The sequence below is a fragment of the Thalia democratica genome, chromosome 6 (assembly GCF_965202585.1).
Source record: "Thalia democratica chromosome 6, ktThaDemo2.hap1.1, whole genome shotgun sequence".
NCBI classification, from domain to species: domain Eukaryota; kingdom Metazoa; phylum Chordata; class Thaliacea; order Salpida; family Salpidae; genus Thalia; species Thalia democratica.
Genome location: NC_139170.1, coordinates 64,128,464 through 64,200,552, shown reverse-complemented (window position 1 = coordinate 64,200,552; position 72,089 = coordinate 64,128,464). Strand labels below are relative to the sequence as shown.

Below are 72,089 nucleotides of genomic sequence, written 5' to 3'. Positions count from 1 at the left end.
AAAAAGTTTTCTAATTATTCTTTTATTGCCCGTTAAACATTAATCAACATGATCTCATTCTATTATAACTATATTAATTTACGACAAAAGAAATTTATCAAGATATTTGGTCCTAGGACCTGGTAAACGAAAATGCCTTACTGTTATCGAGTCGCAGACTACTGAAGCCTTTTAAAGTCTACTCAATACCTTATTAATAACTTTAACATTAATATTTAAAAAATTTTTTTATTTTAATTATAAAAAATATAAGCAGGAACTTATTAAAAGTTTAGTTCAGAAGTTTACTAAAGTTTTATAATAGTATTTAGGTCTGTATCATTTAAATATGGATGAGGCAAGTTCTAGGAAATATATTAAAATACCTGATAGTTTTGATTGTGATGTTTGTAAGAGAACCTTTAAGTATTAGTAAAAATGACATAAGAGTTCATATGGGAGGACAACTGTAAGAATGTGAAGAATGTGATAAAAGTTTAACTCAAATGATGGTACATAATTGATATAAGGACTTCCAATGTCATATATGTTTAAAAGCATTTTCTGAGATATTGAACTTTAAATTACACTTACTCAGTCATACTAAAAATAGTAATATCAAACTTAATATTTGTGATAAAAATTTTACTCGTAAAGATAATGTAAAACTTCATATGTTAGTTCATACTGGTGAGAAAGATTTTAAATGTAAAATTTTAAAGAATAAGTTTATAGGAAAATATGGTTTAAAAATTTGTATGTTGACTCACACTGAAATTAAAGCACATAAATGTGATATTTGCTAGAAAAACTTGATTTAGTAAAACATTTTAGAATTCACCTAGGAGAAAAACATTATGGATGTGCAGAATGTGGGAAATGGTTTTTCAAGCTTGTGCAAGAACTAGACATATTCGTAATTTTCATAAGGAACTAAGCAAAGAGCAATAATCAGAACTGAAGTGTAAAATACAAAAGACCATTCTTTATGACTACCATAAGACAATAACTGATTACAATTCTATATATTTCATTGTTAGCAGTTAGTTTGCAGTTTATACACCTTCAAATACATATTATAGTTTTTAACTTTGTATAATACAATACAATAACATCGCTTCTATTATCATGACGTAAATAATGTATACTTTAAAATAAAATTATGTTATAACTTAGTTTTTACAGTTTAAAGCTGGAGTTTTTTTTAAATAATTTAAGTAGGACTAAAAACGTTTTGTACTAATAAAATAAAATGGCTTGCAAATCTTATTATCAAGCGCTTAAGTCTTAAAGTGAAGTTTTTGAAGTGTGGACAATTAGCAAACAGTTCGTGTCTTTTGTTAAAGTTTTTTTTTTATTGGCTCTGGCTAATTCTATTTTTTCAAGGCTGCAAGTGCTGCATATGCTGTGGATTTTTCTTACCTAACCGATGTGGTGAATGATACTCCATTTGATGGTTAAGTTTAATATTGTTGTTTTATAAAAAGCCATATTTATTTAGCTAGTTCGGTGTTTTTTTATTGTATGTGTTAAAACTGTGGGTATGGTTGTACCATCTGCTTTTAAAGTTATTAGCAGTATTTCAATGTATTCTTTTAGGTACTTGCTTGTTTTAAACTTGGATTGTTTTCAACTAAATACTCTAAAGCTTTTTAAAGTTTTCATTATTTACTTAATAGTTTACTGATACAAATATATGCTAAGAACTAAAATTAATAGCTTATTTTGAATGTGAGAAAAAAACTAGTTTATAACTAAATATGTAAATAACTTACAATAGTTTTCTTAAAGAAAAACAATTTAAAAATCCTGCTGAATTTACTTATTTAATTATCTTATTTAAAATTCTTATGCAATACCTTATCCACAAATGTTATAACTAAATTATCAAAGATTTATAAATCATCATCAAGGTCTCCAAACTGTAACTAATTTTTAAAATAAAACAAGCATCTGTAAAAGAATTTAAAAAATAATCTTTTTATAATTAAACATGTATTCAATTAATTTCTTTAATTTAAACTAATATTAACTTAACTAAAAAAATAGGCTTTTACAAACGTAATTAGGTGTTTTTTAACGCTCTATTTAACATTTTAATATAAAAACTTACTTATAAACTGGTGATCAAAGTCTTATTTGAACTCTTGTTTCTAAAATGTGTAAAAAAAGTTAGAAAACTACTTCGTTGTTCAAAAATCAATATGATTTGGAGAAAAGCAATATAAATGTACTAATTGTTAAAATTTATTGTTTAGAAATTTTAATCTAAGCAGCTACATGTTGAAAAAAATAATCTTTCAATACATTGCTTACAAATTTGTATTGCACTGTATAGTTTTACAAACTCTTTAAAGAAAAAAAAATCTTGTTTAAAATAATAGTATAATAGTATACCTACTAAATTATAATTTAATAATTTACATATAAGGTAATTTTACAATATAAAAATCGAAACGTCTAGTTACTTTGTTATAAAATTCGTATAAACTTATTAGAATGTAGTATATTTGAAAAATTAAAATTCAACTTAGTCCTCTTACTATGAGTTTTACAAAAGTGATAGTGTCTAACTGAGTTATATTTATAATAATTAAGAAATTAAACTTTCCAAGAATTGTAACTATTATCAAACAAATAACATCTAAAATATTATACAGTATATTTATTTTGTTTTAATTACTAATGTTTTAAATATTTTTATAAAAATATGCTTTTGTTAGGGATTAAAAAAATTGCTTACTGGGTATTTTTATTAAAATAAAATCATTAAAATAATACTTTGATGTGTGTTCTGCATTCAATTTGATTAAATTTTGCAAAGCTTCATGTTTATATTTTACTTGTAGGATTAATATTTACTTTAGAGAATAAAAAATGAGTGTTGTCTTACTATTAAATTTTTTAACATTTTTTAACCATTTAAAGCTTTAATAATGGCGCGAATTTAAAATGTTTACCTAATGATTGATAAGAATGTTTAGTAAATGTTTTACTGCTACTAATTAAACAACAAGTACTTTTAATTTAAGAATAAAATACTTAATTTACTCAATTTAAAATTTTACATTATTAAAAGTTAGAAAACTTCATTTAATTTATTTATAGCTATGGATAAATCTGGTCTAAATAAAAGTACTATGCTTGTAAAAAGTATTGTTTGTGGTGTTTGCAAAAAAACTTTTAAAAGTAAATATTATCTAAACTATCATAGGAGAATCCATAAATCCATACAGAAATTAAGCATTACAAATGTAATGTTTGTTGTAAAAGTTTTACTTATAAAGGTAATTGAATATAAACTAACATGTTGGTACAAAGTTGCAAGAGAGAATATCAATTTTTGTTTGTTTACAAGCATTTGCACGTAGAGATGTATTAAAACAGCACATGGTTACTCATACTGAAAATAAAAACTTCAAATGCGATTCGTGTGACAAAAGCTTTACTAAAAAACAGCATGTTAAAAGACATATGTTGGTCCATACAGGTAGAAAAAAAAATTTAATGTAAAGTTTGTGAAAAGAAGTTTTCGCAAAAATGTAATTCAAAACGTCATATGTTGACTCACACTAAAGTAAAAGATCACGAATGTGATATTTGCAAGACAAAGTTCAATCAGAAAAGTGATTTAGTCAAACACTTTAGAATTTATTTAGGAGAAAAACCTTAGGGATGTGCAGAATGTCGAAAATAGTTTACTGCTAGTTCAAATCGAAGTTATTATATACGTACACATCATAAGGAGCTAAGTAAAGAAAAACAATAAGAAATGAAGTGTAAATTACAAAGAACTATTGTTTTGAGCTACCTTACGGCAATAGCTGAATATAATGCTAAGGAGACCTATTGTTAGCAGCTGGCTTGTATTGAACTTTGTTTATAGGAACATTTTGACCAACATAATTTATGACCTTAAGCCTATGACACTCTAACCGATTTTTATTATATATGAATGAGTTATTTGAATTAAAACAAATCTGCTTTATAAGCTATACAAATATAATCATAATTTCGACTCAGTTTATCGAAATACTAAATAGTAGGTACGTATGCTATTCAATCTAATTATAATATATCATATACAAAAGTAAGTCAAAAGATTAAACTCCTATTAACTTTTAACTTATTAATTCAAGACATTATTAAATGACTCAAAAACTTAGTTTAATCTGAGGGATAATAAACACTATGTAAAAAATTAAAGTTATTTTTTGAAAGTATCTAAATACCAATGAATATCTTAACAATTAATCCTTTTAAAAGTCTGGTAAGTGCTTAAGATGATGACTAAATGATTTAAAAAAAAAAAATTTATCTTCATAGAGTTTATTGGTCTCTGTTTAAAATCAAAACACAATTTTTGTTGGTTTAATGGTTAGACTATTTTCAACTAAAACATTTTTTTGAAATTATATAATTTGCTTAATTTTTTTTTCCTACAAGTTTCAATTTACATCTTTGCTGTTACATCGGGCAAAAAAAACTTAATATATAGATTTTAGATAATATTTTAATAAGTATGGTGTTTCTTCACTTATAAATTATGTGGTAAGGTAATTTTAAATATAATATCTAAGCTGACATTTTTTTTTATCCACGATGCAAGTTTATAAGTCTGTTTAAACTAGTGATGTACCGGACCCACAATTTCGGGTCCGGCCGGACCCGGATCCGGACTTTTTTTTCAAATTAGAATCCGGCCGAAACCGGACCCGGACTTTATTTTCAAATTAGAATCCGGCCGGAACCGGATCCGGACTTTTTTTTCAAATTAGAATCCGGCCGAAACCGGATCCGGACTTTTTTATCAAATTAGAATCCGGCCGGAACCGGATCCGGACTTTTTTTTTCAAATTAGAATCCGGCCGGATCCGGATATCAGACAAAAATGGCAATGTCCGGCCGGACCCGGACCCGGATAGTGAGTCCGGTACATCACTAGTATAAACTAGCCTGAGTCAGAATGAGGTTTTTAAAACTGAAAAAAGAACTTTAATCTAATAATAATTAGAACAGCTAGCCACAATGTTTACAAATTTAGGTGTTATTTACAATTAAAAAACTGAAATCAAGTTCTTGAACAAAATACACTAGAAAATTACAAAATATTAAAAACTGGATCAGCTCAAACTCATTCAAAATCTAAAAGAAAACTAGCCTGAGTTTTTATAAAAAAACTAAATTAGCCTGAGGCAGTTTAAGATTTTCTAAAATTCCCAAAAAGTTTTAAACTAGCAGGGTTGCCACTGTTTAAGTCAATAAAACTATCTAGAATGAGTATAAACAAGCCTGAGTCAGAATGAGGTTTTTAAAAACTGAAAAAAAATTACTTTAATCTAATATACAGTAGAACAGCTAGCAAAGGTTGACAATTTGGTAGTAAAGTTGTAGACTGATTGTGGTACACTTAAGTTATTAGTACTACCAATCATAATTAAATCCTACCTTATTTAATTATAATCTAACAAAAACTTAACTCTTACTGAGACTACTTCTATAATCAGACGCGAAAGTTTTGAGTGATCAATCTTTTATATAAAACACAACAAGAAACACTAGCATATACAAAACTATCAATTACTTTGGTAACACTTTAAAAACTGGAAGCTATTTATATCTATATCAAAAGACTTAAAACAATAAACTAAAAATTAATCAAAACTTTTAGTAAACAAGAAACTGTAAAATTTTTAATAAACTATTAAACTATAAACCTGGCTTAATTATTTAAACAATTAAACACCAGTTGAAATATTCAAATTTTAAAACAAAACATTACTTACTATAAGCATTTACAAAAAAGTTCAAGATATTTTGTTGCTTCAAGCTGCACACCAAACTAACTAACTGCTTATATATAAACTGCCTGTCATGTTCTGACGTTTTGTTGCATCAGTATTTAGTTTGAAACATTTAGTCATATGATTCTCATCGGCTCGTACATTCAACCCTATTAACTCTAAATATTCTCTGAGCTCAACTTTAAACAATAAATAATGCAAGTATTCATTCCGAAGTTTTCAATTTTACAACATATGTAAAGAGTTGCATTTATGAAATGTTTATTTCATTTTTTAAATGTTAACAAATGTAAATTAGTCACGTCTACAAAATGAACGAACCACGGTAGGTGTTTAATTTTAACTGACGAAAATGACTCTTATTAAATTACACAGGGTTTGTTTTTAAAAAAATACTTTTCAGTATGCTCTTTTTTACTAACTAGATCCGGGTCCGGCCGGATCTCTATTAGGATCCGGCCGGAACCGGATCCGGACTTTTTTTTCAAACTATAATCCGGCCGGATCCGGATATCAGACAAAAATGGCAATATCCGGCCGGACCCGGACCCGGATAGTGAGTCCGGTACATCACTAGTTTAAACAAACCTATTTGGAAGAAAAGCAATTTACTAATTATTATGCAGAATTACAAGTGTTTATAACACTAATTAATGAAATAATGATTGATTAACTTTACTTTCTCTAAATAAGCTTTTTGTTGTTATCTAAAGACTGATCATAATCTATTAAAGATGTTTTTTTGTGAGTGATAACTTTTCTAAACCATCAATCACTCACTTAAAATGAAACTTAACTTCAAAAATCTTTTAGATAAAATAATATATTTTAATTTTTGGGTTGACAGCATTTCAAACTTGTTTAAAATAAATGACCAAGATAAAACAAAATTCTAGAAAAAAAAAATTGGGTTTTCGTATGTTTTTTTTTAATAATTGTAAAGCTATTGCCATTTTTTACTTTTTGATATTGTTTTTTTAAGTATTGATATTTCTATATAAAGTTTTTTAGTATATATACTAGCATAAATATGGCGTCTTTTTATAATCTTTGCTTTTAAGTCAAAGTAGTTGATTTTGTCTTGTGTTTTTTAGTATAGTTTGTTGTATTTATTACACTTTTATTCATTTTTAATACACCTATTAGACACGGTTTCATTACACAAATGTATTAAGCTTTATAACAATCTTACTTCTACAAAAAATAATAGTTAAAGTTATCTAACTTCTCGTAGGCCTATTCCAATAAACAGCAGCTTAGGTCCAATCAATTTTTAAATCCTGTTAGAATAACAGTAAAGGTTTAATTTGCATTTGATAAATAGTTTTTAACATTTAGCTATGTCATTTTAAACGTTAGCTTAAGAAACTATCTTGGATATTGTTACAAAAGCGCGTTATAAGTGTGTAATCGCCAGACCCGCGTATAAACTACTTTAAGTACTGGTGTAATGTGGTAGTTTTGTTAGGGGACGCGCAAAATATACTAATTTCAGAAATAATCCCCTAACTAAAAATTTGTTCTAAAGTACATAAAACGTTTTTTAGTACTAAAACTAAATATAATTTACTCTAATATTAGTCTAACTTAGTGTACAAAAATGCTTATTTATGCAAACAAAACCATAGCTATTTTTCAATTATAATTCGATTATAATTTTCTATACTTGCACAAATGTAAGCTAACTAACATTAAGTTTGTTTTTTACTAATTATTAATATACAACAATTTTAATATTAAAATCAAAAAGAAAACTTTACCAAAGTTGTTAATATCGTAGAAAAATAATATTTTACATAAAACAACTATATATTTTTTAAGATAAATAGCAAAATAAAAACTAAAGTTTAGTCAGGCTTTTAAAACCTTAAAAAAAATCTACAGAATTTTACTAATAATTTTTAAAAAAAAATATTTTTCTAAAATATGTACTATATTTTTAAAAATTCAAAATAACTTTCAATAGAAATAAAATATAGAAGGCAAAGTTTAGTCAGACTTTGCTTTGAATACGCAAAACTAACAATCTAGCTAACTCTAAATAATATATCATAAATTACAAGATAAGAAAATCAAAGGTTTTTAAGATTTAATTATCTTAATTTTTTTTTACTTAAAGTTATAGTTTAAATATACATGAACTATAAAAAAAAGTGAAATTTAGTCAGATTTAGTTTTTAATACACAAAGTAAACAAGTAAATCAAATTATATACCATAGTTCACTGTTAATAACTTACAAAAATAATGCTTGTCAAAAACTAATACACATCTAAAAATTTTTTAAACCAAAAGAAAATGTTTAAGATATAAGTTTCAATTGTTTATTAGAAAAAATTTTGAACTCGATTTTTTTGATGTCGAAAAGATATTAAACATTTTCTAAGGATTTGTAAATCTCGAGGTGACTTATGACAATTTAAGGTCACTAAGGGCAGTTTTTTTGACTGAAAGAGTTATTCCATTTAGTAAATAATTATTGTTCATAAACTTATACTCCATTTACATAACAAGCAGATTAGAATTATAAAAATATTTGGAATCGGACTCGGATTCAGCCAGATCCAAATTTTAAAATCCAGACTCGGACTCAGTTTCGGCCGAATCCAAATTTCAAAATAAGATTCGGATTCGGCCGAATCCAAAATTTTTGGATTTGGTAGATCGCTAGTTAAAACTGCTGGTATTTATTTTACATTAAGGTTCTTTTTTAGAGAAGGTTTTTCGTTTTTATAAAATATTTCAAAATTGTTATGTTATTTAGTAGCTTTTAATTGAACTACTCTAACTATGTTAAAAAATATAACTTGAGGTCAACACACAATATGCCTTTAATATTTTGATATAGTAAGTCTTCTACAGAAATGTAAAAAAGTAAAATAAAAAGTATCAAATAAACACAAAGGTTATTAACTATTTACTCAGAAGAAATTTCGAAGTATAATATGCACTACATACGATGAAAAGGAAAACAAAAAGTAATAACAATTTTTAATACTAAAATTAACTAATGCTACAATAGCCCAAATTTCTTATTTGTTAAATTTATTACATTTATTTTTTTCACAACTAGTTGCACAACTGTTTTGTTTTTAAAAAGAAATTTGTGTTTTTGAAGTTTGTTTTTTAAAGCTAGAATAAATCTTGCTTTTTACTGGATATCTTTTAATAACTGAATAATCTTAATACGTATAAAAAGTAAATGATGCTCATATATTAAGAAAATCAAGTTTATACTTTTAATGCAACAATTTAGTAGAATTTAAACAGATATTAATTTAACAATTTACTACTTTGTTAAAGTCGTTTTAAATGATAACTTTTTAATAAGTATAAGCAGCTATTATATTTCTTTTTTGTAAAGTGTTTTGTTTTTAAATAATTTTAAATCTGTATAAACTTTTTGTACATTCTGTTATTACATGTACAGTTAAACACATATATAAATTTGTAACGAATAAAAAATATTCTATTAATATAAATTCTAATTGTAGTTTTTATGTTCTGAACTGAATTTACTTCAACAAAAACTTTAAAGAATTTATTAAACAATATTTATCACTAGTTACAACAGTATTTTTAATTAACATACGCATAAGGATTAAATACTTTATTTCTATTCAATATTTTAATTTTCTAAACTGTTTAACCTACTTAAACCTTGTAAATTAATTATTTTTATATAGTTTATTTAAAATATTTTTTTATTTATTAAGTAAAATTAGAAAACTTAAAGTTATTTTTGCTTATTTTAACATAAACTTTGAATTAATACAACTTACATCTAACTGTGAAAAGTATTATGATCAATTATTTAATCATTAAAAAAAAATTATTATGAAATGAAACAGTTTCTTACAGGGTTTTATAACAACCATTAAAAATATAAAAATGATACCTTTCGTAATAAAACATACTTTTATAATCTATATGTGTGTAGAAACTATTTTTTAAGTGGTATGTTCTGCAAAGTTGTTAAAAGTTACCATCCTTTTGTGAACGATTTATAAGAAGTTTTTATATAAATATATTTCCAAATATAATACTAAGAATTTCATAAAAAAAAGTTATATTCTAAGTTACTAATCATCAAAAAGTATTTATAAATCGTTAACAAACAATAAAAAAAAAGTTTGTATAGATTGTATTATAGTTATATTTTGCGTTTATTATTATAAATGCTATTTGAAAATGGATAAAAAATTTGATAAAAATTGTATTACATTACATTTTTTATGCTAATTAGCCTTTGTTTATCAAGTTTAACTATGGATAAACATGGATCTACAAGAGAAAGTCTAAATGCTAACAGTATTACTTGTGATGTTTGTGAGAAAAATTTTAAATATAAATCAAGTTTAATCAGACACAAAAAAGTTCACTCCGGAGAAAAACCATACAAGTGTGATGTTTGTGACAAAAGTTTTAAAGCTAAACATAATTTGGTTGTTCACAAAAGAGTTCATACAGGAGAAAAGCCATTCAAATGTGATCGTTGTAACAAGAATTTTTCAGTAAAAGGAAACTTAACAAGGCACATGCTGGTACATAGTCGCAAGAAAAAATTTCAATGTTATGTTTGTCATAAGAATTTTGCTCAAAAAACAAATTTTAAAAAAACATATAGTTACTCATACCAAAGATAAACATTTCAAATGTGAAATATGTGACAAATGTTTTCTCAAAAATGTCATGTAAAAACACATATGTTTGTTCATACTGAAATAAAAGAACATCAGTGTGAAGTTTGTGAGAAGAAATATTCTCGAAAAGCTGATTTGAAACAATACATTTTGATGCACACTAAAGTAAAAGTCCATGAATGTGATATTTGTAACAAAAAATTCAGTCTGAAAAGTGGTTTAGTTGAACACTTTAGAATTCACTTAGGAGAAATACTTTATGGTTGTGCAGAATGTGGAAAATGGTTTACTCAAGCTTCTGGTCAAAATCAGCATCTACGTAATTGTCATAAGGAACTAAGTACCGAACAACAATCAGAACTGAAGTGTAAAATACAAAGAAGTATTGTTCATGACTATCTTAAGACAATATCTGAATATAATTCTAGATATTATTAGCAGTTTGATATAAAATTAAGTCTGTTGGTAAACTTAAATAACTCTTTTTATGTATGATTTTGATTAATACTATTTATAAACACAATAATTTTTGAAGCTGTATTACAGTTTAATTTTATATGATGGAAATATTAGATATGAAATATATAAAATCCCATTAATATACAAAATCATGTTCTTATATCTCTGTTCATAAATTTTTTAAAATAGAATTATCTAAAATATATGTAAACTACAAAAACTGTAACTTGTATAAACTTAACATTAATTTTTGTACAACTAAATTTTGATGAAAATATCTTCGACATTAAAATTAAAGTTTAAAATCAGTTGTAGTTATCGTTTTGAAATATTTTAAAACACATGACTATTTTTTAAATTAAAAAAAAAAAAGTGTTTGTGCTCAACTAAATGAGCTATACAGTGTAAATTTAAAAAGTGTCTGTTTCACCTGTTGTTTCATAGTACAAAAAATCTTACAATTTAATTCTTTTTAATCTCTTGAAATTAAGAAAAAATATTTTCTTTATTAAATTAATAGACTATTTTTAATTTACAAACCAGCATCACAAACAATTTATAGTCGAGCTTACTTTTACTTAAACTTTAATGCTTATGAGTTATAATTTACAACTCTGTTCTACTTTAGGCTATACAAAATATTTATTTTTTGTGTAAAGGAAAAGTATTTTATTTCTATATATAGCGCTAGCGGCTTGCCTTTCAGTTAAGACAAACTTAAACAGTTTTAAAACAGAATGCATTGAGTAGTTAGTGAAAAACTATACAGTTTGCCTCTTTTTATAGAAGGAAACAAACTCCATGATAAATTTTATGATAAGATAATTTTTAAATTGTTTTTTTGTTGATAAATACTAAAGAGCATTTTGTTTTTAACAACATAATCTATCACTTAAATGAATTGTGTCTTTAGAATTGCACTTCTACCTTTATTCGGGTACTCTCAGTTAAAACCTGCGCACAAATTCCATGCGATTAAATCTTAGAACTACTTACCGACAAAGGGTAAGATTAAGGAATGACAATGAGAATAAGTATTGTAAATAAAAGGATAACTAGATAAAAAATATACTTTGATTTGGATTTATGCAAGTGGTAATTGTGTGTAGGGGAACTGTGAGTATATCCGTTAATTCATAATATAAGACGTTTTAGAGCTAGTAGTTGATGTGAACTTAAATGTTTTATTATGATAGAAACAAATCAGCAAAAATGTTTTCTTAAATAGTTGGTGCTATAAAACCCTTAAGTATTTCTTTGTTTAAAAAATAAATATTTTTTCTAAATTTAAGGTTATTCGGTAAAATCTGGTTGATTAATTAGACATTTTTCTGGGAGTTTAATATGGAAGATAAACGTTTTGAATGTGAGTGACGAACTAAAAAAAACATTTATTACTTGTGAAAAACTGAAAATAATTTAAAAGACTGTCTTAGTTTATATTCATATTGCTAGTAAATAATAATGACTTTCAAGAAAAAAATGAGAAATTAAAATCAGTAAAAAAAACAAATTTATCTAAAATAATTTCTAACAAAGTCTTCATTTATAAATAGTATGGTCGAAATCTTAGTTAAAATAAATTTGTAAAACATTAATTTTACATAAGTATTTTAGCAAAATTGCCCTTAATGTTTATTTATTATAAAATAAAACATACACATAAGTTGACTTAAAAAATTTAAACCTTAATCTTTTTAAAAGTTGACTAATAGTTCCGGAAAATGAGTTTTATGTTTTAAAATGCAATTTCATAAAAACATATTAATAGTTCTAATTTAGCTTGCTTTAACTTTAATCTTATCGTTTATATTATTTTGTTAATAAAACGATACGTAGCTTAACTTCCTATTGTGAAACATAAACTGTTAATGAATTTAGGAGTATAAATAAAGTACGTATTAAACTAATAAAGTGTTCTCTAATAATTTTTTTTTGCTAAATTGTAGTAAATGTAAGCAAAAATTTAAAGCTTACAACTACTTAGTAGTAAGTTATTGATTAAACTAATAAATTATTTAAAAGATCAAGGAAATTTAGAAAATTATTACATTACTTAAACACTTTTCTACAAAGATATTGAATAGGGGATATTTTCATGTGTTTTAAGATTATACTCGTATACTTAAACTCATATATTTTACTGAGTATTTGTATTCATATGACTTTTATTCAGTATATACTTAAGCAGTTACAGTTATACTTTTAGTATAAGAGCAAATTTTCATTTGATAATTTGATATTTGTTTTGTATAGGTTAATTTCGTAAGGTTTTTACATCAACATTTTAGCAAAATTTAAACTAAACTTATTACAAGAACTAATTCCAAGTTAGTTTATATATATATTACTTACAAATATTGTAAAGAAGTGCTTATATACTTTCCGTGAGTTCTGTAAGTTATTTATATTGTTGTAGTTGAATATAAAAGTACAAGTTAAGATTTTTATTTGTATAAGTTAAACAGTTTAAATAAAAAAAGTAATATTTTTTTCTTGAGGCACTTGTATCTTATCCTTAAGTACTTTTATTGATTCTAAAACTATAAATATTTGAAACAGTATACACATATATTTTCGAACAAAAATTATTTTCAATTTTTTTTCAAGTTTTTCTAAGATAAATGTTATGTTTAATTTTGTTATTACATTAATTTCGGCTGCCTTTATACTTTGAAATTGTACAACAAATATTTCTTAATGTTAAAAAATATAATGTAACCTAATTTTATATGTAAAAATATTCCAATTAAAGAAGTAATTAATAGCTGAATTTTTTTGGAACTAATTTTTTAGCGACTATTTCTTTATCGTGTTCAATATTTTTAAAAACTTTTAAATATTAACAGAATAAAATATTATTGAAATTAACAAAAAGCTAGATTACGTTTATTATAAAAGTTTTTATGCTCCGTCTGCTATAAATAAATAGCATTACATTATTCCTCATTTCAAGTTTATTTTTAAGATATCCTTGTTTAAATAACGTATTCATTGTTTATTTTGCAAATTTGTCTTAGAATTTAATATAAGAGTTGTAATTTATACTTTTATATTTTCAAAGAAAAAAAGGTTCTACATTAAATTCAATGTATAAAAATACTACGTAACATTAAAAAAAGAGTAAACTTAATTAAATAATTAATAGTTTAAAAGTATGTAAATATTGTGGAAGTCAGGTTTAAATTGATAATTATATAAAAAAATAAATTATAACTTAACTTTTAAGGATTCTTAAGTAACAATTTAAACCTGAAAAAAAGTTTAACCAAATAAAACAAAAGAAGTACTTTAGAAATCGTAAATTATGTAAGCTAAAAAATAAATCAACGATTTGAATACAATACTATCTAAACAATATGAGTTGAGGCTTTTAAAAAACTGAAAACACTGAACTGAAAAACATTAGTGGCTCAAAATAAAAGAATAAAATAAGCAACTTAAATAATCTAATTTAGAAATAAAACTTTGAGTTTTTAATTGAAACTTAGGTATACTAAATGTAATACTTTTAACTTTATAAAACATTACTTGCTTGAAGGCAAATAACTTAATAAAATTAAAACTATAAAACAAAAAGGATATGAATCTTTAATTTTTAAAAACTATTTATATTAAATAAGCTCTTAACTGGAAAATTATAAAACTTAGTAAAACTTTTAACTCTGAATAAAGTATAGTAGTACATAATTAATAAAAAAGTAAATACTTTAGATACAATAATAAATAAAAATTTTGAGCCTTAAAAATGGAAACTGTATGTACTAGATTTAATGAATAAATTGAAAACTTTAACTTTGATATTTAACATGAAACTACTAGATAAAAAAAAATCAGTTTAAAGTGAATAAATATACTAAATAACTTACATATTACCGTAAACTAAGGGACTTTATTTAAATTTATAACTTGATAGCCTACTAGATGACTGAAGTAAAATTTAACTAAACGAAATTTGCATTTAAATTTTTTGAATAATATTGCTTCTATCATTATGTTGAACTAACATATGGTTTGAACTAAGTTAATGCTAGTATTAATAAGTTTAGTTATTAAGTAAAAAAAACTTGTGGTAGTTATAAATGAAAATGAATTTAAGTAAAAAAAGTAAATAAAATGACATGCAAAGCAAATGATTACCATTCGCACTGAAGGACAATCAGCAAACAGTTCGTGTGTTTTATTTAAGTTGTTTCATATATAGACTCTGGCTATTTCTAGCTTTTCTAGGCTACAAGTGCTACATATACTGTGCATTTTTCTTACCTCCCCGATACTGTGAATGATATATCATAAAATATTATACTTGATATTGTTAGTTTTCAAAAACCAGATGTTTTGAGCTAGTTCGGTGCTGTTTCTGAAAAAAAATCACTTTAAGTTAGCCTTATAAACTTAATTTAACTGATTTTTTTTTAATTAATAAAAAGCATTGTTTCCCAGAGTTGACAAATAAATTACATTCTATAAATATTCATTAAATTTATTTTTATCATTAATTCTGATTAAAAAGTGTTATTATTTAATTAACAAATAAAATAAGTATTTTTAAAAATCAATAAAGTTGCAACCTAGTTAGCTTAATTTTCAGTAAAAATAATCTTACTTATTTTTTAGTTTAGATGTTTATAAAATCTAAGAAATATATAAAATTTATCTTACTTATTAATAGTTATCTTACTAATTAATAGTGAATAAATAAAAATGTTTATGATTTTTACTTACTTTATTATTTAAGTTAGAAACAAAATTAACTATAAAATTGTTTATAATGGTTTTCCTATTATATATATTCCATAAATTAAAGACAACTAGTTAATTAAAACGTATAAAGTATTACAAGCTTATATTTACATAACTTAAACTTTAAAAGTTAAATTATTTAACAAAAATTTAACTAGGTTAGTTTATTTATGGATGATTATTGTCAAAGCAAAAGTAATAAGATTGCAAAAATTTTTTCTTGTGATGTTTGCAAGAAGACTTTCAAAAGAAAAATCAACTTAAAAAATCACAAAATAATACACACAGGAGAAAAACCATACAAATGTGATGTTTGCGACAAAAAGTTTGTCATCAAAGGTAACTTAACAAAACACATGTTGGTACATAGTGGTAAAAAAGATTTTCAATGTCATGTTTGTCATAAGAAATTTGCTCGCAAATTTAATTTGAAACAACATTCAGTTACTCACACAAAAGACAAATTTTTCAAATGTGATATATGTGACAAAAGTTTTGCTTTAAAAAATCATGTAAAAACACATATGTTAGTTCATACTGAATTAAAAAATCATCAGTGTGAAGTTTGTAAGAAAAACTTTTCTCGAAAAGGTGATTTGAAAAAACACATGTTGACTCATACCAAATTAAAAGCTCATGAATGCGATATTTGCAAGAAGAGATTTAATAGAAAAGATCATTTAGTCAATCATTTTAGAATTCATTTGGGAGAAAAACCTTATGGTTGTGCAGAATGTGGTAAATGGTTTACTCAAGCTTCTAGTTGCTATAGGCATATATGTACTCATCATAAGGAACTTAGTAAAGAAAAGCAATCAGAACTGAAATGCAAAATTCAAAAGACTATTGTTCATGACTATCTTAAGACAATATCTGAATACAATTCTATTTATTGTTAGCAACTTGTTTGTTGAAATTAAGTTGGTAAGCTTTAACTATTTGTTTATTTTATATAATTTTGAATAAAACTCTTAAAAATTTTGTACTAGTTTATAAAGCTCTATTTTGTCTTTTATTATTATATGATTGAGCTATTTGAATATTTAAAAAAGTTTTTTTAAAGCTCTGAATGTATAAAACTTTGTTATTTTATCTCTGTTTATAAATTAAAAATTAATATTTTTTTTTAAATATACGTCTAGTATAAATACAGTAATTTTGTATGTGTTGTAATTATAAATGATTTTAAACAATTAGAATTTTATGAAATTTGAATTTGTCAAAAAATATTTTCTGAGTTTCAAAAATTATAAATTTCATTTCGGATTAATCAATTTTTGCAATATTTTAGAATACAAAAGTTAAATTTTTTAACTTGCTTAAAGTATTAGATTATTGAGTTAAAATACACTGCGAATAAAAAAATCGTTTGTTATTTTCATATTTCATAAAAATAATGGACTTCGAAAAAAGAAGTTTTTTTTTGAAACTATTTGTTGATTCCTTTAAAATCTACATATTTAATGCTGGTTCAATGGACAAATTGTTTTTAATTAACTAATCAGTATTAAAAAGATTATAACAGATTACAATTAGACTTAAACTTTTTTGCATATGAGTTTTAATTTACATATTTGGTATGAAGAATTAAAACTATTTAATAACTATTTAATTAACAGTTTAATGCTATAAGGAATTTAAATATTTATATAGCGCTAGGATTTTAGTTATGACTAAAATTAACAGATTTTTAATATTGTTCGCATGGAATAAATAGTACACAGAACCAACATGATAAATTTTGGTAAAGAACCAAAATGTGGTAAAATCATTTTGAAAAAAATTTCTAAGTTGATAAATTCTGAAGATTATTTTGTCTTTAACAGCATAATCTGAATCTTTAGAATGAAATTTTTACCTTTATCGGGAAGTTTAATAATGTGTAAAAAATGCACAAGCGAACTTATTAAAATAAGAGAGAATACCTGACTAAATACCTTGTTCAATAAAATGATTTTTTTAGATGTTTTACAGGGATCGCACTAAAAACCAATGTTAATACACCCTTGTGTTTAACATATGAGGGTTACTATTAATTAGTTTGTAGTATTTTTGAAATAATTCGGATATCTTTAGTTTTATGATGATATGCAGAAACCTTTTAACTTTATTTTAATCAATTTTTAATTATGTTTTGAGAACAAAACTTTAGCAAGGCTTTAACAAAACGGTAGTCTTTAAACCTGGAATCCTTGAACTTGAAAAACAAAAAAAAAAACTAAAAAACCTAAAATTTTATACTACTTATATATGTTAAATAATAAATTTTCAATTTTACACGAAATTTCTATCACTTAGACAAATTTTCTTTTTCCTCATCAATAATTTTTATATTTAAAAACACATTTAAAGTAGCTCTACTGTATTTTTCAATGCTGTTTTACCAATGCGATAATGTGGATTTTTTTTCACCTTTAAACTTAATCTTTGACCAAAAATAGACCTAAAAACGTGTACTTTCAAAAGCTTGAAATTAAGAAAACCTGGAAAAAATATCTCAAAATCCGATGGCAATCTGGTTATATGAATATAAATTAAGTTTATAAACATGTATTGTTTGTTTTAAACTACTTCAGCAGAAATCATTTCACACACACAGAAATATAAATTTAAATAAGCTTTAAAACAAATAGTTTAATGACCACAAAACAGGCTATCAATATTTTTGTAATTATTTTTTTTTAATTTTTTGAATCGTACAAAAAATGCTTATATCAACTATCTTTAGCTTAGAAAATAATTTTTGGTAGCTTAACTTTCTCAAGCTTAAAAATAATTAACGCATATTTTATATTAGTTAATAATTGTATCAACACAACGCTACTACTTTTAACTTAAACTGTAAATAAAATTAATTAAAAAATAATCGATGTTTTGTTTTATCTGATAAAAACTGATTTGCATATAATTATAGATAATTTTTTCAATAACAGACATCGATTTTTGATTTTTAAGTACGACAAATGTTGATTTGCGTTCTTTCCAAAATCTTTTATTTCATAATAAGGAAAACAGTTCAAATGAAAAAAAGAATAGTCATATTTTTAACGTTGCTAAAAGCAGATAAGATTATTTTTAAAAACAGGATAACTATTTAAAGATATATTATTACCGACGACTATCATGAGTTTACTAATAAAAATAACAAAACTACGAATTTTTCTGAAAAGTATTGCAACTTAATATGTTATCTAATGTTTTTACTATAATTCAGCTGTTTTTGACTTGTTTTTCGAGTAAAACTTTTAAAGTTAATGACGAAGTTTTCTTGTTTATTTAGGTTGTAACGCCTCTGGCTATAAATTAAATTCAGCAAAAGAGTTTTCTCTAATTAGGGGTTTTTTGTACTAATTTGTTAACTTTCTAAATTGCCGCCTTAGATTTGAATTATTAGATGTGTGAGAGCTCAAAGTAAACTTTTCTATGTGCTGAATTGTGAGTATTGTTATTAATCTCTTATTTTTTAGTTCTGTCTTTTAAATTGAAATTTCTAATAAAGTTAAATTGAAGTTAATTTTATTGTGGTTTGCATAAATTTGAATAAATAAACTCTGCTGTTGATAAAATTAAATTGAAGTTAATTGTACTTTTGGTTTGCATAAATTTGAATAAATAAACTCTGCTGTTGATAAAATTAAATTGAAGTTAATTGTACTTTTGGTTTTGCATAAATTTAAATAAATAAACTTTGGTGTTAATAGTTAATTATGTTGAAATTATCTGTAATTTGATTTTACATAAATTTAAATAAATAAACTTTGGTGTTAATAGTTAATTATATTGAAATTATCTGTAATTTGGTTACATAAAATTGAATAAATAAGCTTTGTTGTGGATAATTAATTAAGAAGCAAGCTGCTTTTGGTGCTCTTAATAATCTCTGAAATTTACAAATCAACTTTAATCAATTTAAAATAAACTAGTGGGCCACACCTAACTCTTGGTATAGCATAATGAGTAATAGATCCAAGCCCCCCAAAAAGGATAGTATGTTCTCTAAAGAGAACATACATCATACTTTAGACAAGGTCAACAACCCCGAAACTCGCTGTAGCTAACGTAACATTGACAGAGGGATCAACAAAAGGGGTGTTGACCCACACTCTTCGCGCCGTAGCCAACCTGGTCCATCAGACCAACCACAAGTAACGTGCGAAAGATAAGGTATTCATGTGGTGTTTACTTCTGCGCTATTTTGAACTTTTCTATAAATTTTTAATTAATGTCTTGACTAAACGACAACAATCTCTCAAATTAAAATAAAAAACTGTTATTATTTAATGATGATAAAGTAGAGATTTGGTTGCTTTCTAAGCTACTTTTAGGCACTTTTAATGTCACTTAAGGTTTAACAATAAAAAAGTTGTGAATGTTAAGAAAGTATTTTATGTCTTATTTATTATTTCATATCTTTAAGATTTGTATTTGTATTAGTTTGCCTGCGTAAGATATACCAAAATAAAACCTAGACAGAAAATCTGAAAAAGTATTAGAAAAAAATATATCCAGATTAAAATATAACTTTTTATATAGCTTACTTTTAGTTTTTTGGATAAATGTTTCTAAAAAAAAAATAATAAACAGTAGGTAACTAACTGCTAAATTTTTTAAGAACAATAGTATAGTTTTTAAAAAAAGATTTACTTTTGTAAAATAAAACGTCTTCAAAAAATTGTAATTTTAATTGTTTTTCTGCAATTACACATCCATTTAAGAATTTTAAAGTAAAGGAACATCAGAAAGATAAATTTTTTTGATAGCATATAAAATGAAAATTAATGTACACAGACTTTATGATATATTGTTTTTTACTTTTTTAAGTAATTTTGACCAAGTCATGTTACTTTCAGACAATAGGTAATCTAATAAGTAATTAAGAATACATATATTACTAAAAACCACTCTTGATACATTTTAGAATAAGTTGTTACTTCATATAGAGATAAAGTTTTTATTTAATGCTATTGAAATCTATTGTTTATGACTTCAGTTTCTGAATTTTAACAACTTATATAAAATTTAAAACTATGCAAATATATAATATATAAAACTCTTTTTTGATTGAAACTTGGCATTAAACAATTAATTATACTTCAATTTAAATTAATTAAATCAATCTTTTTTTTACACACTATTGAACATAAATTTTAGCACTTAGTTTAAAATATGGGTGATTCTGGTCAAAACGAAAGTGATATGGTTGTTAAAAGTGTTTCGTTAGATGTTTGCAAGAAGACTTTCAAAACCAAATCCTATTTGAAATTTCACAAAAGAATTCATACTGGAGAACATCCATACAAATGTGATATTTGTGAGAAAAGATTTATAATTAAAATTAGCTTAACAAGTCATATGCTGGTGTATAGTGGTAAGGAAGAGTTTTAATGTCATGTTTGTCATAAGAAGTTTACCCGAAAAAGTGATATGATTAGTTACTCATAATAAAGACAAATTTTTCAAATGTGATGTTTGTGACAGAAGTTTGTTAAAATACATATGTTAGTTCACACTGGTATAAAGAGAATCAATGTGAAGATCGTAAGAAGCAGTTTTCGCAAAAAATCATTTTTGACAACACATGGTGACTCACACTAAAAAAAAAGACCGTGAATGTGATATTTGCAAAAAGAGGTTTTCACTAAAAAGAGAGTTTAGTTAACCATTTTAGAATTCACTTAGGAGAAAAATCTTATGGTTGTGCAGAATGTGGAAAATAGTTTACTCATCCATCTGATCGATGTAAGCATGTACGTAATTGTCATAAGGAATTAAGTAAAAAGGAACAATCAAAAGTAAAGTGTAAAATACAAAGCACCATTGTTCATGATTATCTTAAAATTATATCTGAGTATAACTCTAATTATTGTTAGTAGTTTTTTATAAAATTAAAAGTTTTTTGGTAAACTTTAAACAACCTTTTTTTTATGTATAATTCTGATTAATAATATTTTTATACTCACTAAATTATTAGACTCTATTTTTTCTTTATTATTTTATATGATGAAGGTACTTGAATATAGCAAATACTCTTTGAAGCTATGCATATATAAAACTTTTTTTGTTATATCTCTGTTCATAAATTTGTGTTAAAAAAATTATTCTAAACACACGTATACTATAAAGACTGTAATTTGTATATATTGTAGATTTATTTTTATGAACAACTAAAATTTGAAAAATTATAACTTTAGTTCAAAAGATTTTTCTGTGACATTAAAATAGGCACTAATCATGTATTTGTAATATTTTGATACAAAAACTACTTTATGAATCTTTTTCAAATACTAATATTTTGTACATTAGTAAATAACTTCTATAATGTAAACTTAAGAAGCGTTTGTTATTTTTTTTTATCACAAGTAAATAACTTAAAAGAAATTTCATCATCAAACATTTTTTGATCTCTTTAAGTTTCACATATACTTAGATGCATATGAGCTTGAATTTATATTTCATGTATTACATTGGGCTATGTAAGCTACATTTATTTGTTAGTTCTATGCATAAAGTAGTTTTTTTATTTATATAGTGCTAAACTTTCATATAAGACAAGATTTTACAGCCTAAGCAAATAAGCTGATAATTTCTAATATTTTATTTGGTTATTTCTTTTAGATTTTAGTAAATTATTAAATATTCTGTTTTAGTTTTTAAAATGTTTTTAAGTGTTTATCTCTGAATTGCCATTAGACTAAAATGTAAATTGATAGAATATTTGATGATCATATAATATTATACAAGTTTGTTAAACAAAAGTGTAAATTTAAAACATTTTTCTCTTGATTATTTATCATTTTTATCTAATGTTTTCTTTACATTTTTACTTGTCTCATTTAATACTAAACTAGTTTCTTTTTTGTATTTTTTGAAACAAAAACTGTTTATTATTTATTTTTTCACATACTGTGAGTTTCTGACGAAAAGTAGTAAAACATATTAAAGTGTCAGAAAACAATTATAGATAGTTACTTATTTTTACCGTACTGAAAATTAATAAAGTTTTATGTTTCGGTTTTTAGTTAGACTTTTTTGTTGTTAACATTATAAACTTTTTAACTCATGGTTTAACTGTGTTTGAAAGTTTTAGTTATAATCAATGAACATAAACAATATTTCCTAAACTAAAAGACCTTTTTTTTTTAATTTGCAACAAACAAAGAAGTTTTCTTGCTTTATTTATGACAATTAAATTCATTGTTTTTAATGCTGTAATAATTATATAAGTTATTATAGTTACAATAAACTAACAAACTCTAAAAGTAGTTAATAATAATACTCTTAAATTAAAGTCGTAACTTGTTTTTTAAACTTCCTATATTTTAGTTTTATAACTTACTAAAGTAAACTAAACTACTAAAACTTTTTCGCGACTATGCTGATGACTGATGAGTCCTAAAATGGACGAAACCGGACGTAGGTTGTCTCGGTTGCTGTTGTTGTTGGTCATGTCGTGAAGTTCATTGATTATTAAATCAAAAAAGCAATACTCGTTAACATGTAAGCTTTTGATTTGACTTAAATAATAATTCAATTATCAATTATCGAAATCTTTTAAACTCTTTTTTCATAGTTTTTGGCATTTAAATTACTATACTCAGAAAAACTTACAAGTTTTTAATATTTCTTTTTTGACGATTCTACCTTATCTACTTTTGTGTGAAAAAAGTTCTTGTGATTGATTTTTTAAACGTACGGTATTTAATAATCTAAGAGAGTATGACTAGTGTTAGATGGGATTTTTATAACTTAAAAACAAAAACAAAAAAGAAATAAAACATCAATTTAGAAAATACTCGCTATTTAGTATACACATGTCTAGATTAGTGTTTTTTTTTTGAATTAAAATTATGATCAAATATTAAAACAGATTTTGAATTTTGTTTTATATTAAAATTTTATTTAAGCTAAAACTATTTTTCTTTGTTTTAATGAATTTCTTTGAGAACAAATTTTTAGTTTTAGAACAACTTATTTTAATTAAACCACCTTTATTCTTTTTTATTCTTTGTTACGTTTAGATTAAATTACACTACATCTGAATAAACTATTTAAATTTTTAACATTCATTTATCTTGAGGTAATATTACAAAGTAATTAGCAACTTTAGGCTCATGGTTATATTTTTTCTAAATAAAATGCTTTTGTAATATTCTACGTTGTCAATGTACAACAAAAACACTAGATTTAAAAACAAAACAAGCAAAATTGTATACATTCTTAGTATATAGTAATAAATAAGTTTATTTTTTGAGTATAATTTATGTATGTTTTAGCTAAAATTATAAATGCTTCAAGTTAGATATATAATTAAACCATTTAAACTATTTTTATAAAAAAAAAAAATTCTTGATTGAAAGCTTAGTATTTTTTTCAAGTTTAACTTACAAGTTTAAAATATCAACACTGAAAACCACAAGGTGTTCGAAAATCATACAGCTCAAAACCCCAAGCAAGTGTCTGACAAAATCGCATTAACAATCTAATCATGTGATCACTGCCATTTATACACGGATATACACAAACCTCCACCTATTTGATGTCATACACAAACTTTTAAAGACATTCATCAGTTGGTATCGAAAAGTCTTACTTGCTCGCCAGATGACCTCTACAAACATCTTACTACTAATTATAGTCCAAAATGGGCGAGTAAAATTCTAATAAGACCTTCAACTTCCTATAAAGAAGTTTAAGAACCGTCTTATGTGGATTCTCGAACAAGGCCCAACTGATTTGAAATGAGTTATAATAGTTAAAAATCAAATAAACAATATAAGTTGAATAATAAATTTAAAAGGACATTTCATCAAAACCGAAATGAAAATTTTTCGCAACCTAATCAAAACATAAACAACTACTTAAAAGACTATAGACAACTTTTCAAGAAATAAGATACGTTTATCAAGATTATTATTTTTTTTTTACAAAAATACTCACATAGGATTTGATTACTACGTTTTGAATGAAGCAACGCATTTGTTGTGCCAAAAATCGTTGTACCCGTTAGATTTTAAAATACTTAAATGGCTATATTAAAAAATATAAATACTTTTTGCATCAAAGTAATAGAATGAAAATACATTTATATAACCTAACATAACAGCAAATATGTAAATAAATCTTAAATCTTTAAACTTATGGATTAGTTAGGCATGGTCAGCACTAAAACTAGCAAAAACTTTTTGAATTATTTCAATAAGTCTAACACACAATTTCAAAAAAAAACTTATTCATTATATTGTAATATTACGAAATTCGCTACTTTTAATTAACTTTTATCAAACAAACGATTATGAATATTATAAAGGTCGTTAAGCTAGTTGATTAAAAAGTAATTTTTTAAGTTTACAAAAACTTAATAAAAACTTTTTAAGTTTTTTAAATTTTTAATGTGTTTTATAAAACTATCTTTCCTTAAAATCAAATTTAATTTTTTAGTTGCAGAAAATTATATACAATCAGCAAACTCAATATGAAAAACAATTTACACTGTTTATAAAAGTTTATTATACAATATACAATTACATATTCTATAGCTTACGTACCTTTATATCGAATCTATCTATTCAACATTAAGTTTTAGACATATTTATAAATGTTTAAAATTTATACTTTAAACTTTTAAAAGAGATTTTCACCTATATAAATAGCTTTATCAAATCAAATAGTTAAACATACTAGAGCACTGTAAATTACTGTAACATTATAAATTATTAGATTTTAAACTATACATCAATAGAGTTATACAATTTTTTCGACTTAAATTCAATACTTAAAATTGTATTCAGCTATTGTGTTAAGGTAGTCATGTACAATAGTTTTATGTATTTTACACTTCAGCTTTGTTTATTGCTCTTTATTTAGTTCTTTATGACAAGTATGTATATGCTTACATCGATGTGAACTGTCAGTAAACCATGTTCCGCATTTTGCACAACCATAAGGTTTTTCTGAAGTGTTTTACTAAATTACATTTAAAAGTGAATTTTTTGTTGCAAATATCACATTCATGAGCTTTTAATTTGGTATGAGTCAACATATGCTGTTTTAAATCACCTTTTCGAGAAAATTTATTTTTGCAAACTTCACACTGATGTTCTTTTATTCCAGTATGAACTAACATGTGTGTTTTTACATGACTTTTTTGAGCAAAACTTTTGTCACATATATCACATTTGAAAAGTTTATCTTTGGTGTGAGTAACTGAATGTTGTTTTAAATTAAATTTGCGAGCAAAATGTTTATGACAAACATGACATTGAAAATCTTTTTTACCACTATGTACCAACATGTGTTTTGTTAAGTTACCTTTGATGACAAACTTTTTGTCGCAAATATCACATTTGTATGGTTTTTCTCCTGTGTGTATTATTTTGTGATTTTTTAAGTTGATTTTTCTTTTGAAAGTCTTCTTGCAAACATCACAAGAAAAAATATTAAAAATCTTATTACTTTTGCTTTGACAATAATCATCCATAAATAAACTAACCTAGTTAAATTTTTGTTAAACAAATTAACTTTTAAAGTTTAAGTTAATTAAATATAAGCTTGTAATACTTTATACGTTTTAATTAGCTCGTTGTCTTTAGTTTATGGAATATATATAATAGGAAAACCATTATAAACAATTTTATAGTTAATTTTGTGTCTACCTTAAATAATAAAGTAAGTAAAAATCATAAAAATTTTTATTTATTCACTATTAATTAGTAAGATAACTATTAATAAGTAAGATAAAGCTTATATGTTTCTTAGGTTTTATAAACAACTAAACTAAAAAATAAGTAAAATTATTTTTACTGAAAATTAAGCTAACTAAGTTGAAACTTTATTGGTTTTTGTTAAATACTTATTTTATTTGTTAATTAAATAAACACACTTTTTAGTCAAAATTTATGATAAAAATAAATATAAATAATAAATTTAATGAATATTTTTAGAATGTAATTTATTTGTCAACTCTGGGAAACAATGCTTTTTATTAATTTAAAAAAAAATCAGTTAAATTAAGTTAATAAGGCTAACTTAAAGTGATTTTTTTTAGAAACAGCACCGAACTAGCTAAAAACAGCAGCGAAGTGCTAAACAAAAATGCACTTTAAAGACTTATGCGCTGGTTTTGCATGTCATTTTATTTACTTTGTTTTTAAATTCATTTTCATTTATAACTACAAAATGTTTTTAGTCCTACGTAATAACTTAATAAATATCTAGCTTCAAACTACAAAACCCAAATACTAACTTAACTTAGTTCAAACAATATGTTAGTTACGTCATAATTATAGAAACAATATTATTCGAAAATTTTAAATGCCTTTTTGATTAGTTCGATTTTAGTTCAGTCAGATAGTAGCCTATCAAGTTATAAATTTAATATAAATCCCTTTGTTTATGGTAATTTGTAAGTTATTAAGATTATTTATTCACTTTAAACTGATTGTGTTTTTTAATCTAGTAGTTTCTTGTTTGATATCTAAGTTAAAATTTTCAATTTATTCATTAAATCTAGTACATACAGTTTTTGTACTAGCATGTGACTACTTATACTACACTTTTGAGTAAATTTGTTTAACATTCTTAACATTTTAACTTTTATACTTTTGTTTGAGTGGCTATGTGTAGTCTTAAACTATTCAAACGTTATAAACTGAAGTTATTTTTTTTCACTATGAACTAAAGTATCAGTTATCAACTGACTTATTAGGGTTGCCACTAAACATGGAATCCTCGAAAAACCAGAATTTGACAATTTAGACTAAAATTAACTTTTTTTTTTAATATTTCATGTTAATTAATATAATGTCTATTTTCTTACACCACAAAATTATCATAAACTTAAATAAATTTTAAATCACCAAAAAAAAATTTAACAACACATTTAAAATTGCTTTACAGTATCTTTTTAATGTTGTTATACTATTTAACCCGTTTTTTTGACCTTAAGCTTAAACGTGTACTTTCAAAAACCTAGAAGAAATTTCTTTAAACCTGTTGGCAACTGTGACTTATGTAACCAAAAAAGTTTTTGCGAATGTCATAAAGATAAATTTTTTTCTTAGACTTTTTGCAACAGATTGAATATTGTGTACATTGTGAAGTAAAAACAAAACTAATATTTTAATAAGTTTAATGTAAGTCTTTCAAAAATCCGTTAAAACTGGTATCGATTATCAATAATCTAATAAATATAACTTAACTAAACATTGTTTTATATTTTATATTTGTTATATTGCTCTGATATTATTTACAATATACTCAGACTATTATGTAGTACTAAGTTTTTTCGATTGAATAAATTAGATAAGTTAAAAAAGTATTCGTTTAGGTAAATAGTTATCTTTCAAATACTTATGTTAAACAAAAATATTTTTTTAGTTAAAAGGAAGTTGTACCTAGTTTTTAATCCCTTGTTTAACATAAAAAATAAAATAAATAATTTGAAAATAGTTAAACTTTATACTAATTTACAGCTTACTTATTAAGAATTCAAAGTGAATTAAAATTAGAAAATTTAAAACATAAAAAAAATTCTTTTTGTCAAATATCTTTTTTTTTGTAATTATTATACAAAACTAAAACAATGTAGATCTGAAAAGCATCAAAAAATGTGAAAAAATTTTAAGAAATTAATATTTGTTTAGTTTTTAACTTATATTAAACTACAAAATGGAACAAGTACGAACAAAAAATATTTTACTAGCTACATATCTAATATAAAGTTTTAGATACTTATATACATTATATAATAAGTGTCGTGTATATACATATTTTATATCCTTATATATCGTGTAAATAAAGTAGTTTAAAATCTTCAATGTTTCAAGTACAATCAGTTCAGTTCAATATTAAGCTGTACTTTTCTCTCATTTTTCATGTTTACTTATAATCAATTATAATTTGTAAAAACAAATGATATATTTGACATTAGTGTCATTTTTAGCTTTAAATATTGCAATTTGTTAATAGGTAGTAACTTTGAAAATAATTAAATTGAAAATTATTCCAAACGTATTCATTACACAGATGAATGAAGTATAAATTGCTTAAATAGCTTGCTAAAAATACAAATTTTCAACAAATATGTTAATTAGTTTCTAATTATATCTTATTTTTAACTTTATAACAAAATAATAAATGACATTAACCTTAGAAAAACTAAAAGTATTAAAAATTAGATAATAATACTTTGACTTAAACATAAGCTTTTGCTCTTTTAATGTTTAAGTTTTAAGACATAGTTAAAAATACAAGTGCCTCAAGAAAAAGAATTTGAGTTTTTTAAACTGTTAAGGTCGACAAACGCTTATACTATCTGTTTAACTTATACTGAAAATAACAAAAATAAACTTAAACTATAATAACATAGGCCATTTAAATGTTCGAAGAACCTTGAATTTAAGATAACTATATTTTAACTTTTTTGTAACATATAGCTATGAACATATGTATAAAGGTTGTATGTCTTATGTACAAAATTATTGATAATAAAACGTTTTGTATTTACACAGTGCTTTCGGGCCCTAATATAAATTTTTAACTATTTAATTTTTTAAAGAAAAATAGTTCAGTAAGATGAATAGGTTTATTCGTTAAAGTAAATAAATTAATCATAAAAAGCAAACTTTAAATTGATTTTTATAGCAAAGTAAAATTAACTATTTAAGTTATAATTAGTAATAACAAAAATTATGTTTACTAGTATACTCTACAAACATTTTAAAATATACAGATGCATTCTATATATGTTTTATTTATTTAGTTAATTATCTTTATAGAAAATTACTTAGTAACAAAATATTTTATTTTATTTTCCTTATCTTATAAATTATTTGGCATTTTAATTTATAATTTACTACCTAACAATTATAAACTAAAAATTTTTGCTTATGTCTACTACAACACTATACAAAACATTGTTAGGGAGTATGTTGTTATTTAATATGTACGTTATCTATATTCACAAATTTATTAACTATTCAATGTTTTGATAGGAAGTTAAAACGTGTTTGTTTTATTAGTAAAATAATATAACCAATAAGATTTAAGTTTAATGCAAGTTAATGTTAAATTATTTGAGTGAAATTTGAATTAATAACGTAATACTTATTTTCCGGTGATAACAGTCAAATTAAAAAGTAGTGGAAGTTTGAATATTTTAAACGAACTGATATTTTAAGTTGGGTTTTTTTATTTTTTTAAACACTACTACACGCAAGTTAATAATTCTTTTTTTTAGCATATATGAAAAAAAAAATCGCCCTGAATTATAAATAAATTTTAAACCTAAATCAAACATACAGTTTATTTATATTTTAAAATTTTTATCCATAATTTAAATCAACTTGATATTTTATAATAATAATAAATCTTTAGATAACAACATAAAACTTTTTAAAAACACACAATACAAATATGCAATCACAATAAATACATTTATTGAACTAATTACTCTTGTCTAAATACTAATATAACCTTATAGATAAATCGATGAACAGAATTTAGCTGATTTTTGAAATAAGTAAGTTTATTAAAAATTAGTTAAAAATAAGTATAGTTAATTAATAACTATTGCATAAGATAGTATTTAAAAACATTATAATTTATATATAAATTAGTAAATGTAATTTTATTCTTCTTCTAGATAAATAAATTATGAAAAAAATAATTGTTGAAGTCAAAATTTTCTTCACTTTTTATTTGTTATCTTTATCCTAAATAGTCTATAACTTATAAAAATACTTCGAGGATAAAAATAAAACTTATCATAATATAACATATATTCAGAAATAGCTTACCAAAGAAATTATTGAGGGACAGGTTAATAATTCTTAAATTTTTTTTTATTAAAAATATTATTAAAAACTAAAATTTTGCTTAAAAATTGTTTCAATACTGATCGAGTAGATATTGATAATCTAAATACTAAACCATCATATACTTTTTTATTAATTTTATAAAGACCAAAAACTTTATCTTGATAAAAAATTAAGTAATATTACTGATTTAAAGTTCTTTAATTTTTAAACAAAAATCGTCTCTTAGACATCAAGTCGCCAAACTCAACAGAGACTATTAGACTTTTAAATAGATTAATGTTAAGTTTTTAAATCAATCCAGAGAGTAATTTCATTTTATAACAAAATATTCGATATACCTCAGATCAAACTTAATTTTTTCAGATATCCAAAAACGTATTAAGTTATCGAATTTCAAACTAATTATTTAAATCTAATGTACGATATATTACAATAAAATTTGATAGGTTACGTACCTTTATTTATAAAAAAATCAATAAACGAAGTTTAAAGTATAAAATTAGTTATATAGCCTTCAAGCAGATTTGTTAAAATTCAAGTTACTCAAACATATTAAAAAAAATTAAGCTAGAGTGTCATAGGTCAGTGTAAAATTAGAAATTAAGTCGTTGCAAATGTTTAAATATACTTAGTTTTATAAATTGTAAGTGCTAAAAATAGGTATTTTTAGAATTGTATTCATTTATCGCCTCAAGGTAATCATAAACAATACTTCTTTGTATTTTACATTTCAGTTCTAATTGCTTTTCTTTACTAGGTTCTTTATGAAAATTACGTATATGCTTACTACGTGCAGAACTATCAGTGAACCATTTTCCACAGTCTGCACAACCAAATGGTTTTTCTCCTAAGTGAATTCTAAAGTGTCTGACTAAACTTCCTTTCTGAGAAAACTTCTTCTTACAAATATCACATTCATGTTCCTTCACTTTAGTATGAGTCACCATGTGTTGTTTTAAATGACTTTTTAGAGAAAATTTCTTCTCACAAACTTCACACTGATGTTCTTTTATACCAGTATGAACTACCATATGTTTTTTCACATTTATTTTTTGAGCAAAACTTTTGTCACATAGATCACATTTGAAAAGTTTATCTTTGGTGTGAGTAACTAAGTGACGTTTCATATCACCTTTTCGAGCAAAATTCTTATGACAAACATGACATTGACATTCTTTCTTGCCACTATGTACCAGCATATGACTTGTTAACCTACCTTTAACTATAAATTTTTTGTCACAAAAATCACATTTGTATGGTTTCTCTCCTGCATGTATTCTTTTGTGAACTTTCAAGTACCATTTTGTTTTGAAAATCTTCTTGCAAACATCACAAGAAACAACCATTTTACTTTTGTTTTGACCAGAATTACCCATATTATAAACTTAAGTGCTAAAAGTTATGTAAAATAGTGTGTTAAACACGGAGATTGGTGACATTCTCAATTAATGGTTTATTTACTAAGAGTAACTTATAGTCTTAAACAGTTTTAATTATTGTTTAAGGTTTATAATCTGTTTAGTTTTTATTCAAGTTTTAGTTACAAATAAAAAAATCATACAATATTTTCTCAAGTAAATAAGCTAAATGTAACTCTTTTCTTTTCAAACTTTTGTATAATTATGAGCCTTTAATATAAAAACTATTTATGGAACAAAATAAAAACAATCAAATTAGATGATTGATCAAAAAGTATTACTTTTTATAACCTTACTTTAAATATTTAAAGTCCTTGACAAGCCGTGTTGTTCGACTCTATAACCGAAAGGTTGTTTTTGCACCAGGTCCTAGGACCAAATAGTTTGAGCGTCTTTTATTTTTGTCGTTCAATAAACTTTAACTATAATACAATTAATAAGCATTATCGTAGGTACATACATTATAAAACTACAATTACTTATTTTTACTACAAACTGTACTATTTGCTACATTATTTTAAAACGCTTCACCAAAGATGTAAATATTCTAAATAGAGTTTCGTCAAAAAAAATTTAATTTAAAGTGTTTGTGCGTGATTACCAAAAAGGAAGAAAATTTTAATATTAGAGAAAACCTTTCAAACATTTAAAATTAAGCAAAAATCTTAAATAACATTTCGATTCATTTTTGTTATTCTTTGAAAACTTTTCAATTTGTTATAACTACAATAACTTAACAAATTAAGTTTTAGTTATGAATTATCTTCGTAAATTTAAATCGTAACTATTATTTTAAAAATACTTGTTTTTAATTGAATTTCTTACAAAAAATAAATAAAACTACTATGATCTTTTTTTGTAATTGTTTTGATTCAAAAAATTAAATAAAAAATTAAAAAATTAGGTAAAAAAAATGTTTTATTTACAATATATTTGTTGTTTCGAGACTTTAGCTACGAGACTTATGAAGAAAATTATAGTTTTTATACATAACTGTTAAGATTAATTGTAAGTTTAATTGTAAAGTAAAAAATCTATGAAGAAGATTATAATTTTTACAGAATGTATTCATTTTATAAAATATGCAACTAAAATATGGAACACAAAAAATTATAAACAAAAGTAAATCGTTTTAGAAGAGTAAAATATATTTTATTGATACTCATTTATACAAAAATTAACAAATATTCAGAGTTTTCTAATATTCTTTTTTTTCATAAAAAACTAACCGCTAGCATTGAGTATATTTAGAATTGTGTTCAGAAATTGTTTTAAGGTAATCATACACAACACTTTTTAGTATTTTTTACTTCAGTTCTGATTGTTCGTTTTTACTTAGTTCCTTATGATAAGTACGTATATGATAATTTCGTCCGGAAACTTTAGTAAACCAGTTACCACATTCTGAATAACCATAAGGTTTTTCTCCTAAGTAAATTCTAAAGTGTTTGACTAAATCTCTTTTTTGAGTAAATTCTTTCCGGCAAATGTCACATTCATGGTATTTTACTTTAGTGTAAGTCAACCCATGACGTTTCAAACTACTTATCCAAGAAAACCTCTTTTCACAAACTTCACAATGAAAATCTTTCTTTCCAGTATGAACTGACATGTGCTTTTAGTTTATAATGTATGATAATGTCATCATAAAGATTAATCTAATTATCTTATAATTTTGTAACCTTTCAGATAAAAGCATGAAAAAACAACATGTTTTGTTCAATAAACAACTTTTGTTAGTTTTTTCCTTGTTCTATGATTCATAAATATATTTTTTTATTTTGCAAACTTGTTCAATTAACTAAATTAAACAATATATTATTATATGAACTTGTAGATTTGAAACCATTTTTGAAAAATTTTTGTAACTCCCTTATATATGCCAAAATTTGATTTTAAAATATAGACATGTTAAAAAAGCACATGTTAGAACGTCAAACTGTATGAATTAGAGCGCTCCACACTTATGAGTTAAAATATCAAAAAGAATTTCAACAGTTGTACTTTAGTTGACAATGTTTCTCCTTAAAAGATCTTCAAAGCTTTTTAAGTAAAACTAAAATAACACGATGCAAACAAATATAAATAGTAAAATCAAGTAACGGGGAAGTAAATAATTAGTAATTGTAATTATATACTTAGTAAATATAAGAAAAATCGTTTAATTGGAAAATAAAACCTAAGCAAAGACACTTGTTAAAGTAAGTTCCAACAGTTAAATAACTGGTTTTAATATTGTTAAAAAACTTTTTTAATACAATTTAACAATAACATTATAAATGAATCATATGAACAAATATTTTTTAATAACTTTTTTGTGTTCTGTTACTATATTATCTGAATTGTTTTCATAAAAAAAATTATTCATTTAAATGTTCTTTTTGAGTGCGCACTTATGCTATTTAGAATGCATTTTTTCAAATGCATTTTTTTAATAGTACAATTACTATACAGTACAGCTATTTTTATTAGCAAGTATAATAATTAGTATAATTTGTTTGCAGTACAGCTATTTATATTAGCAACAGCATTTCGAAGCATTTTTGTATAGAAGTTTGATATTTTATGTTTGATATTATTATTTCGTTGATTTTTTATATCTAAAAGGCTACTAAAACCTTTAATAACGTTTTGGAATTTCAACTCTTTTTTTTTGTATGTTTTAAGAATTAACAATAAGTATTAATAAATAACTAATAAAGTGTTTACCTAGAAAATTAAATTGTTTTAAAAAGTTTTAAGATATACATAAATTTAAAATTTAAAAAAAAATTGTTGTAAAACTAAATGAACATTTCGTTTTTTGGTTAGTATTTAGTGGTAGACACAACAAAGTTAGCTGTTAAATAACACAACTATAAATTAGCAAAACAGAAAAAGTTTACGAATAATTTATAACTGATTCCTAAGATTAAATAAGCAAAAAATTGTAAATTAAATACTTAATTTACCATAGGAAAAATAAAACAATATAAACTTTTCGGAATTATAGAAATTTGTCATAAACGCGAAATAACTTTTACTATGAAACCGTTTTGTTAACTAATGTATGATAAATTTTTAGTGGTTGTTCAACAAACTTCATCCTATAGCTTTTTTCTGCTACATCGAAAGTAAATGATAATGATAATTAATTAGCAAATATGATATTGTTTTAAAGCGCAAGAAGTAAAACCAGCCTGCTTTTTTTTTGTCGTATTATTATAGAATAGCTTTTTTCCGGTGCATAACTTATTTAAAGTATATAACAATGCACTTTTCATTTTTTCTGAAATTGTTTTGATTACTTTCGAAGTAAGTTTGTCGAAAATTGTAACTTACTAAGATAAACTGAATTAAAACCAAAACAAAATTATACTGTAGTTTGAAGTTTTAATATATAAAATGAAGTAATAATCAAATGTAAAATTAACTAAATTCTTATACTATAGAACTTTGCTGTAATAATTAAATTGTTAGATTTGTAAGAACCATTATACAAGGAAATACTGATATTAAATAGACCGATAATTCTAAAACTCAACATTATATTACTCTCTAATTGAAGTTTTATAGTTTCCTAAGTCAACATTAAGTTATCAACCAAAGCACTTATAATACTTTAAAATATTTTAACTTTTTAGTTTAACAATAGAATTTAGATATGTTCATAAATTAATATTATTTTATTACAAAATATTTATTATCCCTCAGAACTCAAGCTTTTTCCAGCATATGAAAATATATTAAATTGACGAATTTAAAAATTCTAAGAATTCAAACTATTTATTTAGATTTTATATGAGATATTTCGCAATTAAATTCTTCAGCTTACGTTCCTTTATTGATTAAAAGGTTGATAAACAGAATTTAAATTTTAAAAATATTTTATTTATATAGCTTCAAAACCATATTTATAAAATATTCAATTAACTTTATCACAAATAAAAAAACCAAGCTAGAGAATCATAGTATAGGTCAGTGTAAAATTATAAATGTTGATGTTCAAATGTTTAGAAAAACTTAATTTCAAAATAATTTAAGTGCTAACAATATGTATCCTTGGAATTGTATTCAGCTATGGTCTTAAGGTAGTCATGGACAATACTTCTTCGAATTTTACACTTCAGTTCTGATTGCTTTTTTTTATTAAGCTCCTTATGATGAATACGTATATGACTATTTCGATTGGAAATATCTGTAAACCATTTTCCACATTCTGCACAACCATAAGGCTTTTCTCCTAAGTGAATTCTAAAGTGTCTCACTAAATTTCCCTTACAAGGAAACTTCTTCTTGCAAATATCACATTCATGTTCTTTTACTTTGGTGTGAGTCAACATATGACGTTTTAAATCGCCCTTCTGAGAAAACTTCTTCTTGCAAACTTCACAATAATGTTCCTTTAAACCAGTATGAACTAACATGTGTCTCTTTACATTACCTTTTAAAGTAAAACTTTTGTCACAAACATCACATCTTTTGTCACAAACAAAAGTTTATCTTTGGTGTGAGTAACGAAATGTTCATTTAAATTATGTTTTCGAGCAAAATTTTTATGGAAAACACAACATTGAAACTCTTTTTTACCACTATGCACCAGCATATGACTTGTTAAGCTACCTTTAATGATAAATCTTTTGTCACAAATATCACATTTGTATGGTTTTTCTCCTGTATGTATTCTTTTGTGAACTTTCAGGTAGGATTCAGTTTTGAAACTTTTCTTACAAAAATCACAGGAAAAACTTTTATCAACCATGTTACTTTTGTTTTGACCAGAATCACCTATAGTTTAACTTAAGAGCTAAAAGTTGTGTTTAATAGTTAGAAAAAGAACAGAGATTGATGTACTTAATTATGATTAATAAATAGTTTATTGTTTAATTAAAACTTTAAATCAATAAAAACGTTATTAAAAAAAATTGCTCGATTTGTAAATTTTCATCTAAATTTGTTTAACTAAATAAATTGAAGCTAAAAAAGGTTATTTAATTATAAAATAATACTTAACTAACGTATCATCTATTTTAGAAATAACAAATTATTTTTAAGTGTATTAAGGCTGATTTATTTTAATATCTATTTTATATTACTTATTAGATTACCTGTTGACTAAAAAGTACATGGCTAATTCAAAGTTAATTATATAATATGTAATTTAAAACAAGCAATAATATATAAAAACAAATTGTATACATTTAATCTACTTCAGATGCATTTTTATTAATAAAGTTTACATTTCTGAGCGTTATCTTATTTTTAAATACTAAACTTCTAATTGCAGAAAAACACAAATAATTATCGAATTACTTGAAAACATATTATTTTACAAAAGTAAAGCTGTTTTATCAATTGTAAATTTTTTCTTATGAAATTTTAGTATTTTTTTACCTTCTATTTAATATTTGTACTAAAATACAGATGTTTAGAAACTTTTTGTTTAAAATTCTTTAAGTAGGCAACAAACAAAGTTTTTACTTCAATCTGAATAAAATTTTGATTTTTAAAACCTAATTATTAAGTTTAGGTTCTAATTTTTTTGTATACTTGAAATATGCAAACTAATGTTTGTATAAGTTTTATAAGGTATGAGATGATAAACTAGACAGAAAGCACTTCTTTCTGACTACTTCTTATTATATTTTCAAACTTAAGTGTGATTAAAAGTGCCAAGAAGCTTGGAAAAGAAACAAATTTCGTTTTTACTTCAACAAAAAATTTGTTTTAAATTTAAGTTATGTTAACTTGAGATTTTTTTATCGTCTATTCAATATCTAAGTAAAAGTTTATTGTCAGGTAGTTTAGAAAGCATACAAATCTCTATTTTACTGTATTACCAGTTGATTAAAATTAAAATTAATTTTACTTTAGATACTGTTGTACTTTAGTCACCAATTAAATAAGGTTTTAATTAAATGGTTCGGATAGGGCAGATGAAAACATGAATATTTAAAAAAACTGATCAAATTAGTCTATAATTTTTAGAATTTTGCAAGGATAAGTCGTTAAAAAATAGCTAAATTCATTTAAAACCATTTAAAAACTATAATTAAGTTGCAATACTTTCAGAAAATTAATTAGTTGTTTCATTTTTTTAATAAACTTATGGTTTTTGTAAGAAATATTTTATCTTTAATACTTCACCTGAATTTAAAGATAAAATAATCTGCTTTTAGTAACATTACAAGTTTGACTGAAATTCTTACTAAATTATATTTTTACTTTCTTTCATGTAAAATAAATGGTTTAGCAAGGACTAATCAGTTTGTAAAAAACTAATTTTAAAATTGAAAAATAGATTTTTTTTAACAAATTATATGTGAGATTACGTTAAAATTATTTTGATTATATTGATACGATGATTACTTACTATTAAAATCAGTTTTGTAACAAGTTTCAGAATTTTTAGCTGTTGATAAAAGCATGCGTTGCATGTTTAGATGACCAAGATAAGTTTTGCACACAAGATACTTATAAAAAAGATAGTGCCAATTCAGATATCATTAAACTTGTTGTTATAATGCTTTTTTTTATTAATACTTTTGTTTTGTGTAAAATGATTAAATAAGTTTGTGCTAACGTAGTTCAAATAAATAGGTAAAATATAAACGGATATGAACAGGTTTTCAGAATTTTTTTGAAGTATTCTGAATTTCTTCTAATTTTTGAAAGTACACGTTATTAGGTTTAGTTTCAATTAACATCACTTAGATTTTGATCTCATTTCTTTAGTAACAAATTGTAACATTTTAAATAAGTAAGATTATATACAGATATTAACTAAAAATAGTCATGACCAATAGTTCTTTGTATTTTACACTTCAGTTCTGATTGTTGCACTTTGCTTAGTTTATCTTTGGTATGAGTAACGAAATGTTCATTTAAATTATGTTTTCGAGCAAAATTATGACAAACATAACATTGAAACTCTTTTTTACCACTATGCACCAGCATATGACTTGTTAAGGTACCTTTAATGATAAATCTTTTGTCACAAATATCACATTTGTATGGTTTTTCTCCTGTATGTATTCTTTTGTGATATTTCAGGTAGGATTTAGTTTTGAAAGTTTTCTTGCAAACATGACAAGAAACAACCATATTGTTTTTGTTATGACCAGAATCACTCATAGTTCAAACTTAAATAGCTAAAAGTTATGTTCAATAGTTTATAAAAAAACAGACATTTATTTATTTAATTTAATTTAAAACATAATTCATTGTTTAATGATAACTTTCAATCAATAAAAAGTATTTTATGTAAAAAGTTCCTCGATTTAAAAAAATCCTTCAAACTTTGTTTTACATAACATATTAAAGCTAAAAAGAAAGTATAATATATTATGAAAAAGTACTAAATGAGCATTTTTGGAACAACAACTTATTTTATAATGTATTGAGGCTGTGTTTTTGTTATTATTTATTTAATATTGTGAATAGATTACCTGTTGAGTAAAGTAACATAGTCAAAATAAATATAAAAAATTAAAAACTAAATAAATAATAACATATATCAAAATTTGAGTACTTTAAATTTTATTGTAGATTCTATTAATAAAGTTTACCTTTCTCATAATCTTATACTTTAAAAACTTTAAAATAAATATCTAATTGCAGAGAAAATCTTAAAATTATTTCAAATTTTTTACTTCACCAGAGTAAAACTGTTTTTAATAATTATACTATTGGTTTTAAAAAGTTTAAAACTTTGTTATCTTATATTTAATAGTTTTACTAAGATACAAGTAATGAAAAATGTTTAAGTAAATAAAATATAAAAAACTTATTCTCTCCTGAGTGAACAATTTAGTTTATTATTACTTATATAATTTTTCATCTTTAGATTTAGTTTTTTGGTTATCTAACTTATACTTGACCAAAATAACTAAAGTATTAGATAATTATTTAGACAAAAAGCTCTTCTTGATTGCTGACAATTTTTCTATTTTTACAAGTTAAGTGCGATTAAAAGTTTCAAGTAGCTTTGAAAGCAAACTAATCAACAATTTATTTTCATAAAAAAAATCATCAAAATTTTATTTAGATATACTTTATTTAAGAGATTGTTGTAGTTTAGTCAATATACAAGTAAATTTTAGATAAAAGGTTCAGTTAGGGCAGAAGAAAACACCATTTGAATATAGCTAAAATTTATTTAGTCTTGGTGGTTGGAGTTTATTATAAATAGATTGTTTTTTTACCCATATTTTATATATCTTATGTTAATTTTACTATAAATTAACATAGATGTGAACATTTTAAAAATTATATGCAATAAATTTACCAAAATACAACTTACTTGAAACGTGTAATTTTTATAAATACGTTTAAAATCTTGATATATATTTGATACGCCAACTCACTTCCCTGAAAAGTTATTTAAAAATTATAAAAAGCAAAATAACGTTTAAATATGTTTTAAATATAAGATTTGCATGTAATTTATTTATAAATATGATTTTCAAAATGTTAAGTAGTGACCTACCGAATCCAAAAAATTGTAAGGTTTTTCCCTTGTATATATTCTTTTTTGAAACTTCAGGTAGGATTTAGTTCTGAAACTCTTCTTGCAAACATCACAAGAAACACTTTTAACAGCCATATTACTTTTGTTTGGACCAAACTCACCAGTATTTCAAACTAAAGTGCTAATAAATATCTTCATTAGAGTTTTTAAAATCTGAGGTTCATGTATTTGATTTAACTTTAAGAATAATTAGTTGTTTAATGATAGCTTTCAATTAATAAAAACTATTTGAGAAAAAAATTGCTTGTTTTTAATCTTTCATCTAAGATTTTAAAATTCACAAATTGAAGGTAAAATAAGTGTGTTTTAATATAAGATAGTACTAAATCAATAATTTATTTATTTTTGAAGTAATAACTTATTTTACAAAGTATTAAGACTGATTGATAATAATATTTTTTTTGAATATTACTTATTAGATTACTTGTTGACTAATAGTTACATGAATTAGTTAAAACTAGTTATAGAAATTAAAATAAGCAAAATTATATATTAAAAATTGTGTACAGTAGTTTTTATTTCAGATGCAACAACTATTAAAATTTACATTTCTTAGGTTAATAAACTTTTGAATTCTAAAATAAACATCTAGTTGCAGAAAAATAATAATAACTCTTGAATTTTTTTCCTAACTTCATATTTTACTAGAGTATAAATGTTTTTAACAGATATACGTTTAATCTAAAAAAATTAGCACTTAGTTACCTTCTACTTAAAAGTTACAATAAAATTCATTTATTCAAGAACTTTACATTAAAATATTTGAACTAAAGTTTGCAGGTTAATCACTACATTTCAAGTATTTTCTAATATATGATTTTCTTTATACATTTGTTACTGGTTGCAATTCTTGTTTAATATAAACTATGTATATTTAAGCACTATTGGAAATCAGCATTTAGAAAAATTAAAATATAAAATATAATTTTGATTCAAAGTGTGGTTGTACATTACACTATAACCATTAACCATACAAGTTTAGTATTTAAATAACCTACATCTATGGGTTAAAATGCTTAAAAGTGTGTTAGAATCAGCTTTTTAGATGTCATAAAATTAAAAAAATGTTTGTTGTAGATAAAGTTTTAACTAATGTAATAATGTTTTTTACTAAGTAATAAGAGTTAAATATATTGTATAGTTCAGATACAAAGCAAAGATTACTTGAAAGTTTTCTTTCACAAACAGTTAATAGTTATAAACTTGTTATGCAATCAAAATCAAGTTAAAAATTGTTAAAGCAAATTTATTAAAATGAGTGACAACATTTGACTAAAGATCGCTTTCGTTTAATTTACGTTTCTTTACCGGTCTAAACAGTTTTCCTGTCTTTAATAAAAACGTTTATTTTTAAATGATTAATTATTTGCAAAACTAATATTCGCTTTTCAACATTCCGTTTTAATATTTTTTGCCCTGCTATTAGCCAAAAACGCTTAAAAAAGTACCTAAATAGATTAATAATGATAAAAACAAAAATTTGTCTATATTTTATTACAAAACTAATCATTTTTTTCAAAAATATAATATACAAGTTTTATGTCATTTTATAAAAACTTAATTTTTATTTGTATTACTGTATTGTAATGTGCTCAGTTAAGCCATAAGACCGTGCGAGACGCACACGAATTCATTATAAGAACTTTTTTATTGTTTTCGTTCTATAAGATCTTGATGCTTATTTGCGTTATCGTATTATATTGTGCTTAGTTTAGCCATCGTTGTGCATGAAGCACGACATACATTAAGACTCTGTATAATTAGCAGTACTTTTAGCAAGACCTATTTTGTGTTTAAGATTGTGTCATTCAGATACTTTAAAAACATTATTAAGATATTTTAATTTGTAGAATTTGGTTTTTACTTGTTGTGTTTTTATTCGCAGTTTTATTCTACTGATAAATTGGTTGCTTTGTCTTTTCAACTTTCATTTACATTAAAATCACATATACAATAAACTCACTTCATTAAAGAAATTACTTATATTAACTTTACTTATTAATTACTAAGTTAAACCTAATGAGTAAGGTAAATTCATTAAAAACCTTAAGAGCTAAACGCGCTAAGCGTTTAGCACAAAAAAGGGGACTTCCCCCAATTAAAGGTAGTTCCTACCTCAGGCCCTGGAGGACTACACTGTTACTTCTTTTCAAACATATAAAATGATTTTACGAACATTTGTATACTTAGACTATCCTAAATATCTACTTTATATACTACCTTAACTTATTAATACTGTAATTTAAAAATAATGTATTATTTAACACACAAAGCTAAAACATACATAAAATGTAGACTTAAAGCACTTTTAAAATTTATCTAGTTTCATCACATTGTCTGCAGAACTAGAAATTTTTATTTTTACTAACTTATTAGTTACTTAATTTTTAATACTAACAAAAATCATAATACAAGCTATTCAATGTAACATAATTTTTAACTATTTTAATTACTTATCTAAACAGCGAAATTTTAAAATGACATATATATAATCATAACAGTAGTAACACTATTCGTAGTCTGGTCACTTTTGCATAAATTCATTTTTGATGGATTCACTCAAATGATAAAAATAAAATTTAAACAAAATTGTAATTTAATTAAGTAAAATGAAAAAAACAGTTACCGATAATCTTATTCTAAATAAAATGAGTGAACATTTGTTGTTTTTATAATTCAAGTGAACTTAATGACTGATTTGTAGCTGTCATTGATAAATATTAAGCTGTAACAAACGATCCTGGTATTTTACTGGTATAACTAAAAAATACATTTTATGATAAGTAAATAATTTTAGTATTTTATTTTAGTCTTTTATATTAAGAATTAAAGTTCTAATTATATACCTCTTAAAAACTAATTTCTAGTATTTTTTAATTACGATCAACTAACTATTCAAAAATGTAAACATATAAAACATAAAATCTCAGATGTTACTTATTGTTAAACTACAGCAATTTATCGCTTATTTACGCACATTGTGTCTACAGAAAAATGCGTAAAGATACGAGAGATTGTAAAGATAAGAGAGGTACCAAATGTACTTACTAGAATGCAGGGGCGTGTCTAGAAATTTTTCAAAGGGGGTTCACAATTTTATTTTGTTCTTAATTTCCCGCTTAAATACGAATTTCTTAGGTATGCACTGCCAGTTAAGTACGCAATATTTAGGTGAAAAACTCAGTGTTTAAAATACTTTTTTCTGCTTAGAAATAATAAAAAACATAAAATTAGTAATAGAAAAATATTATACTTTTTATTTTTTATACTGTTTTATATTTCGATAAATTGAAACTAAAAAACCAGAAAAAACTTAAAAGTTATGAATTTACAAATTGTATATCAAAATTTAAATCCGTTATTTAAAACAAATATATTACATACAGTTTATTTGATTAATGATAATAACGAACATTGTATTCATCCAATATAGGTAATTTAAGACCAAAACTTGCAGGTAGCCTAGTATATTACAATCGATGGTTTAAACTTTGAAGTAAAAACTTAATAAATCTGTTGTTTCCATAAAAAACCTTTAGAAATTGTCGAAAATAAAATTGAAAGTCAGTTAAACAATATGATTGAGAACATTATTTTCACGAGCATTATCATTAATTTTCATGTTTGTTTAGAACAGAATTAAATAAAAAAAGCATAGCTTGAATAAAATTTTCTAAGGTAATAAAAATTTATGAACTTTAAACAATCTAAAAATGTCAGTAGTACAGAATCTAAAATCTTGATAATAAATCATTCAAAAAAATTTCCAAGAAAAAAATGCTACTTTAAAACTTTTACCTATTCTCACGTCACTATTAAAATTGTATTTGAAATCTATTTAATCTAGATTTACTTAGATGTTTTGAAAAACTTGGTAATTGTTATTATTTTGTTATAAACTAATTTCTTAGTACTATCTCATGTTGATATTTTATTTTTTATAGTTTAAAGTAAGTTTAAATATTTCAACAAAGAATGACAAACATGGCATATTTTATTAAACATTTACACTTGAAGTTTTTGTCTCTAATAAGTTTGAATTTACTAGTTATGCCATTAAAGGTTCTAACGTTGAGCGATCATTGTTTTCAATTAAGTTCTCAATTGTGAACGAAAGAACAATAAACTAACTAATGACCGGAACTAACGACCAGGTTGGAAAGTGGCACAAATGAAAAGTGGGAGAAGATTCCAGTTTGTGGAATCATGTGATAACTTTGATTATTTGATAATGTATAAGTCTTGAAAAGCGAACTGATGAACACCATGAAAGTCATTGGACTTAGAGCTGGTTTTTCTGTAAAAAAAAGATGGATAAGTATATTTTTTGGTTAAAAAATAATTGATAAAGAGGAAGAAAGAAATGTTATAGAATTTTTACGAGCAATTGCTAAGTCAAACAAAATAAAAGTTTTATCGAAGTCAACGTAAAATAAAGAAAACCCGGTGATGTTACGAAAACGAAAAGTGCAGTTGAATGATCCAAAAACATAATTAAACGAAAGCTGTATAGAATCAAAATCAATTGCTACTGTATAAGTAACTATATCAAACAAATTTTCATAAATTTAGGTAACAAACATAATAATCTAAACGTGTGTTTAAATTTTTAGAAGCCAAATCGAAACTAACACAATAGCAACCCAGTTGCTGCTAAAAATTTCAAAACAACTGAACAATTATTAAATAATAAAGTTGTGCGAACAATTTTTAATTTATAGATTTAAAGTCATTATTTATTGCAATAATGCTTTTTGATAATGTTTAGTTAAAATCTATATCAACATAGAATAAAATATTTGATTATAAAATGCCTTAATTTAGTTAAACTAACCATTTTACTTCCGTTGTTGTACTACAGTTTTATTTAAATATCACTTATATTTGTTATTACTCTTATTAATTTTTTAATTAGTTTCTCGTTTTTGTTTTTGGTGAAATACTGTTTATAATCTTATATTTGGCTTTTATGTAGTTAATCAAAAATCTTGCTTTTTCAGTTTTTATTTTTTATTAAACTACTAATACTAATTTATGTTTTATTTATTGTTTCAAACCATAGTTCCATATTCAAGTTTTAGAAAAAAATAAATAAATTCTAACAATATTTTCTAAACAAAATGAGCTGAATTACTTTAAATTTATTTATACTGTTATACGTTTATACATAATCGTTTTAACTAAAAACCGTTTATGAAACAAATTTTAAAAACAAACTCAGCTAATTGATTATCAAAACTATTTAATTTTAAACACTACATTTAATTATAATTAATAAACATTATTATAGGTACTAAGGTTAAAGGAAAAATATTTTATTAAAAGCAATATAAAAAGTAGTACTACATTATTTTTTAACGCCTAATTAAATATATGAATAATTTTTGTTAATAGAGTTTTATCAAAAAAAAATCGCATTGAAGTGTTGGTGTGTATTTTCCAAAAAAAAAAAGACTATACTAAAAATAAAAATTTTCCAATATTTAGAAGAACCAATCATAAAAGAAAAGTATAAATTATTCAAACATTTTTCCTGTTTTAGTTAGTACAACATTTCAATTCATTTTTTATTCTTTTATTATTATTTCTTATTATACTCAATTATTATATTTCAATTAAGTCCTGACTAGTGTCTTTAAAAAAATTGTTTTTATTTCTATTTCAGACTAAAAGTATACAAAACTTATGATCATTTTTTTATTAAAAATTATAAGTTCAAAAAGTTAATTAAACAATGAAAAAATAATTTAAACAAGATAAAAAGTGTTATAAACATTATGATTACTGTCTTTATATCTTAAGGAACGTATTTATTATATATATGTTTGATAAAACATATGTCTAATTCACAAAACAATTTAAAGTAATACACAAAATTAAATCACTTTAGATCAGTTTAAAGCTCTTTTTATACGAATTTATACATAACTTAACAAGTATTCAAGGATTTCTAATATTAACAAATCTAATAAAAAAACCGCTAACATTAGAGATATTTAGAATTGTGTTCAGATATTGTTTTGAGATAGTCATAAACAATTGTTCTTTGAATTTTGCACTTCAATGCTGATTTTTGTTCTTTACTTAATTCCTTATGACAATTATCAATATGTTTATTCCGACCAGAAGGTTGAGTAAACCATTTTCCACATTCTGCACACCCATAAGGTTTTTCTCCTAAGTGAATTCTAAAATGTCTGACTAAACTACTTTTTTCTGAAAATTTTTTCATGCAAATATCACATTCATGAGCTTTTATTTTGGAATGAGTCAACACATGACGTTTCGAACTACTTTTGCAAGAAAATTTCTTCTTACAAACTTTACATTGAAAATATTCTTTTCCAGTATGAATCAACATATGACTCTTTACATTACTCTTCTGAGTAAAACTTTTACCACACTGGTCACAGTTGAAGTCTTTTTCTTTAGTGTGGGTAACCATGTGTCGATTTAAATCACTTTTTTGTGCAAATTCCTTCAAACAAACAACACATTGAAACTCTTTCTTTCCGCTATGTAACGACATATGTCTTGTTAAACTGCATTTCTGCTTAAAACTTTTATCACAATCTCCATATTTGTACGCCTTTTCTCCCGTATGAACTCTTCGGTGAATTGTAAAACGTGACTTATTTTTGAAACTTTTCTTGCAAACATCACAAATAAAAAATTTAGCACTTAGACTACGCCCAGTATGTCCATTATTATCCATTGTTAGCTGATAAAACCTTATAAAAATTAGAGGTAAACTATTTTAACTATGTTTATTTAGTGGATTTTCCTTTAGCTTATAACGTATAATAATGTAAAAATACAGATTAATATAATTATCTTTTGTATTTGTAACTTTTTAAATAAAAGCATGAAAATTAATATGTTTTTTGTTAAATTTGAATTGTTATATTTATTCCTTTGATCTACGATTAATGAATACATTTTAATTTTTAACAAACAAGTTAATTTATTTAAATTTAGAAATTACTAAACTTAAAAATATGTAATTTTAAACTCATTTTTGGGACACATTTTGTAATTCCTTAAAACATGCTACTATCAGATTTTAAAATATATATTGTTAAAAAACAATTGTTTTTGGGCATCTGAATATAAATAATATTAACTAATGTGAAAATTAGACATTTTGATTGTGAGTAGTTACTCTAAATAAAATGAAATAACTTTTTTTTTTAAACTATGCGTACACAGTAAAACAAATTTTATGCCCACTTATGGTCACAATAGTGTTTCACAAAGAAGGAAAATGTTAAATAATTTATATTACTCTATAGTAAAAATAAAAAAATTAATTGTATCTTAATTTATCCTAGTTTCTCTATAACCCAGGTTCAATAAAAAAAATACAATAATTCTTTTTTAATTTCTTCAGCTCTTAACATTTCAAAAAAAAAATGTTCTTCTATTTAATTAAAATATTAGTAAAAGTTGTACTTAAAAAGTTTATTAATAAATGTAATGGATTTTTTTTCTTATAAGTACTCAAGTATACTTGTAAAAGAAATTTTTATTTTTCCATGACAATAAACTTAGTATAAGAATTAAAATAAGCTATAACTTTATCAGAAATATATAAGCTTAACAACCTTGTGTACGTAAGACTTTTACTTTATTTTTATATTATCGTGCCTTTTTTGGTGTATACTTTATTTGGTCACCTTGCATTAAAGTTTTAATATAAATTAGCTAAAGTTTTCTAAATTAATCAAAGTAACTTTATACAATAGTCAATCAAAACTAGTATTTATCTGATTAAAAAAAATTGAGTTAAACTTACATCTAAGACTTAATATATCTAAACAATTTACATATTCAACCCATTTTGAACATCGTAAGTTCAACCAGAATTATTCAAATTTAATCTAAATAAATTAACTAAACTAAATACTTCTGGTATTTCTAATGTTGTTAATTTATTCTAATAAATTTTTTTGTAACAAATTAAATAATTCATGGTCAAAAATTTTATTTTTTGTTATAAAATAAAAAAGAAATAAGCATACAACACACTTTATTTTACATAATTTCTAAAGTATCCGTATAAACAACTTAAATATGCAAATATTTTATATATTTTAAAATATAAAACGAGATAAAAGTTTTTCAAATTTATTTGTAATAGTTAATACTAATATTATTCCTTATATTTAAAAAAATTGTAACAGGACACATTTAATTTTTTTTTAATTTATTTAAGTACTTTAGAATTATGTCTTATTCAAAACTTTATTTTACTAAAAAAAAATGAATTGAAAAAGAAATAAAACTATACTGAAGTTTTAAGTTTTATAATATAAATTGACGTAATTATCAAGTTTAAAAGTAATCCTACTAATGTTAAATAACTTTGCTCTACTAATAGAGTTTGTTAGATTAAAATCAAACTAAGATTAAACTATAGTTTTTAAATATTTTACGAGAAACCAATTACTTTAGATGTACTTTTTATAAGAAATTAAAAATTCTAGTTTGGTATACGAACTTTTTCTGCTTACATAAACTGGGCCTTGAATGCATAAGGCCTTGAATACATTCAAGGCATCTAGAGTATGTAGCTGAGGAGAGTTCTCTGCTCTCACTAAAAGTGAAAAATTCTCTCCCTTTTTGTATTTAAATGTTTATAAATTTTGTTTTTAATACACTTTTTTTTTCCAAGAAAACTCAAATCATAAATAAATAATATAAAACAAGTATATTAATTTAAATACTTAGTTAAATGTTATTATAGTATTTTAGATATTATTTCTTCAACAAAACTTACATTTCTTAGAATATTACTTTCTTTTATTTTACGAAATAATGTTCATATACACTCTTTCATTTTATGACCTATAGAAAAATGACTAAACTAAATTTATAATTTTACAAATATCCTAAGTTTTGATAAACTAAGACGTGTTTTAAAATAATGTTTTAGATGTTTAGATATTTAAATCATTATGTTTTTTACACAACTTATTAAATTTAAAGTTAGTTGAAAAAAAAATTATATTTCTATCAGCAGGAAAAAAAAACTTGGCTTTTTTTATTTTTTAAAGAGTTTGTAAAACTCTACAGTGCTATAAAACTTTGTATAGATCAATCGTTTAACTTTTTTGAATAGTTATTTGCTACATACAGAAGCATAAAAGCTGTACACAACATTCTTTTCACAATTAGTGTAGTTATATAGCTTATCTCTGAATAAAATCTACTTATATTTTTATAAAATTTTTTCTAGATTTATAAATTTTCTGCCTATATTTGTTTTGAATGAAGTACAGAATAGGGGATTATACCAAATTATATTTCGCTTCCTTTTATTTTTATCGGTCGTTTTGTTTTTTTGTTCCGTTGCTTCAAACTTAAGTTTATCAGTGTAATAGCATTTTTCGTTATGAATTCATAATCTTGTTCTGTCTTTAAAAAGTTTTCTTTGTTGCTTGATTTTTTTTTAAATGTCGACTAATTACTTTTTGAGTAGCTAGAACATTTATTTTTATACATAATTTTTGCGTTTTTATTTTTATAAGGCATATAGAAGTAATCATACAAGTAAAGCTTTACATCCAGGTAATCAGTCAACATTGGTGATTCCATAGTGACTCTTAATCTTATAAACTTGAAGAAGGCGTGCGTTTGTTTTTTTAGCCTTTCAACTTTAAAGCCCTAAGATTTTGGCAGTACAGCTAGACAAGCGTCCCTGTACAACCCAACTCTTTCTAAACCAAAGATATTTTTAAACCCATCTAACAAAAAATGAACTACTAATTCAATTCGCTACATCAAAAAGAGAGCTGGTGTTATTTGCTCTCTTCTTTTGCCACAGGTTTCCTTGTTCATAAAGTACTGATTTATATGCGTTTTTTATTAGACTTAAGTTTTCAGTAGGTACGGTAATATAATTTCCAGAAATTTTTAGTGATTTTAATACCAATTTTTTTGCTGAAACAAGGAAAAAGTATATAAGTTAATTAAGGTTATTATTAAAACTTGAACACCTTCTACATAACCCATTTGAAGGGCTTTTAAATAATTCATCGGAAATGTACGATTTTGAAAGTACTGGTACATATGTTTCATAAAGCTTTAATCATCAGCCAGTTAAGTTCAAAATTAAAAGCACTGTAATAAACATGTATGCAAAAGTTATGCAAAAAAATAACAAAAAAACAATATGACGTAATATTGTGCATTAAAAAAGTTCAGTATAAAAACTGGCTGATGACTAAAGCTTTACGAAACATATGTACCACTATTTTTAAAATCGTTCGTTTCCTTTAAATAATATATATATATATATATATAACAAGGTTATTATTCAAACTTCAACAAACTGGAACTACTTATTTAATACAAATTATATTTAGAAATGTTAAGTTATTAAGTTTGTACATTTTTTATCATAGTAGTTCAAATTCCATCAACTAAACAACCAAAAATTGTCACACTCAGACTATGACTATTTGAAAACTTTAAATCTCAGGCAAATTTAGTCTTTTTTAAGTTTTTAGCTTGAATTGCTTTTTGTATGCTAAAACATTAGGCAAGTTTTGGTCTTTCGGACTAAGTTTTTGCTTTCAAGAGTTGTATATTATATTTATGGTGTATGTTTTGTTCAACTCACAGTGTTGGTTTCAATTAAAACATATTTTAAATTTTAAATCTTGCAGCTGATATAATTTTAGTTATTATTTGCATTAATTGTATACATATAAGTTTGAACAATAAGTGTTGCCAAAAAAACACGGAAAAGCTTTGAATTTAACAATTTATACTTAACAAGGCTGAAAAAGCCTTGAATTTGAGAACTATTGAAAAAACTAGAACAATTTTACATGAAAACAATTTTTACATGTAAAGTAATGAAATTTCGATTTGAAACAAAATATCTACCGTATAAATATTTTTTTATCAAAAAATACATTTAAAATAGCTTAACAGTATCTTTTAAACTTTTCCATACTGTTAAAGACAGTTTTTTACCTTTAACTTAATTTTTTGTTCTTCTCTGTTGTACTATAAAATTTTTTTAAATTGGTGCATTGCCCCTTTGCTTTTAAAATGTCTCTATCTATTGTTGTGCTTTGTAATGGAACTAAACCTAGAAATTCTTCTAAAATGTCAAAATTAGTATAACTATCTTTAATAAAAATTCTAAAGTAAGCAACAACTGTTGTTTCAGGGCTCTCATCTTATCAGATTTATTTAAGTCCTAATTTGGTTTATGCGGCTTAATAATCTTCAGACGTTTCCTAAACACGACTTCGTTTAGAAAATGAGAAAATAAACAAAAATGTTTTATTTACGCCAACACAAATTATCTAAAAAAATTTTCAACACTAAACTGTATCTAATAGTAATTACTATTGCTATTTTATAGTTTGCCTTGAAAGTTTTTTCTGATCAGTCTGTAGTTACTGAAAATAATCACGTGGGTTTTTTTAACTGACTTAAGTGGTTAATTTTTTTTTTTTTTGTTTTTCCCAATAGCTCCAATTTAACGAATTATAGTTCTTATAGCTTGTCTTATAATTCACATTTGCTCTTTTTTAATGAAGTATTTTTTGCAGATAAACAATTACTATAATGCTTAATAAAAATAGGTTTTTCTATTTCATTGATAGCTTAATATTTTTTATACATTTGTTAAAAATGTTTAAAAACAAACTGTCTACTCAAGATAAATTATAAGAATTTTTTTAGTTATATAATTAATTCACTGTTAAGTTAAAACTGTTAATGAACTTCGATATTTCTTTATTTTGTAAATTTTATTTTAAAACAGGGTTGCCAAACAAACAGACTAGTTTAAAAATTTTAGAGACTCAGACTGTAGTCCTCTAGGGCCTGTGGTAGAAACTACATTTAATTGGGGGAATTCCCTTTTTTTGTGCTAAACGCTTAGCGCGTTTAGCTCTTAAGGTTTTTACTGAATTTACCTTACTCATTAGGTTTAATTTATTTATTAGTATGTATGTAATAAAGTTAATATAAATAATTTCTTTAATGAAGTGAGTTTATAAAATATATGTTATTAATATGATAAGTAGAAAGTAGAATGACAAAACAGCCATTTTATCAGTAGAATAAAACTGCGAATATAAACACAACGAGTAAACACCAAATTCTTCAAATTAAAATGTCTTAGTAATGTTCTTCAAGTGTCTGAATGTCACAATCTTAAAAACAAAATAGGTCTTACTTATAATACAGAGTCTTAATATATGATGTGCTTCATGTACAACGATGGCTAAACTAAGCACAATATAATACGATAATGCAAATAAACATCAAGATCTTATAAAATGAAAATAATGAAAAAGTTCTTATAATCAATTCATGTGCCTCTCGCACGGTCTTATGGCTTGACTGAGCGCAATAACAAACATTCTTAAAGTTTTATTATATATTGATTTGATAAACAGTTGTCAAACGCCCCTCGCGATTATTAAAAACAACGAAATATCCATATTGTTACAAGACTAGGTTAAAGCTGTTTAAGAAATTTTTTTAAAACTCAGGTGTATCTAAAACTTTCTTTATTAAACACTTTGAATAAATCTTTAAATTCTCAGAATAGTTTTTATGTCTATAATTTAATTTACTAATTGTAATATTTTTGTAATAATGATATTTAAGTAATGTATTTAAGACATGTTTTACAGAAAGTTTATAGCTATTTTAACTTTCACTTTTTAGACGTATTTGCTTTTAAAGTAGCAACCGTGTTAATAATTTATTTTTGATAGAATATTTTAATAATGCATTCAAGCACTGATTATCTTAAAAAATAAACAGAAATAAAGAGTATAAACAGACATTGTTTTTTTTAGTGAACTAATAATTACTGAATTTTCAAAAGAGTGTAAACTATTTAAGACGCAAAAACTATTTTCAAAATTAACATTTTTTAAAATGTTAAAAGACGGTTCATAATATAAATATTGTATAATTTATTACCATAAATATTTTTTAAGGTCAGTTTTAATAGAAAGTTAGGTTGTAAGTAGTGAAATTAAAATATTAAGTTTTACTCATCTAATGTTTAAAATAAAACATATTTTGTTAAGACTTAAGTATATTATATAATGTAAGTTCTATTCCCATTAATACTTATATATCAAAAACTTAACGAACCACCTTTTAACATTTAAAAATAACTTAATTTTAGGCATTCTTTGTGTAGCTTAAAGTCATTTAAAGTAATAAAGTGGTAAATATAAAACTAAGTTTGGAATGATTAAAACTAAATCCTAAAGATTATTCAATTATCACTAAATCTAAAACTGTGGCCCGCGAAGATTTTGAAAGCATGAAATTTGGCCCGCGAGCTACAACTGCCTGCCGACTCCTGTTTTAGCATATCAAATTCTTTTAAATATTTCTTGTTTTTAATCTTTGCAGCTTTGATTTTTAACGGACGGACCATGTCCGTTAAGCTTAATAATTATATTTAAACGTTTTCTAAAAATTTGCATTAAAACTTAATCATTTCATATTGCTTTAGGTTAAGATCTAAATTGTTAGTATTAATTATAAAACTTATGATTTTTTGAAATAATTATTTTAAGTTTGATGATCAAATTGAATTATACATGGCAATAATCTAAACAAGACTAAAGTATAAAGACCTGAAAAGTTCACGATAGTTTTGAAACTACCATATTTTGCAGACATATCACGTGTGTTTGAGGAAAAAAAAAAGTCTTATCGAAATAAACAAACAATGAAATACTCTGAGAATTATATTTGTCTTGAAATCAGTATTAAAAGTGCATTTAAAAGGCCTAAAACTAGAGTTAAATAAAAATTGTATAGTACACAAATTAAACTGGTTCTATAAAAGAAGCTATGTCAGATAAACTTCTAAATAATTTAAAACTGGGATCGAATTTTCTTTACCTAAATGTGTGTTGAAATTATTAAAAGTGAAACCTCAAATTAAGACAAACGCTTCTTATTGCTTAAAAATAAATAAATAATAAACATTAAGCAAATAATTAGTAACGTTTAGATTTAAAATTAATACTTCTCACAATATTTTGTTGATAATGTTTTATTTAGCTTCTAGTATAAGTTATTTATTAATTATTACATTAATATAAGCCTACTTATACTACAAAAATCAAGCATTATCGTAGATACTTACTTTATTTAATAAATATTTTAATAAATAATAATAAAAAGTAGTGCTCTAAAGCGTTTGATTAAAGATATGAAAGCATTTAGTTTAACTTAGTTAAGAATTATTTTAGTCGGAAAATTTTGTGCGCAATTACCGAAAGCAAAATAATTGATCTACACTTATAACTAACTTATTTTCTAAAACTAAGAAAATAAAATATCAAACCATAAATTGTTTAAACATTTTAATTTAAGCAAAAAGCATCCTTGCTATATTCAATTATAAAATCTTGATGTATTTATTATTATTAATTTATTAAATTTTTTAAGTTCTGATAGTTACAATAGTCAAACAAAAAACTAGTTATGAATTACTCTCGTAAATTTTGTAACTAGTGTTTTAAAATTACCTTATTTTTAGTTTTATCAATTTTTTATAATATTAAAAGTATATAAATTCAAATAATTAAACAAACAATAATTAACGAGAACTAAAAATTCTACAAACGTTTAAGTTACTGTCACTAGTGCTTACGTACATTTTGAAGTTAATTAAAAAAAAACAACAAATATATAAATTAATGACTTTTATCGATTCCAAAGATTCTTTTTCGAATATGAACCTACAACATGGAACAAATAAATTTACACAAAAAAGAATAGCATTGTTTATCAGTATTATATATATATATATATATTTTGATACTTATTTATACATCACTTAACAAAATTTTTAAGTTTTCTCATATTAAATTGTCAAATGAAAAAAAAACCGCTTTAAAAAAAAATATTTAGAATTGTGTTCAGATATTGTTGTAAGATACTTTTTAAATTTTGAGCTTAAGTTTTGATTGCTGTTTCTTTATTTAACTCCTTACGATTAGTTCGTAGATGTTATCAAAAAAGTTATTATTAACCTAAAAGAAACAAACTTCAACAAAAAAAAAACATATACAATATAAAATCATTAAAAAAAAAATCTATTTATGAGACTTCATGGCTTGTATTTACTTGAATACTTCTATTTAACAAAAAAGGTTATGAAAAAAGTATATATAAACAAAGTTTTAAGTTTTTATATTTTTTTATGGATTTCGTTTTTTATAACTGACTCTTTAAACATTAAAAAAGAATAAAAAAAGCTAGTGCAACGTAGGATGATGCAAATCTGTAAACAGTACATAACACTATAGAGTGTATTTAAAGATTTTATAAACCGCAATCTAGCTTTTAGGAACAAGGAGTCATTATTAGAGTACAAAATGCTAATAACAATTGTATTTAGAGTTGTATTCAGATATTGCGTTTAGATAGTCATAAACGATTGTTCTTTGTATTTTACATTTCAGTTCTGATTGTTGTTCTTTACTAATCTCCTTATGATGAGTACGTACGTGATGATTACGACTAGCAGGATAAGTAAACCATTTTCCACATTCTGCACAACCATAAGGTTTTTCCCCTAAGTGAATTCTAAAGTGTTCAACTAAATGAATTTTCTGACTGAATTTTTTTTTGCAAATATCACATTCATAAGCTTTTACTTTATTATGGGTCAACATATGACGATTCAAATTACTTTTTTTTGAAAATTTCTTCTGACAGACTTCACACTGATGTTCTTTTATTCCAGTATGAAGTAACATGTGTGTTTTACACTACTTCTTACTGTAAAACTTTTGTCACACAAATAACATTTGAATGCTTTTTCTTTAGTATGAGTAACCATGTGCTTTTTCAAATGATGTTTATGTGCAAATTCTTTTAAACAAACATGACATTGAAATTCTTTACTACCACTATGTACCAGCATATGTCTTGTTAAACTGCCTTTCTGAGCAAAACTTTTCCCACATTTTTCACACTTATAGGGCTTTTCTCCCGTATGAACTCTTTGGTGAACTGTAAATTTTGACTTACATTTAAAATTTTTCTTGCAAATATCACAACTGAAACATTTAGCATTAAAGTTACTTCCAGACGGTCCATTATTAATCATAGTAAGTAATTAAATCCTTATAAGAACTAAAGGTAAATATTCTTTTTTATTTATTGATATTTACTTTTAGTTGATAACATATGATAATGTCAACATAAAGATTAATCTAATTACATTTTAACTTTGTAACCTTTTAGAGTTGAGCATTAAAAAAATAAGATTTTTTATTCTTTTATAACTGTTTTATATTTTTTGCTCTAATTATGATTTATGAATATCTTTTGATGATTTGTAAACATGTCATTTATCTAATTTTAAAATCACTAATTCTATAACTATATTAACTTCTTACAATCTACACTTTGAATTTTTTTTTTACCAGTTTGAACTAACATATGTGTCTTAACATATCCTTTTCGAGTAAAACTTCTGTCAAAAAATGTTACATTTAAAGTTTTTATCTTTAGTATTAGTGACAATTTGCTGTTTTAATACTTGCTTTTATGTAAATTCTTTCTAAGAAACCATATATTTAAATTCTTTCTTATCACTATGTACCAACATGTATCTTATAAAATTACTTTTGTAATTAATGTTTTATTACAAACATCACAGTTGTATTGAATATCTTCACTATGAATTCTTTTGTGACTATTAAAATAGTATTAACTTTTGAAGTATTTCTTGCAAGTATCACAATTGATACTTTTAGCCTATATTTTACTATTCAGTTGACCAAAATTGTCCATAGATTTAAATAATCTAGCTGAACTTTTGTTAAATTAATTAACCTTAAAAGTTAAATTGTGGAATATAAAGTTTGTAGTAAATTAATATCTGTTGTTTTTTAGAAGCAATAGGGTAATGGAAAATATTTTATAGATATTGCTGTTTGCTTGTTTTTTATATCATGAATTTATTTTATAGCTTCTAAACATAACAAGTAAAGTAATTAAAATAAAATTTGTTCTCTTATTTTTCAAAAATGACTTAATAAAAATTTTTATAAAATTTTTTAAACAATTAAACTAACATAGATGTAATAATATTTTTTTACACAAAAAGTTAATAATTATGTTAAATTTTTATAAGTGCCTTTCAATACTAATTATAGTTATGAATTAAACAAAAACATTATTTAATCAAAGAATTTTAATAAAAATAAAAAACCTGGATATATTTTTGTCTATCATTTATTTGTCAACTATAGACTAAGTTTTTTTTAGTATTCTAATTTAAGTTTTATTTTAGTAAGGTTTATTATAAACTTTATATATTTTTTTAAAACTTAATATACATTGATATAACCAAGGTGGCCACCGGTTTTTGATAAATTTATTTCAGAATTTATTTAAAGTTTTTTAAAGTAACTCTACTTTTAGTGTAATTTTAAATTCAAAGTAAAAGACCGTGTTAATTGGTAACGCAACATTTAAAAGATACTGTAAAGCTACTTTAAATATGCTTTTAGATATAAAAAGTTTTGATAAAGATAAAAAATTTTTGTCGATATTATAGACATATATCGTGTTAAATTGAAATTCTATTACTTAAGATCTAAAATAGTATAAAATTTTAGGTATTTTAGTAATATTTCTCATAATTCCAGGTTTTAAATTTTCTTTTAGATTTCTCAAATTCCAAGATTCAGGTTTAGTAGCCAATCTGTTAGCAGTGTGAAGCTTTGCTAAAATTTTATTCTCGAATTAAAGTTATTTATTGTTTAAAAGAAAGCTAAAAAATTATGTATATCATCATAAAACTAAAGATAACCGAATTATTTGAAAATTACTACAAACTAGTAAAAAGCAACAACCATGTGTCTTAGTTATTAACTTGTATAAAGATGTTTCAAAAACTTTATTAATTTTGTGGTTTAATTTTGGAAAAAACATAGACACTTCTTTTTATTACTATTAATCTAGGGTTGATTAATCTAGGGATGACATTTTTAAGTATTTTGGCTAAAAGCAAAGCAACAAACTGTTTAAATAGAACGTTGAAAACCGGGTATAAGTATTGCAGAAAATTGTTTGTTGAGGAAAAAAATACATTTATATGTAAGACAAGAAACTGTTTAGACTCGAGCAACCCCTATAAAATATTAAGAAAAATAGTTTCAACAAAAAACGATGGTTAGTAAGATATTATCACTTAATTTGCTAAAATTTGCTAAAAAATTTTATAACTATTAATAGCCTGTTTTTAATAAGAAACTATTAAAAAATCTATGCTATATATCTGGATTATACATAGTTGCTTTAATTGTTATTACTTAGTTAAAATCATTATTTTTTTAATTAAAAGAAAAACTTCATCTATAACAAACATTACTTTTTGATAATTAAAAATTGAGCTCCATTAAAACAGATTCTAGCACATATTTTAAAAATTTGTTATGTTTAAACTTTTTGGCTTTGATTTTTTAATTTTACAAAGACTGACCATATCAGTTAAGCTACTCATAACGGACTTAATAAAATTAATTATATTTAAACATTTTCTAAAAATCGGTATTAAAACTAAATAGTTTCATGTTATTGTAGGGTTAAAATCTAACTTGTTAGTAATTAATTTTAAAATTATTGACTTTTTTAAATAAATATTCCAATTTTGATAATCAAATTAAACTATACATGGCAATGAGCCAATGACCTAAACAAGACCTGAGAAGTTCTAGGTAGTTTTAAAACTTCTGCATATTGCAGACATATCACGTGTGTTTGAGAAAAATAAATAAAAGTCTTAACAAAGTAAACGTACAATGAAGATTTCTGAGAATTATATTTGTTTTAAAATCAGTATTAAAAGTACAGTTAAAAGGCCTAATACCAGAACTAAATAAAATTTATATAATAAACAAATTAAACTGCTTCTATAAATTAATCTATATCGGACAAGCTTCCAAGTAATTTAAAACTAGGATAGATTTTTTTTACCTAAATATGTGTTGAAATTTTAAAAAGTAAATCCTAAAGTTAAGACAAACGCTACTAAAAAATTCAGAATAGCCGAAAATTAAATAAATATTAATCAGTAAGCAAAAAGTTTATAATACCTAGATTCAAAATATTTTTTTTTCGCAATAATTTTTTGACCTTGTCAAGTTAGAAGGTTTATCAAAATTAATAAAATGTGTTTAAAGTTCTCTTATTAGTTTAACTAACTATTTTGTTTCCTTTAATTTTAATTTAGATTTAATTATTGATTACTTTATATTTATTCATACTCTCATTTATCACTTAATTAGTTTATTTACTCGTTTGTTTTTGAAGCAAAATGTTTATATAGTTTTGTTTACCTCCTAGTATAAATTATTGATTACAAGTAATAGAATATATTAATTTTTCACAAAAAGATTATGAATTGTTACTTATTTGCACATCACTTAAACTTAATATTTTTAAAGATTTTTATTTTCATTATATGGTAGATAGTATCTATTTACTAACGATAACTTAAACAGTTGTTTGCTTTAGTTTCAAATTATATTTTCTGGCTAAAATTAATCAACACTAACAATATTTCTTAGTGAAAAAAGCTGAATGTTTTTTTTATACATTTATACTAATTGGTTAGTTATAACATTTGTATAAAAACTACTTTTACTTATAATAATCAAGCATTATTGTAAATATTAACATCATTTAATAAATATTTTATTAAATAAACTATAAAAAGTAGTGCTTCACCATTTATAAACGTTTGATTAAAGATAGGAAAACATTTAATAGATTTTTTTTTAAATATCTTACTTAGTAAATTTTGTGCATAATAACCGAAAACAAACGTAATTGATTTACGTTAATAACCTACTTTTTTTCTAAAACTAAGAATAAAAATTTTAAAGAAGATAAGTATAAAGTGTTTGAACATTTCAATTTAAATGAAAAAGTTTCCTTGCTACATTTATTTATAACATCTCTAATATTTTACTTTATTAGTTTTATAAGTTCTTATAGTTATAAAACCTAACAAACTATAAAACTAGTTTAGAAAAACTCTCTTAAACTAAACTTTAACTAGTGTTTAAAAATCACCTAATTTTTAGTTTTATTAAAATTCTTATCTTTAGTGTGAATAACTAAGTGTCTTTTTAAGTTAGATTTTTCAGTCTTTTATTTCACTATGTACCAGCATGTGTTTTGTAAAATTACCTTTTTGATTAAAACTTTTATGACAAATTTCACATTTGTATGGTTTTTCTCCAGTATGAATTCTTTTGTGAACTTTCAGACAAGATTTAGTTTTAAAAGTTTTCTTGCAATTATCATAAGAAACACCTTTAACAACTTCATTAATTTTCTTTTTGATAAATATTTAACATAATTTAATCTTAAATGCTAAAAGTTATGTTTATCAATGTAAAATAACTGAGATTGATGTACTTCATTTAAATTAAAAAATATTTAATTTTTGAATGATTACTTACCATTAATAAAAACTATTAAAAAAAATTGTTTGTTTTGAAAATTTTCATCTAAGTTTGTTAGACATCACGTATTAAAATAAAATAAATTGAATACTTTAGTAAGTATCTTTAAAATTTTTGCAAATGTTTCTATCAAAAAAAAAATGTTCAAAATAAATCTGAAAAATTTCTGTATATCATCATATAACTAAAAATAACCAAATCATTTTAAAACTACTACAAATTAGTAAATAGTAACCCTCATGTGTCTTAGTTATTTACTTGTATAATAGATGTTTTTAAAACCTTAATAGTGTTGTGTTGAAGTTTTGGAATAAGACATAAATACTTGTTATAAATGTTTTTAATCTTGTTAGGGACTTTTTGATTATTGATATTTACATTGATCATTTATAAAAAATACGTTTTTATTAAAAACAGGGACACTGTTTAGGCTGGTTTTTAATGTGACTCCTGTAAAATATTAGGAGAAGTAACAAACAAAAACGATGTTTAATTATATATTCTCACTTATTTTAATAAATTTGCTTGTGTAATTTTTAAAAACTTTGAACTTGGTTTTGATGGTATTGAAAGTTTATATTTATTAAAAACCTGTTTATAAAAAAAAATGTCAAGTAATATATGCTCTTAACTATACGACTTGGTGTACAACTCGATGACTGAAATGTTCTTTTGTACAACAATGAATGTACCCAGAATCAAATGTTTTAGAACAATTTTGTCGTTCAATAAACAATACACAATGCAGCTTTTGTTTTACTTAATTTAAAACGTTATTCTATTGTTTTTATTATAAAAAATATCTATTTCTATAACAAACATTTGTTTAAGTTTTGATAATAATGTTTTTTTTAAACTCTAGCTTTTTTTTGCTATATTATTTTCTTTGATATATTTTTTCTATTTATTCGCTGTGGCCTTAATTGTTATAATAAAAAAAAACTATTTCATTTAAACTTCTCAAATACATACATTAATATACATAACTAATTTTAATAATTCTCTTAAAACTAGTACTAAAATTAAGTTATGTCATGTTATTTTAGGTTTCAAAAATGATTTATTAGTATTAATACTCCTAAGTTTTTTTTAATATTTTAAATTTGAAAGTCAAACTAAATTTTTCACAATAATAACTTAAACAAACCTAAGGTATAAAGACCTCAAGAGTTCCCGGTAGTCTCAAATCTATCATACAATAAAGATATATAACGTGTGTTTGAAAAATAAAAATTAAAAACGTTATCGAAGTCAAAGTATAGTAAAACAAATCAAAAAATTATATTTGTTTTAAAACCGATGTCAAAAAAAATTGAAAGATCTGATACTCAATCACAACAAAAGTTGTTTAGTGTACAAATTCAAATTCTTAAAAAAAAAACATGTATCTGACAAACTTTCAAATATTTAAAGCTATAATCGAAAGAAATTTTACTTAAATTTGTGTTAATATGTTTAAAGAAAAATCTGGAAATAAAACAAAGCAACGACAAACGCTACTAAAATATTCTGAATAGCTGAAAAAACATTATGCAAATAGTTATAAAAATAAAAAAAAATACTATTGCGACAAAGTTTTTTATAAAGTTCAGATAAAGGTATATTAATCAAAATGAAAAACTTAATTTATAATAGAGTCTCTTTACTTATGTAAACTGACCATTTTGTTTATTTTAATGTGGGTCGGCTGCAGTTGTGAGTTTTTGGAAATGTTTTTTTTCATAACATTATGCAAAAGAGGTAAGCTGACAATACAACAGAATATCAAAAACATTTATACCTTTATCCCATTACAACCTTACCCTAATATATAAAAAATAAACAGAAAAAAGTTTTCTTACTTATAATTCAAAAAAAATAATTAAAATAGTAGCTAATCATAAGCGACCTTGGAAATTACAGCCGACGCTTAATATAGCAATACACAAAAAAAAAATATTAGAGTTTTTTTACATAAATCTATTTAAAAACTACTTCATACTTAAATATTAGATATTAATTGGAAAACATAAAACAAAAATAGATTAAAGTTCGAAGAAAACAAACTAAATTTTCTAAATAAATCTTAAAAAAGCATTAACAAATCTAAAAGATAATATAAAACTAGTATATACATAAAAAAATCTCTGTTCGGGCTTTTTATGTGAAAAAATGTATTAAATTTGTGTTTATACAGCGCGTAAACACAAGTTAAAGAACAAATTCTTTTAATTTGTTGGATAATTAACAAACCTTCTCTAAACTTCTTTAAAAATATGTCGAACTTTTATATATTTTAAATTTGTGGTAGTAGTTGTTAAAAAGTATAACTAATGTATTTCATATTTAGCTTAAAAAAAAACTATACAAAGTTAGTTTACAAAATAAAAAATTTAGATAATTAGACTTGTTTGCAATCAATAAATTTCCTGGTAATTGTTTTTCATTGTGGTAGAATTACACTAAAATATTGACCGACTGTTAGCAGCTTTCGACTGCAAAAAACACTGTTGAATTGTTACAAAGTGTTAGTGTGCAATTTCAAAAAAAAAAAAGACTATTCTAAAACGAACGTTTTTCAATACTAAGATAAAAAAATTATCATAAAAAGAATAGAATATTCGAACACTTAACCTGCTTTATTTTATTTTAACCTTTCAACTTACTTTTTATTCCTTTATTATTATCGCTTATTATAATTACTATAATTCAAAAACTAAGGTAAAAGTTATTAATTAACCTTTTAAATTAAGTCGTAACTAGTATTTTTTAAAATACTTGTTTTTTTTTATTCCGGACTAAAATTTTACAAAACTTCTAATCAATGTTTTTTTATTATTAAATTTATAAGCTTAAAAAGCTTAATTAACATCGAAAAAAAAATAGAAGTGTTGTAAACATTACAATTACTGTTTTTAGAGCTTACGTACCTTTTCAGTTTAGTCGTAAAACTATTATCAAGTATTTATGATATATATGAATTTAAGAGACTATTGTTTTATAAAACATACATCTAGTACACAAAACAATTTATAAAATACACAAAATTTAATCACTTTAAATCAGTATAATGTTTTTTTATACGAATTTATTCATCATTTAACAAGTATTCAATGTTTTCTAGTATTTACTAGTTTAATAAAAAACATACTGCTAACATTAGAGATATTTAGAATTGTGTTCAGATATTGCTTTGAGATAGTCATAAACAATTGTTCTTTGAATTTTGCATTTCAATGCTGATTGTTGTTCTTTACTTAGTTCCTTATGGAGAGTTTTTATATGCCTAGATCGATCAGAAACATCAGTATACCACTTTCCACAATTTGCACAACCATAAGGTTTTTCTCCTAAGTGAATTCTAAAATGTCTGACTAAACTACTTTTTTCTGATAATTTCTTCATGCAAATATCACATTCATGAGCTTTTATTTTGGAATGAGTCAACATTTGACGTTTCAAACTACTTTTGAAAGAAAATTTCTTCTTACAAAATTCACATTGAAAATCTTCCTTTTCTGTATGAATCAACATATGACTCTTTACACTACTCTTCTGAGTAAAACTTTTATCACACTGGTTACATTTGAAGTCTTTTTCTTTAGTGTGGGTAACCATGTGTCGATTTAAACCACTTTTTCGTGCAAATTCCTTCAAACAAACAATACATTGAAACTCTTTCTTTCCCCTCTGTAACAATATATGTCTTGTTAAACTGCATTTTTGCGTAAAACTTTTATCACAATCTTCACATTTGTAGGGCTTTTCTCCCGTATGAACTCTTTGGTGAACTGTAAAACGTGACTTAATTTTAAAACTTTTCTTGCAAACATCACAAATAAAACATTTAGCACTTAGGTTACTCCTAGTATGTCCATTATTATCCATAGTTAGCAATAAAAACCTTAGTAGAATAAAAGGTTATTTTTTACTATGTTTATTAAGTGGATTTACTTTTAGCTAATAACGTATAACAATGTCAACATACACACTAATATAACTATCTTTTTATTTTGGCACCTTTTAGATAAAAGCATGAAAAATTATGATGTTTTACTTGTTAAACAACAGATTTTATATTTTTATTGCTTTGTTTTCAAATTTATGAACATAATTTTATGATTACAAACATGCTCACTTATTTGAGTTAAAATATTACTATTTCTAAAAATAAATAAATTTAAAACCCATTTTTGAAAACTTTTTGTAATTTTTGTAAAAACTCAACAACTACTTTGAAAGATATTTAATATAATATATGAGAAAAAATTTTGATATATTATCAAAAACATGAATAAATCTTTTTATACTACTAAATATATTACTGTTAATTTTCAAGATAATTAGTAAATGTAGATTAAAATTATAAGTTTTCTTAAAGCAATTTGTAAAATTTACAATAATAAAAAAGGTTTAAAAGTAAAAAAAAATATTTTTATAAACTTCCTTTTAAATATCTTTAAATATATAAATTACCTTCTTACAAAACACATAAAAAACATTCAAATGATTTTTTTTTAACTGTGTTAATACCTTGTTTTAAACCTATATAAAAATATTTTACGAAGTGTCTACAAAGATAAAAGCATTCTACTTTTTGCTAATACATTTTAATTACAAAAAATAAAACAGATTACATATGCTTTGAACCTAAAACTTTACATTTTCATCAGAATATGTTTATTATTAATAAATATAAAAGTTCACTAACTTTACAGAAATATTTTAATATAAGACCATTACTATTTATTATTATATTTGATTAAACTAAAACATCACTGAAAAAGTTACAATCAGTAAATTTTTATATAATTTAATTTTTATTTTATTTTTAAACTATATGTTTAGTTAAGGCTTGAGTGGTAAAAGCTCGTAGTAAGTTGAAAAACTAAAATTTGAATACTATTTATTAATAAAACATTCTAATGAACACTTATAAAGTTTATGCTTTAATATAGAATAAACGCAATAACGCTTCTACTAAGTAAATGTTCAGAATTATTTGTACTTTTCATTAAAACACTATTTTAATTATTCAAGAATTAAAAAAGTAAAAACTTTAAAAATATTAATCTAAGCAAAATGTTAAACCTTAAAATTAAACTATATTTATTAATAACACAGTCTAATAAACACATAAAAACTTATAATTTAGGAAAAAAACATATTTTTTTTTGTTTATTATTTATATATTTTTAGTAAAACAATAAACACATTTTTTACTATTTAAAATATATATTTAAGTGTTTGTTTACAAAAGATCCTAGAGAAACAACTTCGCTAGAATATAAAACATTAACAAATGTACGTCCTTTCTTTATTACACTAACACACAGAAACATATGTTAGTGTAACAAAGAATGTATACTGTACAATTTGTTATTAATATATATCTTTTTATTAATTATAATCAATTTTTGATCTAAATTAATTGATATATACTATATTAAAACCAACATAGTAATATAGTATTATAGCAATAAATTTCAACTAAGTAAATGTTAATATTTATTTATATTTTTCTTTTAATCATTAATTTTATTGTTTAAAAATATTACAAATGTATGACATAATTTTCATTTTACCATTAGAATGAACAAAAGCAGTTTAAATATTAATAGCTTTTTTAAAGTTATTAAAAATTAAACTAAAAAATAAATAAGCTGTCTTAAAGTATAAATTAAAACAAAAAAAAAAAAGAAAAAATTGGTCATACTGTATACAAAATATAAATCAACTAACAAACTCGGAGCTTTAAATGTTTAAAGTAAATGTTTTTCACTAATTGATCATTAAATTTCTTTTATTAAAAACACAAGTATGAAATTAAAAATTTAATTCCTAACACTAATTATTTATAAGAGTTTATAAAAACATAATTTATTTTTTTGAATTGTTTAGTTGATTTATGTGAAACTTGAATAAAAAAACAAAATAATAAGTTTAATAAAAACTTAAAAACTAGTTTGTGATATCTTCTGTATAGTTACGATTAAGTCATTTAAAAAAATAAACTCTATGTATTAATTAGACTAAACTATTACTACTAAACTAATATAATTTAACTAGTTTTACAATTATTTATAAAAAGTAAAGGATTAGCTGTTGTAAAGATTTATATTAATACCGCTTAAAGAAAAATTAAACCACGAAACCTTAAAAACATTAAAAAATACTAAGTAAACACAATTTATATAAATTTAATAAAATACAAAAACGTGTGCTCAGCTATACTTTTAAATTAAATAAAAATTGAAATGACTGGATTCAGTATTAAAACCATTGTAAATAAATCAAAAGTTATTTTTACTATTTTATTACATCCTTGCAGTTTTAAAGTTGTTAAAGTAAATAATGATAAAAACTTGTATACTACTTTTCAAAAGTCTTGTAAAAATTATCCAAGTTCAGTTTAAACTAGTAACTTTGGTTAGTAAAAATCTTATTTTTAAGTTTTCTTATATTTATTAATATTTATATACAAATATTCAACTATCTAAAATTATTTTACTAAAAAAATACAAATTTTAAATAAATAATTTTACAGTGTTATAAAAGCAATTTTTAGTTACAAAACTACTAGAAATTTTTAAAAATATCAAGTTTGTTGTTTGTGTAATTTAAACATATTCTAAGCATTAGCAGCTATTTGCAGTATTAATAAGTTAATAATTTTAATTTAGCTTATATATACTACAACTTTAAACAGTGTCTCTTTATTTTCACAACTAACAGACAAACTTTTTCCTTTAAGTAAACGTAGTAAAAAGCTTTTAAAACATTTAAAAACATTTATAAAGATTTATTTTATTATCAAAAGTATAAACTCAATTTAGTAAAAGAACAATGAAAGAATAAAGCAAAACAAAAAGTTTTTAAAACTTTATAATTATTGTCTATAGTTCTTACGTACCTTTTCAGATCAATTATAAAACAAACGACAAATATACAGATTAATAGTTCTAAAGATTTCAAGGATTTTTTTTAAATATGCAACTAGGACATCAAAGATATAAAATTAAACACAAAAGTAAATCATTGTAGATCATTATAAAATTATAGGTTTTGATACTCATTTGTGCATCATTTGACAAATATTCTTAGTTTATAATGTTGTTTTATAATAAAATAGCAGACCACTAACATTAAAGATATTTAGAATTGTATTCAGATATTGTGTTAAGGTAGTCATGAACATCACTTCTTTGTATTTTGCACGTCAGTTCTGATTGTTGTTTTTTACTTAACTCCTTATGGTGAGTTTTTGCATGTCTATTTCGACTAGATCCTTGAGAAAACGACTTTCCACATTCTGCACATCCATAAGGTTTTTCTCCTAAATGAATTCTAAAGTGTCGAACAAAATCGGTTTTATGTGAAAACTTTTTCTTGAAAATATCACATTCAAGTGCTTTAACTTTAGTGTGTGTCAACATATAAATTTTCATATTTCTTTTTATAGAACAATTCTTACTACAAACCTTACACTGAAAGTCCTTTGTTTCAGTATGAACTATCATGTGAGTCTTTAGAGAACTTTTTTTGGTAAAATGTTTGTCACACAAATCACATTTGAAAACTTTTTCTTTAGTATGAGTAACCACGTGTTTTTCAAAGTTATGTTTATATGCAAATTCTTTTAAACAAGCATGACATTGAAAGTCTAATTTACCACTATGCACTAACATATGACTAGTTAAACTACTTTTAAAGGTAAACCTTTTGTCACAAACAATACATCTGTATGGTTTGTCTCCTGTATGAATTCTTTTGGGAAGTTTAAGGTAGGATTTAGTTGTGAAACTTTTTTTGCAAACATCACAAATAACACTTTTAACAACCATACTACTTTTGTTTTGACCAGACTCACACATAGTTTTAAACTTAAGAGCTAAAAGTTAAAGGTAAAGATAGTGTATTTTATTATTAGGTAGAATTTAATCAACATTTTATTTATTTTTGAAAAAACAAATTTTCAATGTTTTAAGACTAGATTTTCGGAACATTTTTTATATTACTTATTAAATTATCTGTCGGCTAAAAGTTACATGACATAGTAAAAACCGATAGAAAATATTAGATAAAACTTAACAATAATATATCAAAAAAAAATTGTACATTAAATTTTATTTTAGATCCAATTACTATTTATAAAGTTTATATTTTTAAGATTATTTTACTTTTAAATACTAAAAATAGTTTACAATTGCTGAGAAATATTTATGATTCTCAAACTTGTTTAAACTATTTTACTTTCTAGAGCAAAACTGTTTATAACTATTGTAATAGATTCTATTTCAATAAGATTTTTTTACACTAGTTGATGATCTCCTATATGCCAATTTAGGAATGAAACATTGTTTTGTTGTATTTTTGTTTGTATCTCTTTTTTATAGTTGTACTAAGATACATATATTCAAAAGTTTTACGTTTTTAAAGGTTAAAGTAAACATAGTAAATAAATTTTACTTTAATCTGGATAAAAATGTTGGCTGTCAAATACTAGTTTAATCAAAATTTAAAGATTTTATGTATTTGATACAAGATATGAGATAATAAACTAGATAGAAAGCATTACTTAATTGCTGACAAATAGTTTTCACTTATTATAACTTAGTTGTGAATTAGACTGCCAAATACTTGAAAGCAAACAAATTTTACTTTACCCCATCAAAAAATTACCAAATGTCAAATTTATTTATTTTAAGAGACATCTGGCGTTTAATCAAGAAATTGGATAATCTTAGGTTTAGATAGGGCATAATAAAACACAAGCTATATATAATTAAATAAACTAACTAAGTCATAAATAAAATTATAAGTTAACTATGTTAAAAAACAATTAAATTACTTCAAAAAATTGAACAACATATTAAGTTGCAATTCTTTTTAGAAATTTTCGTAGTTTTTTTTATTTCTTTAAATAAAATCATGATAGTAACATGTTATAACGTATTTTTTAATAAAAATCCTTAAATGTAAAATAAAAGCTTTTCTGAGAAAAGCAAATCAGTTTTTTGTCGTATTTACAAATAAAAAACCCTCTTTTTTATAGAATAAGTAATATGTATAGCTCAGGTATAAGTAGTAGCGTTATAATGATAATGTTACGATGATTATTTACTTTAAACTATACAGTGATTTTTTATATGCTTCCAGAAGTCTAAGCTATTGATTTTTTTTTTAACTACAAATAATTAATATAAGCATGTGTTGTATGATTAAATGATCAAGATACTTTTTTACACCAGGTACTTATAAAACTATTTATTAGTATGTTTCTTTAATGGTCGTTTAACTAAGTGTTATTTTTTAGACCTACTATACCTATTATATATATAACTTGCATTGTGTAGGTATGTTATATAAACAGCTATTGTAGTTTAATAACAAAATAAAAAAGTTAATTTTCAATACTTTGTGTACAAATCGATAACCGAAATATTGGTTCGTACACCCTAGACTTAACTTTTAGAGCGGTTTCTTTTTCGTTTATTAAACAATATATATAATAATAATCAATACAATACATAATAACAAATACGTATAATATTAAGTAAACCGTTATTTTGAGTTAGAAACTGGAAAAATAAGTTAACATCATTTAGCTTAAATAAAAATATCTGGTAAGTTAATTGACTAAGATCATTAGGTGAAAAATACATATTTAAGAAAACATTTATGCAAATTACATATTTAAATAAAAGTTAACAATTTTCAACATCTAAACATTTTCTGGTATAATCTTAGATAATAATAATCAAATTATAACTTGTATTTTTTAAAAACAAGTTACTTAGTATCCTTCTTTTATTATACCGACATATGTTTTTGTGTGATAAGAAATTTACACACTTCAACTGGGCTCTGTAAATAAATAAATACTGTAAGGAAAGAATATAGGCTTAAGTAGGTGAATACATGTGTTCATTAAAATAAAAATAATTGCTATAAATTTTAAAAGTTGATTATTAATAATAGGTTAAATACTTAATGTTAAATCCGACTGTTATAAAACTATATAGTATTTATTATTATTAAGTCTCAATTAAGAAAACAAAACTAAAATACACAATACCACAACAAATCATAATATAAATTACTTACACGAAATGGAATGAAGAACTAATTTAAAGTTATTTATCAGTTGCTAAAACAGTATAGCTAATAATTACGTCACAATATATATGAAAATTAAGATTAGCTATTTAATTTATAGTATAAAGTAAGTTAATTTATTCTTAATGTTTGGAAAAGGCAGTAAAGCGCTTTAATTTGAAATATAATATGTAGTCTATAGCGAAAACAATTCTAATAGCAAAACAACAAACATTAAACATTAAATCAATAAATTTAACAACGGTAAAGACAAAAAAAGCCACAGAAACTTAGTATAATGTATATTTTATTTATTAAACGTTTAAAATGATTAAATTTAAATAATAAAAAAAAATCATACTAAGATGCAATAAAAAAGCAGATTGAATTTAAATTTAAAAAATTATAATTAAAAATTTTAGAAAACAAAGCACAAAAACAATTTTGTTATTAAGCTTACAAAGCACTGACAGATAATTAGTTACCGCGACGTACATAAAACCATAATGACTTAATTTGCATATATATTATTTATAATTGTTAAAATAATAAATTTTTGTTTTTTAAAGGAGCAGTCAGGTATTTAAATTATAGATTTTATACAGATATTTTGAATATTTAATAATTAAACTGTGCTATAAATTACAAGTGTTTGTTTAATATGAAAGTTAAAACGTAGAACAAAAAAAAAACAAGGTGGTTATATGCTAAATGTATACCTACAGTAAAACAACCTCTAGCCGTTCTATTGGTCGTATCAGGTAAAAAAGCTCGGTTTATCTGTGATTTGAATACAGGTTTCCAATGAAACTTGAAACTGAACACATAAAATTATGAAGAACTATAGTCGGAGTGTAAAATGAGTATATAAAATGTCCGAGAATAGAAAAGGATATGTGTGAAATATATATATATTTAGTAAAACTATATTTTACTCAGGATATATAATTATATTAATTTATATTGAGTTAACGTGTGTGTTTATGTAAAAAGTAAATGAGAAATGAAAGGTGAAAACGTTTCTTCTTCAAATAACAGCATGCCGCTTTCTGTTTTTTTTTGTCATACTCTAGGTTTTTCGAGAATTCAAGGCTTTTGTCAAACTAGTTTAAAGCAAAAAGTTAGTATAGTATCTTTTCAAAAA

At 23.4% G+C, this 72,089-nt stretch overlaps 1 protein-coding gene and 1 pseudogene across 1 annotated transcript; both read right to left on the bottom strand.

Moving 5' to 3' along the window:
- Window positions 1-31,093: 31,093 nt before the first annotated feature.
- On the bottom strand, window positions 31,094-47,085 carry LOC145839314 (uncharacterized; annotated as a pseudogene).
- Window positions 47,086-55,636: 8,551 nt separating this feature from the next.
- On the bottom strand, window positions 55,637-64,735 carry LOC145839313 (uncharacterized). Its single transcript, XM_082946907.1, has 5 exons — window positions 64,130-64,735; window positions 60,574-60,657; window positions 56,269-56,391; window positions 55,837-55,993; window positions 55,637-55,662 (listed from the first exon to the last, which is right to left on the bottom strand). The coding sequence occupies exons 1-5, from the start codon at window positions 64,733-64,735 to the stop codon at window positions 55,637-55,639; spliced, it is 996 nt and encodes a 331-aa protein (XP_082803033.1).
- Window positions 64,736-72,089: the final 7,354 nt, after the last annotated feature.

Bases quoted from the DNA above. Each gene is read 5' to 3' on its own strand.
- LOC145839313 (XM_082946907.1), bottom strand. From the start codon at position 64,735: ATGGATAATAATGGACATACTAGGAGTAACCTAAGTGCTAAATGTTTT. The intron at 55,994-56,268 runs GTTTGTTTAAAA...AAATTCAGTCAG, and splicing joins GTAAAGAATTTCAATGTCAT to AAAATTCATTTAGTTGAACA. The intron at 55,663-55,836 runs GTAAAATACAAA...TACTGTTTACAG, and splicing joins ACAACAATCAGAACTGAAAT to ATTTGCATCATCCTACGTTG.